The sequence below is a fragment of the Eschscholzia californica genome, unplaced genomic scaffold, assembly GCF_041429995.1.
Source record: "Eschscholzia californica isolate CP2 unplaced genomic scaffold, dmEscCali1.0.p SCAF_1, whole genome shotgun sequence".
NCBI lineage: Eukaryota > Viridiplantae > Streptophyta > Magnoliopsida > Ranunculales > Papaveraceae > Eschscholzia > Eschscholzia californica.
This window is the reverse complement of record NW_028238198.1, coordinates 53,449,471-53,517,620: the sequence shown is the minus strand read 5'-3', so window position 1 is coordinate 53,517,620 and position 68,150 is coordinate 53,449,471. Positions and strand designations below refer to the sequence as shown.

Below are 68,150 nucleotides of genomic sequence, written 5' to 3'. Positions count from 1 at the left end.
TACAATGTCACAAAGGAATTGCTGATTTATGTTAAGGATCAGAAAAAAACAGAAGAAGACCTTAATTTACCTTGATCATCACAGGATATCCAATTTCATGAGATAGTCTGATACCTTCCTATGTGTTTTACAATGGGTAAAATTTACAAAACAGTGAGAAAAACGCAAGCAAAACTGGTGATATGAAGAATAATAAATGAAGGAAAGATACTTGGATGGCGATAATATCATAATATATACCCAATTAAGGGGCTTAGAGTATTGATGGCAAGGTTTTCGTATGTGCTTCTGTAACAATCGACATATTTATGGTTATGAAAAGGACGAATTATCTGATATGACACCTGTAATAATCCGTCACTTCCGTGGACAGTTGGAACACCAACTTTCTTCATTGCCTCTCTAGCAGTAGATTTGTCACCCATAACACGAATGGTGTCAGGCTGCAGTATAAGTAAAATTAGTCCTCAAAGCATTGCCGTTAAATGAGAACAGTATTCCCTGCAACTTCTAAATCTCATAGACTAAATAAGATTTCAATATTCAGCCGCTATATGAGTTTCACTTCTTAGATGATTCAAAACACGGATGGCATCATTTAGTATGGCAGACTTGTCAGTTTTGGCGAGTCTCCCAGGTTCCAATGTAGAGCTCAATTTTGCAAACCTACACAAAGCATAGACACACGTTTCAACCGAAATACTTCTAAATTGACTCGATTTGTCTAAGAAAACATATCAAATCTGCATAAACCATGATTTTGCTCTAAGGGTCTGATAACTCTAGTATATGACTGAAATTGAATTCAAATTTGTCTAAGAAAAAACACACCTCCCGTTCACCCTCTCGCTTCGCATTTTCTCGTGACAAGCTTTAGAACCTGCTATGTTGCACGAATCAGTCTGTCCACTGTCCTTATAAAGGTTAGGTAAATTAACAATATTTGGAAACCTTGTGCTCAGATTCAGCATGACGTTACTTGTTCTCCGCAGCTAGAACTAACTTTATTTCCTTGTCGCCGCGATCTATAGTTAAGCCGGCAAGAATTTGCCTCTCAATCTTGCCTTGACTTGTAAGGAAAACTTCTAAGTGTGTACAGAAGAGGATGATTGTCTCCCTGTATCATTCAGTTATCCAGGGTCAGTTAAATTCTCCTATAAATTTGACAGTATGAGGCTGTTAGAAGATGAAGATAAAAATAATATCCCTAAAGGTTACCTACCTAGAAAGAAGATCGATAAGATTTACTTCCCCGACATGCCATGAAATTTCTCCAAGAACACCATTATAATAAGCACCACCTCCTCCGGACCATCCTTCTCAGTTGTCAAATGGGACAACCATAAATAAGTCACCCATTCAATAATAAAGTATTTGCTAAACTGATGAATTGCAGCCTTAACTTCAGGAGAATTCCCCTTCCTTGGCCAAACCTTTCCATAGGATTCTTTTGAATCTTTCAATATACGATAAAATCAAGATTCAACAAAATCTCAAGATATTGCAGCAGATGAAATTGAGATGAACTTGTATGCCAAGCATCGTAACAGATTGGTCTTCTAAAGATATTGCAGTAGAAGTTCATCGGAGTACTGATTGGAGAACACAAACATTCAAAATCAGACATTTATGATACACAACCTCGAACATCTATTCCAGTGATATATGGGTGTAAAAGAAGACAGGAATGATGAGCCAAAAATGAGGTATACCACGAAGGAGTAAGTGATAAGAAACTGTATAAGATCAAACCGATCAAATTCAACGATGCACCAAGTGGATAAAATTTAACTCAACACTTGTTTCCCTTAGTCGTGACCTGCAAAAATGTATTTTTTAGCAGAAAAATCAGAAGTTGTGTGTATAAATCGACATGGAAGAAAGATGAATGAATAGGAAAAACACCTGATTAGCAGCAGCAGCAGTAAGCACGACCGAAGGGTTGAGCTACTATAATTTTTAATGAAGTAATATAAATCTATGGTAGATTGTTGTGTTAATAAACCCACAGGACATCAAGATAACTCCACAGAAGACATTATAAAACTAAAGATTGTAAGGAAGCAAAATTTTACAAAGTTAGACTACAATTGGGTGATGAGTTTCATCAATTGAGGATGTGTGAGAGATAAAAAAAATACCTGGATAAGTACAATAACAATAGCAGTGAGGAAGAGTTGGTACCCAGAATATGTGCAACAATAATCCATGTTACTGAATAGCCCATAAAGATTACTAATCACAATGCAGATAGACTACCATAGACCTCCATTAACCGAGAAGCTAGTATACAATTCTCACTAAAGATTAAGACTCAATTTTCATGGAAGAAAAAATAAATACTTATACATGGTTGTCCAGGTCAAAGATTATGAGGTCCACGGAAAAGCTCGACTGAAGAATGCTAAGGAGAACAAAGAATATACACGTATAACAAATCAACTTACAAAATTGGACATGCACAAGCTTTCTTTAGTTATGAAGAAAAGCTTTGTTATAAGTGCATGTATGTATTAGGTATTTATTCAAACAAAGTTGTTCCATGGGGGAAACTGATCAAGTAGGTATTGTAGACATTATTAAAATGGTGAACATGATAGGGCATGCCAAATAGAACACATAGTAGTATATGAGCAGAGGTAATCCAGAAGCCAAATTTGTAGAAATAAAAATTGAGTTGGTTGAGTCATTTGCCCAAACATGATGAGTGATAAATAGAAATATACCTAGATTAGTAGAGGATGGAAGTACCAAGTCAATCTCTTCCAATACTTATAAATTCAAAATTATAAAAAACAATAATTAGTTCAGCCAGGCAATGAAAGAAAGGAGTGATAAGAATTGTCATCGGGAGATTTATTTATTGGGAAATCGAGGATGCTGGAAACGGATTCTACTTCAAATGATATATAGTATGTTAACATTACGAATACCTTCACTTATTGTGTAATAAACACAATGCCAACGACTCATGATGATTACTTTGGATGGTTTTGAAGTCAAATTTTCTCACCTTTTTTTTCACTTCTGAAAGTTTGTGCAGAAACAAACTTGATATTGTTTGGACAAACACTGGCTTTCATGCCAACTGCTGCAATATCAATTTGTTTTATAAAGTAAGCCTTTTGAGAAAAAGAAATTACATTGAATAATATGGAAGGAACTGTAATTCTTACAATAGGAATATTTCATTTTACACCGGAGAGAGTTGTAGAACAGACAGCGCGACCATCTTGTAGTACAGATGCCAAAGAACAGTAGGAATTTTTCTGAAGGAGGTTGTTATATATATATTAGTCATCCATGGGACGTAGTACCATACCTTTATTCCAATACGTCCGTTCACGTCAAGGGTCGTAAGCGTGGTTGAGCAGAAGTTTGACAGGACCTGTAGGCAAACATAAATTACACCGACAATTCGAAAGAGAATGTTCGAAGCCAAAACAAAGGAAATGTTCACATTTTTAGTCATATAACTCAAATAATGAAAGTATATGTATACGATGTCAACTTTTGTGGTCGACCGACTTGCCCTGTAATGCTGCTAATATAGCATTCTACCAAAGTTCGAACAATTGTTTGAAAGCTTCGTATAAGTTAAAAAAAGTAATTAGATGAGATTAGATGCTTTAGTGTTGTGTAATCCATTTAGAACTATCATTGCGAGTAAGCAGTGTAATTCGCCAGCGTTGATTTTAGCCGGAAAAGAATTTTGGTATGTTGATATAAATATTAGAAATGAAAATCTCTTCATATTTAACCATAAAAAAGAATTGAATTTATAAAACAGAATTTACCAAAAAAAAAGTTGAAATGTGAAGAACTTACCTTGGCTAACATCATTACGAAGAGAAGTGAGCAATGAATAACTTAAGCATGAATTTTCCTATCAAATTGTTGCAGAATGAAGTTGGAAGACTTATTCTCCTCCAATCTCGAATAATTGAACATATTTAGTTAATGCATTTGTAAATTATATGTTTTTATATGAAGAAACACCATTAGCAATGTCTTTTAATAATTGAGCAATGAAGAAGGTCTTAAAAGGTAAGTAAACATTGTTAAGGTTTCCTACTTCATATTAAACATATGTTACTGTTGAAGTATTTAAGTCCAAAACATTGATTGATTAAGTACATATAAATTGACGTAAGATTTTCTTAATATATCAATAATTTTCTGTATGTGTCCTAATGCAATATAAAAGGCAGTTGATCCTACATTAGAAAATAAAGAAAATGCAAAAAATTGAGAAGCTCAAAATTGAAAATGTGATATATTTAAAAGTTATAATAGTACTTCATTATAAACAACGTTAGTAGTACTAAAAGTATTTGTTTGTTCAGGAAGTAGTACATGACCTCTACTACTTGAAATGCACCTGGATAAAGCTACATATAACTGTCCATGACTGAATACGGGAAACCTCAGGTCTAAACCGACATATTTCACTGACTGGCCTTGTGATTTATTTATCGGGGGATGAGATTTAAGTCCAAAATCACATGATCAACGAGTCTAGAGACCAAAGATAATCTGAAATAGAAAATAAATCCACTCAAAGTAAATTACATGTCTATCCTCTTATTATCTTTTACTGCCTAACCTATCCTAAGTTAAAAAAAAAACAACCCAAAATAAAAGATACCATAATCTATAGAGATTCATTACATTTATTTCTTCAAAAACAAACTTTCTTTCCCCGGAAAAATTTACCTTTTTCATTTAGCATAACAAAAAAAATTAGCCTTTTCTGTTTCAGAAAATAACCAAAAAAAAAAAGTTGCCTTTTCCTCAAATATCAAACCAAAGAGAGAGAGAGAGAGAGATAAACTCATATCTTAAACACGTCCAAAATAAACCTAACAGAGAGAGAGAGAGAGCATCGAGTAGGAAAGAGGGAGAATCCATTGTTGGTTTCGTTCATCATCATCACATCATCAACAGTAAAGAGTAAGTTATTTTGGTTTTCATCATTTTTGTTGTTCCTTCAACTTTGTTTATGCTTTAGATTGATTTCTACAACACAAAACGAATTAGGTTTTGATTTTTACAACTTTAACTATGATTTATTTTTCTGAAATTGATTAGTTAATAAGAAATTTCTAGGGTTTAGTTGTTTCGAAGTGGTTTAATGGAAGTTATTTTCAAAACCCTAAATCAGTTCAAAGTGAAGAGTATGTTTCTTTTTTGCATGCAACAAAAAATTTGTATTGTTACCTTGTCTCGGTTGTTGTGTAATTTCTTTGAAGAAATGGTTTCTGCTTAAATTTTTTATTTTAGACCGACAATTTAGGGTTCTGTCTAATTTAGGATTTTGTATTGTAGACTTTCAAGCATAGTGTTAGATCCAGAATATAGTTACTTTCAATAAAAACTTAATATTTTGTCTAGCATTATTAAGTTTCTTATAAAACTTTATCAATGGTTACCTGTCAAACCTGATTTTTTGACAACCATAGAACATTACATGGTGTAATATGGGAAAAAATGAGAGAATAAATTGGATTGTAAAAACAATGTCATTTTTTTGTCTAGCATTTTTTATGTTTATCATAGAACCTTGAAACGGTTACTGTTCAAAACTGGTTTCATAAGAAAAATGACTTGTTTGACTAGCATTTTTTTTAGTTTCTTATAGAAACGCATAAATGGTTACAACCCAAAGATGTTGAATTGGTTTGTTGTTTGAACTTTGACAGGCCTGATTGTAGGTTGTATGTGATTTTGCACATGGAAGAACTTTATATCAAATCGAACTATAAACATTTTCCTAACGAGATGCCAAAAGATGATTGGACAAAACTAGCGCAAAGGAAGAGGGGTGAACTAACTTGGCTGTTGCTGCATGAATCGAAGGATATATGGAGAAAAAATGTTTAAGTACTTTAACTTATATTTTGTAACGGACTATGTGATAAAACGTAGCAAACATGTTTATGTTTTAAGTTTGAATAACATCTTGAGCAGTTATGGGATTATTTATCAATGTTCTATAATACCACAATTATAATATTATATTTTAGATGTCGTTCAACAAGTTTATAGATACGATAAAGATGTTACTCAAATTTCTTAGACACTATTGAAACTATACAATTATAATACGTGGTAGGGCAAAGGCATGATGAACTCAAACACTTAATGCTGAATCCATTGATAACATATATAACTAAGGAAACAAATAGTTCGTACAAAAATATATCAAAAATCTGGACATTTTGATTAAAATATAACAAAGGCTAAAACCAACCTACTGTGATTGTATTGAAAATTGCTAAATTGCTAGAAACATCAAACAAATTTTTCTAGCATGGTCCAATGGGTATAAAGATACCAGTTAGATGTTGACAAAATTTCTCCAACACTACCAGCATTTTTCAGTTTTTCGACATTTTTTAACTTACTCTAGCCAAATACATATGAGTATAACTACGATAATATCGTAACCATTGATAAAATTTAATAGGAAATAGGAAAATCCTCTTGTTTAAATACGATAATCTGGTAACATTGATCAAATTCTCTAAACATATAAAAGACATAAGTAGAATATTTATGTTTCTAGCAGAATAAGTAAACCTGCATAATCAAAATTTAAGTTAGTTATTATATAGCTGCCGTGCATGAGGCACTATCGTGATAAGCCGGTTTTTTACACCGACCGCAAACCCTCATTTTTTTGGGTATGTTTCCTGAGCTCTCTCTTCTTACTGTCCTTGGTCTTCCCGATTTTCTCTTTGTTAACGGAGGTAGTGTTCTTGTTTCATCGATGTACTCCATTGGCTCATCATAATTTGGTATTGGGTAGACATAACATTGATAAGTGTTGACGAACGCTTGTTTGGTGAAAATGATAAAAAAAAACTTGTCGTATCACCATCATAATTCTTGATGCACAACATGGCATGTTGACAAGGGATACCATCTATCGACCACCTACCGCAACTACATGTGAGATCAATGAGATTGACAGAGTAGAATACGAATGTAGAAAATGTTAGTAGATGTCACTAGAATCGATAAAATGCTAGTAGAATACGGAAAATGTAACAAAAACTATTTCGCGTTATACATTTTAATTACTAAAAAGTATTTGTTAACATACTGTAACAAATTCATTCAACAGATACTGATAGAATGTAGAATATGCTAATAGAATCAATAGGATGCTAGAAAAATAGTATTTGCATTTTAACCTACTGCAATAAATACATTCAACAGATGCTAATAGAATGTAAAAGATGTTATTAGAATCAATAAGATGCTAACAAAATAGTATTTGCTTTTTAACCTATTGTAACAGATTCATAACAGATGCTAATAGAATGTAGAAAATGCTAGTAGAATACCGAAAATGTAGCAAACACAATTTCACTTTATAAAACTTTTTTATGAAAAAATATTGAATTAATAGAGATTTCAACATTCATTTTTTACCAAAAAGTGATAAAAAATGTTACATATAAGTTTTTTGTTAAAATAAATAATTTTTTTAAGAAGATTGTAGTAATAGAGATTTATATATTCTGACTATCAATTTAAGTTGGACATACCTCACAAACGAATTTGTAGATGTCTAATTAGAACGAGTAGAGATAAAACGCAAATCACAACTTCATACTTTCTTGAAGTTCAAGAACAAAGAGTTACAGAGAGAGAAATTCGTTTTGGGATTGAGCATCTCATTTTAGGTAAATATCCATTGATTTGGTAGGTTACTTTAATCAAATACAACGGATTTAGAAATAATATACTTTCTTGAATTCAAAGAATATAGAGTTACATAGATAGAAACTCGTTTTTTTTAGAGTGCAACTCATTTTTGTTAAATATCCACTAATTTGGTTAAATATTTATGGAGTTTATGGAAATAAAGATTGGTATTAAATATCCAACATAAATATTCTTTCATAAAATATATGGAAAGAGTTATTAACTTAACCAGTATAAACCTTTGGTTTACCAATGGTTAAAAAATATTTATGAAAGGGCAAAAATGAGAGATAATTAAAGGATTGATGCATGTAGCCCACCAAATAGTTAATTTTTGGACTTATTTTACATTTTCGATTTATTTTGGTTTTATTTTATTTATTAATTTATGAGTGGATATATAACTCATTACCCCCCCTATTTTTGGACCTTAAATTCAAAAATCCTTTATTTATTGTCATTCCGTATGCCAGCCGAATAGGGAACTGCCGCCTCGTGAATTGAATGCCCAAATCTGAAGAATGGGGTGTCAAGGAAATTCTGGGAATGAAAACCAAGTTTCCTACTTTATCTCCATTTAATATTTTAGCCTCGATCACTCGTGAAGCACATCTAACAACCATTAATCTAGTACCATTACAAAGACCATTTTTTAGAGAAAGGTTCCTTAACAACATAATTGGACAACCGATCTTCAATTCGAGCTTAAAAGGTGGGAATCCAGACGGATTAAGAGAGCTGAGGAATTCATTAGGGCATTGAGTATTTAAGGAGTAATTGTTATCTTCAGTTTCAGGCATCTTATCTGCAGCTAGATAAGTGAAAACTTCTCTTGGAAAAATGTTTAGAGCTTCAGTGTTAATGGTTGAGACATCTTCATTACGTGCAGATAATATAGTTCTTTCGGTAAGATATTATGTTGACACTGTGTCATAGACACCTAAGGTTGGGTAAATAGCACTAATGAGTTGTGACACAGAAGTACATTTGTTAATCGAAGAAGGTAATTGCAATTGTACCGATGAATTAGCTCCAACCTACATTGAATAGTTTGTTTTATATTGAGGATAAAATGTTGGATATTTATCATTGAAATCTATATTAAAAAATATATATAGTAATAGTTAATGAAACATTTATAACTATCAAAAGTGAATTAAGATGATACCTCTTGTAGGAAACTTCGAAATGCTTGAGAACAATGGTCATTAGAGTCTAGTCGCATGTTTTCCGATAGAGTTAAAACCTTAATTTGGGTCCAAAGTGAAGACCTCCTTAATGATGCACAGACAACTTGTTCTCGTACCCCTTTCAGGATAACGGGTAAAATTTGTCGAAAATCTCCGCCTAGGACAACTATTATTCCACCAAATGGTTTACTGTTATCCAATATATCTTGAAGTGTCCGGTTAACTGCCTCAACGCAATATCGATGTTGCATTGGAACCTCATCCCATATAATTAACTTTGTTTGCTTTAGTAATTCTGTTAGAGGTGTTTGCTTTCCAATGTTGCATATAGAGTCTTCATGCACATCTAGAGGAATTCGAAAGGTCAAATGGGTCGTTCGACCACCAGCTAATAGTAAAGATGCAATACCAGATGAAGCAACCCGTCGTCATCAGTTACTGACTTCATTATTGTCTCATAAGCAAAGCGTTGTGCGCCATTAAGTTGGTTCACATTAGAAGCCAAAACAGACACATCTAGAGTTTTTCAACTGTATGTGTTCCCAGATTAACCTATTGCCTAAAATTTGATCCCATTGTTCATGTGGTTGTGGCATGGTTGGGAAGTCGTCTTTTAGATTTTTACCGGACTCTAACAAGAGTTCATTGAGGAAGTGCAAGCCCAAATCTCGTATTTGTGCGTTAGTTGGATTTGCAACCCCCCGTTTTGTTCGCAGTTGATGTGCAATATCATCACATGTTTTGGGGGCATACTTGTCCCATAGAACATGGGGATTGACAGGATTGCACTCTAAAAAAATGATTGAAAATAACCTGCGCAATTGACCACCTGTATTCATAGTTATTGCTTTTTCTAAGCACTTTATGCACTCTCCATCATCTTCCAGAAGTCCGCGCGAAACACACGCTGCTCTGAATGTGTCATATAAAACACCATTGAAAGTGCGTAAAGATTCAAATGAGGAAGGCCCTGTAACAACTGTTAGCAATAAGCGAAGATAAAATCGTTCCCCGGCATTAGGACGAACAAAGTACATTCGTCCTATTGCGAAACCCTTTTACGTTTGTACCAAAGTTTGCTTTCTTTGTCCCATACATAGTGTTCTGGGAACTCTTGGTAGGTGTAGTTTCTTGCCGTAGCATCCAGTCCACATCGGAAAAATAATGCCATTAATGTCGACATTTGTTGGTCTGCTTGATATTGAATGACCCCGACCTCACATGAAGGATTGAAAACGATAGAGTGCATACCTGGTAAATGTACGGCCAACCTAACAACATTTGGGTTTTCTTCATGTAACAAATAACCAAACAATCTCCAAACAGCTTCAAGAGGTGCAATATAACGTGAGTCGAGATACTGTTGAATCTCGTCTATCTCTCCCACAACCACTGTAGCTCGATCATCACCCTTATAAATATATTTGTGAATATACTTAACACATCGTACACTTGCACAAATTTCAACATTAATGTGACAATTAAATAGTTTGGAAAGATGTGGATTATATGGAACAACATTCCTGTTATCAACCAAGTGTCCCCTAACTGTGAAAACACGTCCATCATTACGTCGACGATACGTTGGGTATCCATCTTCAGCAAGTGTAGTTGTATAAACAAAACTTCTAGGATATCCTTTCGAGCATTTCGATCATACATGGGGACGTGAACCTTTGTTGACCACAAGGACCGTGAACCATACAATTTTTAATTGTCTTAAAAAGCAGTGGGTCCTCATCTTCAGAAGGAAATTCAGCTGAAACGAAACAATTAATTGGATCAGCTTTGTGAATTTTGTCTGATTGTTGTAGGAATATGAGGGCGTGCATATGGGGTAATCCACGCTTTTGAAACTCAATTGTGAATACATGGGCAACAACTTTACCGAAGATAGAATCCTTTTGAATTGTATGCATTAATTTTTTCCTCTTTAGTTCAAAAATACGAGTAACCAAATCAGGACGATTAACGACAGTTTGATTCGGTAACAGAGCAGAAGTTATCTCTGGCCATTTGGGGCTAGCTGTCATTGTAATAAATATATCTGGATGATGATGGTAACGTGTGATTGCCATAGAGTCTTGGTATATTTGAAACAAATGTCTACTGCTCCCTGTAAATGAAGAAGGCAAAATGAACCTACGACCCACTTGGTCAGGACGTAACCCATCAGTAGATATATCGGTAAGATCGTTGTAAAGCTCTGACCGTAATCGAGACTGATTTTGCCTAATATACGTTAGACGATTTTGTTCGGTTGAGGCCCAAGCATCCATCAAAAACTCTTGAAATAAGTTGCATGCCTTTAATATAGTTGAATATTCATTGGGGCGTTGGAATAAACGGTAACTATAAAACTGCATCCGTGTTAGTCGTGATTTACTTATCCGGTTATTCTTCGTATCCCATTGCTTTAATTCTGGATCCCATCCTAGCTCTTCATACGGGAATAGTAAAACATAATGTAATGGCAAGTAGGCTGGGTGACATTCAGATATCCTCAATAAACCTCTTGAACCTTTCAAGTGCTGGACAATATCTCTTGAAGTTGTTAATTCTGTACCATCTCCAGGCATTAGAATTGCTATCTTATTTGATGTAGGTAAATTATAAATTTTTCTATCAATTGCCGGGTTGTAATGTAGAAAACCGGTAAATGCTCATTAGAAGGATTGAGATGGGATAGAATTGCACGAGCTTGTTTATATATTGGGTAAAAGAATTATACTGTAGTAAAGTATCTTGAATGATTTTGAGAACTCTAATGTCCAACTCTAGATTTCTACTGCTTCGGATTCGTAAAGCGTAAGAAGGATCATAAATATAAAGTTGTGCGTAGGATGGTTCTGTCCCGTCCTCAGGTAATAGTGATCCAGTCCTATGACGCAACTCTCCATGAATCGTGAATGAGTTAGGCCCACGACCATTCAAAACTCTAGGTTCCAGGGTTGCACCGAGACTTGTAAATACATTTGCTGCATTGAACCGCCGAATATGGGTTCGAAAGGATGTTGATAATGAGTCAACTCCATCATATAAAGATTTTAAAGGTAATGGTGGTTCAATCAGTGGTGGAAGATGAATCTTCCCTTGCAAACAACATGTCCCAAATAAAGGACATGTGGGAGAAGACTTTTGCAATCTCTCATCTATCCAGTGAAGTGCGTGACAATCACGACATATGAATTCCATTAATCCAAGGTAATGACGATCGACTGAAACAGTAGAGCCGTAATTTGTTTGGGAAGATGAAGGAGAGGCTGGTTGTGGAAGGGCATTACATTCTTCCATAAACAAAGATTCTGATTGTGGAGGTTGTTCGGGCTGGAGAGAATGTACTCTTGCCCGCTTAGATGCACGCATAACATGACTTGATGAGGTTGCCGCCTATTAAATTTTAAACGTAACATTAGATATTAGAAGATAATTAATATATTAGATATTGAAGTTGAGAACATGTACCTGGGGGAAAAGTAATGGTAAATAACATCAATACCTCATTTAAAAAGTTTGTAGTTGTTTTGAAGGTTGTACGTTAGGAACGTTTATTGGTTTACCTAATCTTAAAGTCCGTCAAGGTATGTATAGGGTGTTTCTTTATAAAAAGTTGGTTACCCCTACATCTTGGACGTTTAAAAATTGTTTCAATATTTTCATCAATTAATCCACAACTATATGTATAAATTTTGGGCATGGAAACCCATTAAATTTGAATGTGCGTAATAATATGAATGGACAGAGATGTTTTTGTTTGAGGTTAGGTGTGAAGTAAAGAAGGAGGTAAATAACTATGGACTAAATAGAATCAGTTACTGACATACATTAGTAAATATTTTCGGTGATATTCCCTATTCTATTATGGTTAGACGTTTCATTTCCCGACTTCTACGTTGTCCAATGCAGTGGGTCTAGGTTGATGTGGAAGAAATTAAGTACTTGAGTTACAAATACATGAATGTTGGGAAATAGTGTAAAATTTGAAATTTAAAGCATATTACCTCATCAGTACATTGAAAAGTTGTTAGAGGTGAAGGTAGTATAGGGATATTGCCCCTAGTTTGACATACATCAGTATGAACTTCAAACGTCTTTCCCTTACCTTGTTGTTGAGTACGTTCGCATGCACGACGCAAGCGTTGTGCTATAACACGATCCTAATGGGAAAGTAAGTAACAATTGATATTTTAAAAGATAATTAGTGTATTAGATATTGAATTTCAAGGACAGGTACAATGCAAAAAAGTAATGGTAAACAAATTCAAATACATAGTCGGTGGTAGTTCGATGTGAAGGTTGTATGTTTGGGGTGTCACTTGGTTCAACTATTCTCAAACTCCTTGAAGGTGCATTTTGAAAAAAGTTGATTAGGCCATCACCTTGAACATTTAGAAATATTTCAATATTTTCATTAATGAATCCAAATATATTGTACGAACTTTTGTGAGGGAGAATAAATAAATCTAAATGTATGTAATAATATGAAGGGATGAAGAAGTTTAACTTTTTAGGTTTGGTAGAATTGAAAAGTAAATAACAGGTTAAATTATGATAGACTAAACAGAACCAGTTAAGAACATACATTTGTAGGTATTGTCGTTGATATTGCATTTCCTCCTTGGGTTAGACGTTCCCTTTGCAAATGTGTTTGTTGTCCAATACAACACTTGTAGGTGGATGTTACGAAATTTAAGTACTTAACAGGAAAACATGCATATCGTAGATTGTAAAATTTAAAAATCAGTGTAATGGTGGAAAGGTAAGGAAAATTACCTCAGTAATACATTCAACAGTAGTTGCAGCTAAAGGTTGTATGGGGACGTCACCTTTAGTTTGACATGCATCAGGTTGAATTTCCAGCGGGTTTCCCTTATCTTGGCGTGCACGACGCAAACGTTGTGCTATAACACGATTCTATTGGTGAAGCAAGTAACAGTTGATGTTGTAGAAGAAATTTAGTGCAGAGATATTAGGAAGATGTACAATGCGAAAAGTAATGGTAACAAACCTCATAAACAAAGCCGGTGGTTGTTTGATGTGAAGGTTGTATGTATGGAATATCTCTTAGTTCACCTATTCTCAAACTCCGTAAAGGTACACAGTTTAAAAAGTTGATCATCCCCTCATCTTGGACCTTTATAAAATTGTTTAATATTTTCATCAATTAATCGAAATATATGTTGTGTAAATTTTGTACAGGAATGGGAAAAAAATTCAAATGTACTTAATAATATGAAGGGATTGAGATGTTTTACTTTTTAGGTTGGCTGCAAAGTATAAAAAGGGGTTTAAATTAGGATGGAGTAAAGAGAATGAGGTAGTGACATACATTAGTAGGTAGAGTCGGCGATTTTCCCTTTTCTGCTGGTGTTAGAGGTTCCCTTCCCCGACGTGTACGTTGTGTAGTACAACGATTCTAGGTGAATCATGCAAAAATTATGGACTCAAATGGAAATACATGAATGTTGGAGATTATTCATTGTAATGGTATTGATGGCGGCCATCCTCCTATGAGCCTCACGGCTAGCCCAACTATAGGCCCACCGGCCTAGAAGTTATATTATTATAAGTTTCCTATTTTATTATTTAGGGTTTCTATGTTTAGGAATATTAGCAATCAAGGAAAGTAATATTAGTAGTTATCTTGTTTCCCACTTTGAGTCTAATTAGGAAAGCATAATCTCTATATAAGAGAAGTTCAGTTTATCTTGTAAGACATTGAATTGAGTTATAAACAAACCCCTTGATTGCATCTTCTTTCTTTACAGTTATTTTAGTTTATCTTTAGTTATTTCTTCTCTCTTCTTAATTCTAGTAATGGATTCTAATGTTATTCCGCTTCCGCAACAATCTACATCAGCTGGTATCATGAGCCTTCAAAATCCTGAAATTTTTTTTCCAACAAATCATCCAGAGAGGAATAAGGTGTTCAAATCAAGACTTACAATCAATAAGAAGGTATGTGATTTCATCATCGATAATGGTAGTGAAGAGAACATGATTTCTCAACGACTTGTTAATGCCCTTCAGCTACCTACAACTGAACACCCAAATCCTTACAAAGTTGGTTGGATTTCTAATCAAAAAGAATTATCGGTAAGAACCCAATGCACATTCCCGTTCTCCATTGGCTCTTATTATCGTGATTCAATTTGTTGTGATGTCGTCGATATGGATAATTGTCATCTTATTTTCGGAAGACCATGGATTTTTGACGTCGACGCCACATATTATTGTCGGGCAAATATATTCGAGTTTTCTTGGTCGAACCGTACCCTTAAACTATTACCGTTAACGGAGAAAACCGATCTCTCGGTTCAAACTTCCAACACGGAACCATCACGACAAGCCAACAAAACTATCACCGATCATCACCAACAAAAACAACCGCAAACGACCACCACCGAAACACCACAACTTCCATCCACTACACCACAACGAGACCACACCATCACCCCGAACCAGCCTCACCATACTGAAACACAACAGCTCCCATCCACTACACCACACCGAGACCACACTATCACCGATCGCCACCAACAACAACAACCGAAACCCACCACCGTCACACCACAACATCAAACACAGCAACCACCGAAGCCTACCCCTACCGAAACCGCACCACCTACAGCCCCACTTCGCGGCTTTTTGCTAGCAACCAAAGATACTTCAACCACCAACCGACCACCACACCCATCCGTTAAACCCCTTCTTGACGAATTCCATGATCTTATACCATCCATCACACCACCTTCTCTTCCACCATTACGGGATATTCAACACCAAATCGACCTTATACCGGGAGCTAATTTACCAAATTTACCTCACCACAAGATGAGCCCTCAGGAACATAAGTTACTCCAGGAACAGGTAGAAGATTTATTATCTAAAGGCTTTATTCGGGAAAGCCTTAGTCCATGTGCAGTCCCGACACTTTTGGTTCCAAAGAAAGACGGTACATGGCGTATGTGTGTTGACAGTAGAGCTATCAACAAAATTACCATCAAGTATGGTTTCCCAATCCCTCGTTTAGAAGACATGCTTGATCACCTCACTGGGGCTACAATCTTTTCCAAAATCGATCTAAAAGCAGGTTATCACCAAATAAGGATTCGAGAAGGAGATGAATGGAAGACAGCTTTCAAAACAAAGGAAGGACTTTATGAATGGTTAGTAATGCCCTTTGGCCTCTCTAGCGCTCCTAGTACTTTTATGCGTTTCATGAATCAAATTCTTAAACCTTTTTTGAACAAATTTGTGGTCGTTTACTTCGATGATATCCTCATCTTTAGCAAATCAAGAAACGATCACTTAGACCATATTCGAGCAGTTTTTGAGGTTATGAGACAAAACTCACTTTTCATGAATATTCCCAAAAGTTTTTTCTTCTTGGATGAAGTTTATTTTTTAGGATTCATTATCAGTAAGAGCGGTATGAAAGTTGATCCCGCTAAAGTCTGAGCTATTTCTGAGTGGCCTATTCCATCCTCACCGTCAGAAGTTCGTAGCTTCAATGGTTTGGCCTCTTTTTACAGACGTTTTATTCGGGATTTCAGTATAGTTATGGCACCACTTACTGATTGCTTAAAGAAGGGTAAGTTTTTATGGGGACCTCAACAGGATGAGAGTTTCTGTACAATTAAACAAAGATTATGTTCAGCTCCAGTCTTGGCATTCCCAGATTTCTCCAAACTTTTTGAAGTGGAATGTGACGCTTCAGGCTTAGGTATTGGAGCAGTACTATCTCAACATAAAAGACCTATTGAATTTATGAGTGAAAAATTAGGGGACGCGAGACGAAAGTGGACGGTCTTTGAATCTGAATTTTATGCCCTATACCGAGCACTACGTCATTGGCAACGTTTTCTCCTCGGGGTAGAGTTTGTCCTATATACGGACCATAAAGCGTTACAAACACTTAACGATCAAAGAACCGCGGACCCTATGCATATGAGATGGATTTCGTTTATTCAACGTTTTAACTTCGTTATCAAGCATAAATCCGGGTCTTCTAACACAGTGGCCGACGCCCTTAGTCGGAGAGCTAGTCTGTTAACCACCATGACCGTTCACGTTCCGGGGTTTGAGTTATTACCCGACCAATATAAAGCTGACCCCGATTTTGGTATAATTTGGGATTCATGCAGTCAAAATCGTTCTTCAGGTGAGTTCTTTATCTCTTCCGGTTATTTATTTCGTGGTAATCAGTTATGTATTCCTATCTCTTCTCTTCGAGAACATATTATTGAAGGATTTATCCGTTCGGTCTGAAGGAGATGTCCTTCCGAAGGAGTGTCCTTCGACCAAGGTGGCAATGCGATCAATTTGTCAGTTAGGATAACGATGACCACACGTAAAGATCATCCAGTCCGGTCCAATTAGGGGTCGTAATGCTTTGCTAGAAGCCAACTACGATCATCGGATCAAGGAGTTGATTCGAGGCTAACATAGACCGGATCCTACAACGGGTTACACATAAGAGTGGTAACTTGATCGGAGAGATTTGACTATACGGGAACTGGCTAAAGTTGGATGGGATTCAACTGGAAAGGCCGAAAGGGTCCGAATGGAGATTCGGGACAAGATAGAGGAAGGCTCTTTGGGCCGGCCATGAGATGGCCGACCAGAGTAAGTGGGCCGGCCATATAAAGCCCATAGTGGGCTGCCCTGGCCGGCCACACTTAAGGGGATTATCAAAATACCCCAAAAAGGGTATTTTGGTAATTATCTTTTCTGTGACCCAGAAAATAGAAAACCTAATCTGAATGAGATTCTAATTAGGGTTTGTCTATATATTGGGTCAGTTGAGAACAGAAAAGGTGTGGATTTTTTTCTAAGGAAAATATACAGCTCTCTCTCTCTCTGAATATACAGCTATTGGAGAGAGAGGAATATAGAGAAAAAGTTCCCATTCTATCAATCTAGTCAAGAAGAAGAGTTCTTCTCAACCTTCTACTAAGTCCTAGCAGTCTGAAAGGAAGGGAGATCAAGTCTATTCACTCGGTGTCTCAAGTAGAGGAGCTACAGTTGGAGCTCTCGATCTTTGCATGCGATTGGAATGGTTCGAGGGAAAAACGCGTTAAGGTATTTATCCCTCTCTAGTTCATTGATTAGTTTATGCATATAGGTCCTGGGCAATCTAGTGTTAAACATGAGATGTTTGAGATTCCGCTTACAACACTAGGTAGTGTATAGGATACACAAAACCCTTCAGTGGCATCACGAGCCGGTTGCATGAAACTATCTCTGACTAGTCGAATTAGATTCGAGCTTGATTGACTAGATGATTTTATGTTTAAATAGGGATTTAGACATGAAATTGATTAGTTTAAATTAGATTTAGACTTAATCGGATAGAAAATTGAAAGAGCTTCAATGATAAATCTTTAAAATTTGGTGTTTTTGAAAAGAGTTTTCAAAATAAAATTTTAAAGTGGATGGTTTTTTGAAAAGAGTTTTCAAATTGCTGAGTTTTGGATGAAGAATCATCAAAACAGCAGCAAAAAGTTGGGATTTTTCAAAATTTGGAAGAAAACATGGTGCTGTCCAGGAGACCGGACTGACCAGGACGCGTCCCAGGACGCGTCTGGCCAGTTGCGGACGCTCTGGACGCGTCCCAGTCCTTCCCGGACTGGGAATCCGAGAGCGTCTCGGATTAGGACGCGTCCGAGCTTCTCGGACAGGTAGACGCGTCCGAGAGCGTCTCGGACTGGGAGTCCGAGAGCGTCTCGGACAGGGATCCCGAAGGATCCGCGTCCAGCACCTGAGGTCGCGTCTTCCAGACGCGACCACAGAGACAAGTCCGGACGCGTCTCGGATTGAGAATCCGGACGCGACCAGGACGGAACCTTCCAGAACGCGTCTGGGACGCGTCTGGTGAGACCAGAAGCTGTCTCAGACTGGGAGTCCGAGAAGCTCGGACTTGGGCAGAGCGTCTAGGACGCGTCTGCAAGGTCAGGAAGCGTCTGGCCTAGGGCCAGGACGCGACCACCCGAGGGGCTTGGCACGGTCTGGAACGTGCCAATCCGGGTCCGACCTTGGTTCGGACCTTGACCGAGACTTGACTAGGTCTAGTCAAAGGGTCCCTTGACCAAGTTTGACTTAAGTCTTTGGAGTTAGACTCGGGTCTTTTGGACCTTGACTTAAGTGGGAGGGTTCGGTTTTCTTCTTCCGACTTTGACCATATTTTTTCCGAAAGTGACCCGGGCCCACCAAAGCCCGAATCGGAGTTTTTCCAAAACGATTTCAAAATCTTTTGAGATAAAACCAAACGAGCCATTAGTGGGACTTAAGGCACGTTAGACATAGAGATGTCGGTAGTATCTCCCGAAGAGCTATCTAGAACATAGCAAACCTAGATTCGACCTAAGTAAGCGAATCTCATACATACTTGGGTGTTTTATGAATGTCATATTATTATGTGTGTATGGATGTGAATGCGGGTTCTAGTATGGCCATAGAATTGTTCTATCTTGTTTTTAAGCACGGATGGGTGCCCGTTGTAATTAATTTAATTTCAAGTTTTATACGATCTGCGAATCGTTGAGTCTTGTAATTAGAGTTTAAGGGTACAATTGAGTCCATCGAAGAGCCAAAAGATGAGATCGTGGTTCGAGTGGGAGAATTCAATGGATGTTCGAGGATGGAGATCCAGGCGAACGGAGGCTAAACAAGCAAAGAACCTAAGAAGATTAGATCTTTTAGGTTAGGGGCCATACTAGGATCATATCTGCTTGATTTATTTTCTCGCGCGCATTTACTTATTTACGTTTTGTGTGGTGTATGATTATGTTAGAGTTCACAGTAATGCATGCAAACAAAAACGTAAGAGTCCCCAAAAAGAATTTTGAGTAATGCCTACCCAGATTAAGACACCTGTTGCGCCCTTGTTCATCGATGGTGGGTCATGCCAAAGCAGGGTGCCATCTTTTACCTCGGGACAATACGGGTAGACCTATGAAGAGGTCTACATGTCTAAATGGTTATTCTCAAACGAGTCAGCAAAAGAGTTTTGGATTTCGAGGCAAAAGGATGAATTTAACACATAAGTGTTGTTCATCAACCAAGAGTCATATGAGATATGATCAGTAAGGAGTTACTCACCCAGGAGGGTGAAGTTAAGGGCAGTGCCAAAGTACGCTTAGCTTCACAGGAATGGGGTCTTGGAATCGTATTATTCATAGGGGGACGTTTTTTCGTTGAATAATATGGCAAAAAAGTGTTTTTGCGTAAACATTGAATGTAGTACTTAGCAAAATCCTTATTTTGTTTCTGTAGAGTAGAGATGGCAAATAGGATTAGTTCACGTTTAGATAGAGATCTATACGACTTTCTAGATTGGGAGGAAGATCAGAGAAGAGTTCTCGATGCTTCAAAGAAAGAAAGCGTAATAGAGCTACCAGAAAGGGAAGTGGAAGTCGGTGCCTATGTTATAGAGGTCAATTTGGCAGATATGGCTGACTCTCCCTCATGGGTATATGATACCGGATGTGGAGCTCATATAATTTCAGAATTAGATGAGCTCAAGGAGGTCAGGTATCTGACAAAGAGCGAGATGGTTCTACGAGTTGCAAACAAGGCAAGAGTTGCTGCTGTGGCTGTAAGAACTTTCGAGCTCAGTTTAGAGACTGGGTTGATATTAGTGCTACGTAATTGCTATTACGTACCGACTATATCGAGGAACATCATCTCTGCGTCGGTGTTAGACAAAGAGGGATATCACGCTATAATAAAGGACAAGAGTTGTTCTTTGTACAAGGGTGAGATGTTCCATACCAGTGCTAAGCTGCGTAATGGTCTTTATGTTGTGAACATAGAAGACGAAATCCTGAACATAGACACGAAACGGCTTCGTACTCATGATTCTAACCAAAGTTATCTCTGGCATTGTCGTTTGGGTCACATTAACATGAAACGCATGCAGAAGCTTCATGCAGATGGACTTCTGGGATCGTGTGATTTGGAATCGTACGATACATGTGAGCCATGCTTAGTGGGCAAGATGACAAGATCGTCCTTCAAGGGGAAAGGAGATCGGGTGAGTGAACCCTTAGGACTGATACATACGGATGTATGCGGACCTATGAGTACACTCGCGAGAGGTAACTATGGCTACTTCATAACGTTCACTGATGACTTCACTAGATATGGTTACGTGTATCTAATGAGGCATAAGTCGGAATCGTTTGAAGTGTTCAAACAATTCCAGAATGAAGTAGAGAATCAGCTTGGCAAGAAAATAAAAGCCATTCGATCGGATCGAGGTGGTGAGTATTTGAGTCAAGAGTTTGAGGATCATCTTCGGAGTTGTGGAATAGTTTCACAACTCACTCCTCCGGGAACACCGCAGATGAACGGTGTGTCCGAGAGGAGGAATCGAACATTGATGGACATGGTTCGATCGATGATGAACTTAGCCGATCTTCCTAGCACTTTCTGGGGGTACGCTCTAGAAACGGCTGCTTTCACACTTAACCGAGCTTCGTCAAAAGCTGTAGAAAAGACGCCACATGAGATGTGGACTGGAAAGGTTCCAAAGTTGTCTTTTCTCACAGTCTGGGGTTGCGATGTTTATGTAAAGCGTTTACAAGGAGATAAACTAGCACCAAGATCAGACAACTGTCTCTTCGTCGGTTATCCGAAAGAGACAAAGGGGTATTACTTCTACAACCCGTCAGAGAACAAAGTGTTTGTTGCTCGTGATGGTGTCTTCCTTGAAAAGGAGTTCCTTTCCAAGAAGACAAGTGGGAGAAATATAGAGATCGAAGAGGTTCGATCTGAGCAACAAATTGGCACCGTAGTACCGATGTCAGAAGTCGCGATTCCTAACTATTATGAGCCGATAGAAGAGGAAAGAGGGGATGAGATGGTAGATCTCGGAGATCCTCCCGCGCAGAGCGAATGTGATTCGCAGGAGAACCCTCAAGGAGTTGAGAGTGTCTCACCTGTTGTTCAAGCCCCGCGTAGGTCCGCAAGGCTGATTGAGTTGTCTCAACGACAAGAGTTGTTGTTGGTAGAGGATAACGAACCCAGCACCTACGAAGAAGCTATGACGAGCCCAGACTCCGAAAAATGGCTGGGAGCCATGAAATCCGAAATGGAATCCATATCTGAGAATCAAGTTTGGAACTTGGTTGATTTGCCCGATGGGGTAAAACCCATAGGATGCAAATGGATTTTCAAGATGAAAACAGACAAGGATGGAAACGTGAGTGTTTTCAAAGCTAGACTGGTGGCAAAAGGTTACAGACAAGTCCAGGGTATAGACTACGAAGAAACCTTTTCCCCTGTCGCGATGCTTAAGTCCATTAAGATTATTCTAGCAATTGCAGCTCATTACGATTATGAGATTTGGCAAATGGATGTCAAAACCGCCTTCCTGAACGGTAAACTGGAAGAGGATGTGTACATGACACAGCCTGAGGGTTTTGAGGATTCCGGGAATGCTGGAAAGGTTTGCAAGCTTCAAAGGTCCATCTACGGGTTGAAGCAAGCAAGTCGGAGCTGGAATCTTCGATTCGACGAGAAAATCAAAGAGTTTGGTTTTCTGAAGAATGAAGAGGAATCTTGTGTATACAAGAAGGTTAGTGGGAGCAACCTAGTTTTCTTGGTCCTGTATGTGGATGACATACTGATCGTTGGAAATGACATTCCTATGCTTGACTCCGTGAAAGAGTGGCTTAGGAAGTGTTTTTCAATGAAAGACCTAGGAGATGCAGAATATATATTGGGCATCAAGATCTATAGAGATAGATCGAGGAGGATGATTGGACTTAGTCAAGAGACTTATATAGATAAGGTTCTTGGGAAGTTCAAGATGGAAGACTCTAAGAGAGGATTCCTACCCATGACACATGGTACGACGCTTAGCAAGACTCAGTGTCCCCGAGATCCTGATGAGCTAGCACACATGAAGAAGGTGCCTTATGCTTCGGCAATAGGATCTATCATGTACGCCATGGTCTGCACTCGCCCAGACGTCTCATATGCTTTGAGTATGTGTAGTCGTTACCAATCTAATCTAGGGGAGAAACACTGGACCGCAGCCAAAAATATCCTGAAGTACTTGAGAAGGACTAAGGATCACTTCTTGGTGTATGGCGGGAAAGACGAACTAATCGTGGAAGGCCATGTGGATGCGAGCTTCCAAACGGACAGAGATGATCTCCGATCGCAGTCGGGTTATGTCTTTTGTCTAAACGGAGGAGCAGTAAGCTGGAAGAGCTCAAAGCAGACTACTGTAGCAGACTCTACCACAGAAGCAGAATACCTTGCCGCTTCGGAAGCAGCGAAGGAAGGAGTTTGGATAAAGAAGTTTATCTCCGAACTTGGTGTAGTTCCTAGCATAGAAAATGGGGTTACTCTGTATTGTGACAACAATGGAGCTATCGCCCAGGCTAAGGAACCAAGGGCGCACCAGAAATCCAAACATATCCTAAGGAAGTACCACGTGATTAGGGAAATCACTGAGCGAAAGGATGTGGTCATTTGCAAAGTCGATACGGATGACAACGTTGCCGATCCGTTAACTAAACCACTGCCTCAGCCCAAGTATGAAAGTCATAGAAGGGGCATAGGTATAAAGCGCATCGATGAATGGCTTTAGGTTGTAATTGGATTAATGAAAAGGGGTTTTCATGTAATCAATTAGCTACATTCAATAAAAAGAAATAAAGGAGTTTATTTCTGTCGTTAAATAATGGTTTAGTGTTTAATGACGGTCCAAAAATAATGAGGAATTCCAGGTGGGTTTATCAGATACGTGATCTGGAAAATGGAACCCCACTAAGTGAACGTGGAATAGATTCATTATTGAGTCCCTAGTCCAGGTCATTGCATGGACAACAATGACTTAAGAAGACTAGCATGGGAATTGACTGATAGCGCAGTTCCATGGGCTATAGGAATATGGTATTTAAGTCAATTACATGGATGTAGATTGGGGAATCTACATTGGATTAACCCAAAGATGAGAGTTTTTTCAAGAAGTTGAAAAAGGCGTCACAAACTCTCATAGGCAAGATTGGAGAGATTCCGTAAACATGAGTGCTCCACTCATCTTATGTAAGGAATGTCGAACTTGGTACTGTCAAACGCCGCGCCGTAAAAGGAGGTTATAAAGGCAGCATACTGGGGGAGACAGGATAGACATGAAGTTAAGTGGGAGTACAAGACTGGATGATGTCCTCCTATTAAGTTAGGAATAAGTATCTCCGGGCCACTTGAGGAGAAGCAACTGTGAAATGTGTGGCCGCACTCAAATGGATTAAGAGTTAATCATTTGAATTGACAGTTGTTCTCTGGATCAAGAAAGTCTGAACGGTGTGACGTATCAGATGGGATACTAAGCGACATGGGAATCGAGCACTGCACTTGTTCTAAGTACAAGTGGGAGACTGAAGGATTTATCCGTTCGGTCTGAAGGAGATGTCCTTCCGAAGGAGTGTCCTTCGACCAAGGTGGCAACGCGATCAATTTGTCAGTTAGGATAACGATGACCACACGTAAAGATCATCCAGTCCGGTCCAATTAGGGGTCGTAATGCTTTGCTAGAAGCCAACTACGATCATCGGATCAAGGAGTTGATTCGAGGCTAACATAGACCGGATCCTACAACGGGTTACACATAAGAGTGGTAACTTGATCGGAGAGATTTGACTAGACGGGAACTGGCTAAATTTGGATGGGATTCAACGGGAAAGGCCGAAAGGGTCCGAATGGAGATTCGGGACAAGATAGAGGAAGGCTCTTTGGGCCGGCCATGAGATGGCCGACCAGAGTAAGTGGGCCGGCCATATAAAGCCCATAGTGGGCTGCCCTGGCCGGCCACACTTAAGGGGATTATCAAAATACCCCAAAAAGGGTATTTTGGTAATTATCTTTTCTGTGACCCAGAAAATAGAAAACCTAATCTGAATGAGATTCTAATTAGGGTTTGTCTATATATTGGGTCAGTTGAGAACAGAAAAGGTGTGGATTTTTCTCTAAGGAAAATATACAGCTCTCTCTCTCTCTGAATATACAGCTATTGGAGAGAGAGGAATATAGAGAAAAAGTTCCCATTCTATCAATCTAGTCAAGAAGAAGAGTTCTTCTCAACCTTCTACTAAGTCCTAGCAGTCTGAAAGGAAGGGAGATCAAGTTTATTCACTCGGTGTCTCAAGTAGAGGAGCTACAGTTGGAGCTCTCGATCTTTGCATGCGATTGGAATGGTTCGAGGGAAAAACGCGTTAAGGTATTTATCCCTCTCTAGTTCATTGATTAGTTTATGCATATAGGTCCTGGGCAATCTAGTGTTAAACATGAGATGTTTGAGATTCCGCTTACAACACTAGGTAGTGTATAGGATACACAAAACCCTTCAATTATTCGAGAATTACACAACGAGGGCCACGTAGGACGTGACAAAACATTCATGTTAGTTTCAGAAAGATTTTATTGGCCTAAGCTCAAAAGAGATGTCTCCCGAATTGTAGAACGTTGCTATGTTTGTCAATCAAGTAAAGGCAAAACACAAAATTCAGGCCTTTACTTACCGTTACCCACTCCGGGAACTATTTGGGAAGATTTATCGATGGATTTTGTTCTTGGTCTTCCCCGTTCTCAGAAAGGACGAGATTCAATTATGGTAGTCGTTGACCGTTTTAGCAAGATGGCTCACTTTATTCCATGCAGGAAAACTGACAATGCTTCTAATATTGCTAATTTATTCTTTTGGGAGATTGTTCGTCTTCACGGGTTACCTAAAAGTATCGTCTCTGATCGAGATGTGAAATTTCAAAGCCACTTTTGGCGCTTTTTATGGAAGAGACTCAATACTAAGCTTAATTTCAGTAGTACTTGTCACCCTCAAAGTGACGGTCGAACGGAAGTTGTCAACCGTTCTCTTGGTAACCTACTTTGTTGTATTATCAAAGATAAAGGTGTCAATTGGGAAACCGCTATTCCTCATGCAGAGTTCGTTTATAATAGCACCGTTAACCGTACCACGAGGAAGACACCTTTTGAGATAGTATACACCTCTCGGCCGAACCATGTGGTCGACCTCGTCCCTCTTCCTTCTATTGCCGAGTTCGACCCTCTTGCCGACACTTTCGCTTCTCATATCTTATCTTTACATGATGAGGTTCGTCATAATATTTCTATGGCCAATTCATCCTACAAGGCGTCCGCCGACCGTCATCGTGTTCATAAAGACTTCAAAGAAGGAGATTTGGTAATGATTTATATTTCGAAGCAACGTACTCCCGTGGGTACTTTCAAGAAGTTAGGCCAAAAGAAATTTGGTCCTTTCAAGATTCTCCACAAAATCAATGATAATGCGTTCGTGATTGATCTTCCATCGGATTTCAATATTTCCAACACTTTTAATGTTTCCGATATTTATCCATTTTTTCCGGACGAACCAATTTATGAAGACACCAACTTGGGGCAAGTTGTTCCACGAAGGGGGAGTATGATGGCGGCCATCTTCCTATGAGCCTCACGGCTAGCCCAACTATAGGCCCACCGGCCTAGAAGTTATATTATTATAAGTTTCCTATTTTATTATTTAGGGTTTCTATGTTTAGGAATATTAGCATTCAAGGAAAGTAATATTAGTAGTTATTTTGTTTCCCACTTTGAGTCTAATTAGGAAAGCATAATCTCTATATAAGAGAAGTTCAGTTTATCTTGTAAGACATTGAATTGAGTTATAAACAAACCCTTGATTGCATCTTCTTTCTTTACAGTTATTTTAGTTTATCTTTAGTTATTTCTTCTCTCTTCTTAATTCTAGTAATGGATTCTAATGTTATTCCGCTTCCGCAACAATCTACATCAGGTATGTAAGGTAAATTACCTCAGTAATACATTCAATAATGGGTGGAGGTGAACCTTGCGTAGGGACGCCGCCTTGAGAGGTAAGGGAAAATACCTGAGTAATACTTGCATGTGTTTGAATTTCCAACGCCTTTCCCTTATCTTGGCGTTGAGTACGTTCTCGTGCACGATGTAAACGTTGTGCTATAACACGATTCTAGTGGGTTGTTTGAAAGAAAAAAAAGAATGATGTAAGAGGTTCTATATACTATAGTTAGGAAAACAATTAAAAGATAATTTTTTTGAAATAAAACGAATATTCAGTGTTAGATAATGTTTTAATATTTAGTCAACTTACATTTAATTGAGGTGTCTCAATGGTGGGTGTGAAGTTAGGGTCTATTTCTGATGGTTGTGGGGGTGGGGATGTGGACATCTGCTTCTGTGGTTGCAATCCTAAACAATAGTACATGAATAACACTATATCCTGCAAATGTGAAGATATAATTGTGTTGTAAATTTTGTAATGGTTGTGTATCTAGCTTTCAGACCTGTTTAATTCCCTTTCATTTATATGTTTTATCTACGGAAGTAAAACCATAATACATAACCATCTTGTAATAATTAAAATAAAATTGTGGAAAGAGAAAAGAACACCGTTCAATGGATAGGAAGATAACCTAGTTGGTTTGTTGATGAAAAAATTTAATGAATTTCAAAATTATGTTTGATGATGATGAAGACAATATTCTAATGTAACGTAAACCACATCCTTTTCTTTTATTTATAAAGTACGGAAGTTGGTTTTGTGCAGAAGCTACGGACTGAAAATGTTGCCTCTTAGTAATAGCTAAGTAGTTACCCCGAAAAGAGTTAAGTAATAGAAGATGGGAAAATGTAAAAATAAAGTGTTATGCAATGTTCTCACCTTATATAAGATTGCCAGAACATGAGTGCGTTGAGATCGTCAAGAGGGTAAAAAGTACACAGCGCAACAAATGATAAAGCTAGCTGAATCCCTCAATCAATAAAAGTGGATAAACGATAACAGTTAGAGAACAACTGAAGCGAACAACTACAGTTAATGTGTTGTAATGCTTTATAGAGCAACAATTTTACTCGTGATATTGTAAGAAATGTGTAAACTTCTTCAAGAATAAAAGTTTAGTCGATGAAATGCAGTCGTTAACAGATATGAGAAGAATTTTAGTAGAAGTCCATGATACATTCAGCAAAAGTGCACCAGAAAATAAATGAGAAGATGAAGTAAGAAAAATCGACCGTAGCACACATCGTAAATGATATGCGGAATGGCTGGTCTATATTACCTGAAAACGCCTCATTTACTTGTGGATGCTTACATTTATGAGGGTGAACCAGCAAAGACAGCTACAAAGTCCGAGCAATACAATCAAGCAAATAAACATCTTTAACCTAAATATGAATAGACTCGTAAACTCATGATGAAGAATTGTTGCCATGTGAAGCGTACCTTTCTGTATTGTCTTCAATTGTTTCGGTGATGAATCGAAAGGTAGTTTAACAAAGATTAACGCGTTTAATTTAAAGCAAGAAAGGATCCTGCATATTATTTAGTGAGAAAAGCACATTGTTAAAACAAAATTTATCGATGGACACAATAGGAGCAATAACACATGAACATACAATGACGCGTGAATGGAAACAAAATTTATTTAGGGATAAAAACAATGTGGGAATTAAAACCCAACATGTACAAATTCTATAGGCCTTTTGTTTAATTCAAGCAGAAATTGTAGACAAACAGAACCACAAACAAGAAGATGAAAGTTAGAAAAGTAAGCTCTATTTGGTTTAATTCATGATTGAGTTTGATTAGCCCTACCACATCCATTCCCAACCTAAAAAAAAGAAATATGTCCGAGTGGAAAAAAGTTTACAAATTGTGAAGTCCATATGTTTTAACCTACAAAGTATACGCCTGATGTTTGTAATCTAAATGTTTTAACCTAGAAGTTCATTTACACATTTCATCAAAGACATAGTATGTGCTTATATGTGCAGTCGAGTCCAATTATGTAATCATAGTCCATGCATTAGGAAAATTGGAAATTAGGAAACCACTGAGTAGACGTAAGGAAAACATCAATCTTCATAAAAAGAAGAGAAAATTGAAGGATAAGATGATAAATTTGACTACATTTTCTTTTGATTCATATATATATATAAGACAATAATGCGAATATATTGTGAAACTATTAACAACGAAAGACAATAATAGCAAAACTAACATAAAAATGAAACAACCAATGCTAACTGATGTGATACTGGATAAAGAGTAACTCTAAACTACTGTCCACTTCAAGAAGTCATTCATTCTATGTTTTACCCATTGAATCGAAAAGAAACTTCGACTATGATGAGAAATTTAGTCTTTCTGCCTTCACAACTATTTACTTCGCATGGTGTTGATCATAGTAAGTTTCTTCTTTTACTCTTAGGTTGAAGCTAAATTGTGTGAAGACAACCTTACATATAGTGTCCATGATTTTGTCTTCATCTTTCAAGTGAAACAAGTCTGTTGCTATCATGCACATGATTTCTTTACCGGATTCTTGGAATGCTGTTACATATGCAGTTTCATCACTGACATACTTACTGGTAAGAAACAGATTAAGATGGTGGATAATAGTAGTAATAGTAAGGTGGGTATGGCTGGGAAGAGATGATTTTGGAACAGGAAGCTTATTTGAGCACTTTTGCATATCAGAATGCAGAAATTGAGTTGCTTCTTTTCTGTTGATGTTGTTAGATTTTGAGGAAACCTTGTTTGTTAAATGTCATGTCTATTTCAATATAAGAAGTGGAAAGCAGTCTAGGTTATGAGTCTCGTATCTTTTTGTTTTATGTATTTGCTTTGATGATGAAGAGCTTGATTTTGGAAGGATTTCAGTGGATCAGAGACATCTAAATGAGGAATCCCTGTTACAATCTCTGGGCTTACACATTATGCGCCTAAGGTTTGTAATCTATATGTTATAACCTAGAACTTCATTTACACCTTTCATCAAACGCATAGGGTGTGCTTATATGTGCAGTCAATTCTAATCATGTAATCATAGTCCATGCAATAGGAAAATTGAAAATTAGGAAACCATTGAGTAGACATAAGGAAAACATCAATCTTCATAACATAAAGAGAAATTGAAACATCAATCTTCATAAACCTGACTACATTTTCTTGTGATGCATATATATATATATATATATATATATATATATATATATATATATGACTATAATGCCAATATATTGTGAAACTACTAATAAGCAAAGACAGTAATAGGGAAACTAACATAAAAATGAAACAAGCAATGATAGTTGATGTGATACTGGATTAGGAGTAACTCTAAGCTATTGTCCACTTGAAGAAGTCATTCATTCTATGTGTTTACCCATTGAATCCAAAAGAACCTTCGACTCTGATGAGAAATTTACTCTTTCTGCCTTCACAACTACTGACTTGACATTGTGTTCATCATTGTAACTTTCTTCTTTTACTCTTAGCTTGAAGCTAAATTGTGTGAAAACAACCTTCCTTATGGTGTCCATGAATTTTTCTTCATCTTCATCTTTCAAATGAGACAACTCCGTTGCTGTCATGCCCATGATTTCTTCACCGGATTCTTGGAATGCTGTTACATATGTAGTTCCGGTGGAGTCTTGTATTTGTAACTGTAAAATATATTTGTACTCACATTGAGGTACTACTTGATCGCACTTGCTGCAATGCCATATGCCCTCATCATCTTTCATAACCTTCTTGTTGCAACGACGTTCTCCAACCATTAGAGGACAAGTAGGGTAGGCAAAGTTTTCGGTTTCCAAATATGCAACTCTAGCGACAACTGTTACCTAGTCAGGGGCCCCAGATTTTCCAAGGCCTTCGTCTTTAATCTGGGATATAACCTTGCGCATTGTATTATCAGCTCCAGAAGATTGGCTGGAAATCGAGATGGATGGGGATTTGTTTCCGCTTTCCTCAAACCATGACTTTAGGGCGTGAGCCTCCGGAATGTCGGGTTGTACCATTATTTTGGTGGAGGGAAGGGTTCCCACTGATTTTTCGTTGAACTCATTAATTCTACCAGCTTTGATAGCAAGAACAGGATGCAATCCAGACTCGATCATATCGTCGAGTTGTTGACCTTCCATAGAGCAGAATTCTCCCCATAATGTCACTCCTACACTACAACCAGACATATCTTTTAACTGTAGAGTTCTTATCAGTGTTTCTGTTCCGTCTTTCTTCAATATAGTTTTTGTGACCGTTATAGATAAAGCCACACCAAGAACATCCACGAAAGAGTTATTATTCATGCTTTCAAATTCAGCTATGGGTCGGAAGCGAAATTGTTGCTTCGGTATGGTAGTATCATCTTCCATGTGTTGCTCAATTGTTGAATTGCTTTGTAGATAGATCTCATAATCATGTGGAAGATGATTGAAGTTCTTGGAGGCTGATTTTAACTTTCCGTTAGAAACTATAAACAGATTCCCATGTCAAAAATGGCTAACATAAAATCAAACATCATATATAGACATAAAATGGCTAACATAAAATCAAATTATAAAAAACCTTTCATGTCAAAAATTATAAACAGATTCCCATTATAGCAGGAATTTTAAATTAAAAGTCAAACATCAAGTATTGATAAGATAGAAAAATCGTAGCTAACTCATAGGATATGTTCATTAGTTTTATTTTTAAATTTGAACCAAGTTCATAGAAATCGCTTAAATCCATCTCAAAAAAACTTATTGTCTACGTACGCACTTTAACAGTGCAGGCAAAACTTCATAGAAAAGAAATTTACAAAATAAGAATCAAATTAAAAGAGACATATGGAGCTATAATACTTGGACACAAAAATGATAAACTAAGACATATATATCAAATAATCCTCTACATTAGAAAAAATTTCAAACATATATCAAGATTAAGGAATGAAAATGAATACCACATTAAAACTAATGAACATATCTGAGAAATTTTATGAGATTTCAGAATAGAGCAATAGAATTGAAGTACCTGAAATATACAATGTCTGCATTGCTTAAAGATTTTCAGTGAACAAATAGAGTTCATACTACATGATGTTTCTGAGATGCACAAAAAATCGCAAACATAAAATCATAGTGAAAACTTAACAGCATATAAAGGGACCAGATAAAGTACAGCATGAAAGGGCTATGATAATTTGCTCATCTAGAAAGACATACCATAGTCGCTTGCCTATGAGAATTTTGTAGCCAGTGAGATTGGAACTCCATGATTAACCAGTGAGCACCTGAAAGACCTATAATAGTTGCTCACCTAGAACAGAACACGTAATACCTCTTGTTAGCGAAGTTTCAAGAACAATAGACTGTTAGTTTTCTCTTTGAAAACGGAATATCAAATTATTACTGTTTGGAGAACGTGTAGTTAATTTCAAAAATAATTCATCTGTAGCGTAAAGAAGCTCACAATGCTCTGTACCATTGCTGCTCCAAAATGCGTCGTTCTCCCTACTACTTGTAAAGCCACTTTTCCACCCGACTACTTTTCAGACTTCGCTTACAATGCTCTATCACTTTTAAGACTTCACTTACAATATCATCTATAACGAAATTTGACTTAGTACACAGTAAAGAAGGCATATAAACAAAAATGTTTTAATCATTTGCAGGCAATGAACAATGAAGCGCCTCCGAACGGTAGATAAGTTTGTGGGTTTTAGCATTGACACCAATCATAGTGAATTTTTTTTTTGCATATGGCACAATGGACCTTTAGATATGACATGTTAACCCCTTTCACGTTCTCGACTTTAGGACAAATTCTACGGCACCGGGGGCAAACAGGCTGTTTATAAACAGGGATTGGTGGGGCCTTGTTGATGGGGATTTATCGTACAGGTACATCACGTGAGATGACAACGGTTGCCGATGAAGATGAGTCTGACGATGAAGGTGAAGATAGACAGATGACATATGGGGAAGACGATGTTGATGAAGAAGGAGACAATGGACAAGTAACAGTCAAAGATAACTGACAAGTAACAATTGTCGATGAGCCACATGATGATTCAGTTGACGACGCCATAACAGAAAAGGCGTAGATAATTTAACCTATAGAACAGGAATACGAACAAACTAAACCAATTTGGAAAATATGATAGCATCTAATAATTCTTAGCAGATAGGGTGTGTTAATAACCCAAATATGAATAGTCTTCTTTATTTTTTTTCCTTTCCTGCTTAGTGTGTAGTTCCTTATCTACCTTGTGGTCAAAACCTGGTGAAGAACTTACCCAAACTAAGCTATCAAATTTTAAGGACAAATATGTAGTTGGACAAAGAAGAGCCTAGGTAAGGAGTGTTGAGTCTCTGGTTTTGTGGATCGAAAGTCATTGAATCACACCAACACAAAGCTAAGCTATCAAATTTTAAGGACAAATATGTAGTTTTGCAAAGAAGAGCCTAGGTAAGGAGTGTTGAGTCTCCGGTTTTGTGGATCGAAAGTCATTGAATCACACGAACACAAAGCTAAGCTATCAAATTTTAAGGACAAATATGTAGTTGGCCAAAGAAGAGCCTAGGTAAGGAGTGTTGAGTATCCGGTTTTGTGGATCGAAAGTCATTGAATCACGCCAACACAAAGCCTAGAAAGGTTGAGCTGCTATAATTTTTAGTTAAGTAATATAAATCCACAGTAGATTGTTGTGTTAATACACAAGACGTCAAGATAACTCCACAGAAGACATTATAAAACTAAAGAGTGTGAGAAAGCAAAATTTGACAAAGTTACACTACAATTAGGTGATGAATTTCATCTATTGAGGATGTGTGAGAGATTGAAAATATATGGATAAGTACAATAACAAGAGCAGTGAGGAAGAGTTGGTACGAAGAAGATGTGCAACAATAATTTATATTACTGAATGGCCTATAAAGACTAATCACAATGTAGATAGACTACCACAGACCTCCATTAACCGAGAAGCTAGTATATCCAATGGTCACTAAAGATTAAGACTCAATTTTCATGGAAGAAGAAAGAAATAATTACGTGTGGTTGTCCAGGTCAAAGATTATGAGGTCCACACAGAAGCTCGACGGATCAATGGTAAGGAGAACAAAAAAGATGCACCTATAACAAATTAACTTAAAAAATTAGAACCCTATATCTCTGTTAACCAACTTAGGCACTCTACTTGCTAGGTGGGGGTGAAATTGATGAACTGACACTACAAAGGATATAAGCCCATTTGTTGGGATAAAAAAACATAAGAATTGATTATGAAAAGGATAGTCAATACAAATCTTACAGAGAACAATAACAATTACAGAAGAAGAAAAACAATTAGAGAGGAAAAAGATAAATTAATTAGACAGATCAGAGGGAAGATTGGGTACCCAGAATGAGTGGCAAAGACAATTAAAACTGAGAAATCATGAGATTTCGTTATACAAACCCTAACCTTACCCAGAATGAGTGGCAAAGACAATTAAAACTGAGGAATCATGAGATTTCTTTATACAAACCCTAACCTTTTGTTTGGGTAAACCACTTGCCTATTGATCTTCTTCTCCATCCTTTTTAAATGTACGATTCCGCTCCCGATAATCCCCTCTTAGTTTCTAGAGTAGTGTAGGAAGGTGAAGGAATTTGAAAAGTGGGGAACTTCCTCTTACGTTTTGAGATCAGAGAGAGAGAGAGCGAGTGGCACTGTTTATAGTGAGCAAAAGGAAAAAGAAAAAAAGAAAATGAACCGTTCATTGGAAGCTGTTATGAGGGAGGGGATAATGGAAAATCCGTTGTATTTCAGTAACGATGGAAGGGGCAATGGAAATTCCGTTGGATTTCACTCACGTTGAAAGATCCAAGGGCTAGATTTGTAGAATGTAGGATAGATATCCATGTGGGCGTCCAGTCGCCTTATTTTTGTCCTAGTCATATTTTTTTGTAATTATTGTGTCCTAGTCACAAGGATCTGTTTTGTATAATAGAGGAAAAATATAAATTAATTAGACAGATCAGAGGGATGATTGGGTACCCAGAATGAGTGGCAAAGACAATTAAAACTGAGAAATCATGAGATTTCTTTATACAAACCCTAACCTTACCCAGAATGAGTGGCAAAGACAATTAAAACTGAGAAATCATGAGATTTCTTTATACAAACCCTAACCTTTTGTTTGGGTAAACCACTTGCCTATTGATCTTCTTCTCCATCATTTTTAAATGTACGATTCCGCTCCCGATAATCCCCTCTTAGTTTCTAGAGTAGTGTAGGAAGGTGAAGGAATTTGAAAAGTGGGGAACTTCCTCTTACATTTTGAGATCAGAGAGAGAGCGAGTGGCACTGTTTATAGTGAGCAAAAGGAAAAAGAAAAAAAGAAAATGAACCGTTCATTGGAAGCTGTTATGAGGGAAGGGATAATGGAAAATCCGTTGTATTTCAGTAACGGTGGAAGGGGCAATGGAAATTTCGTTGGATTTCACTCACGTTGGAAGATCCGAGGGCTAGATTTGTAGAATGTAGGATAGATATCCATGTGGGCGTCCAGTCACCTTATTTTTGTCCTAGTCATATTTTTTTGTAATTATTGTGTCTTAGTCACAAGGATCTGTTTTGTATAATAAAGGAAAAAAGATAAATTAATTAGACAGATCAGAGGGATGATTGGGTACCCAGAAAGAGTGGCAAAGACAATTAAAACTGAGAAATCATGAGATTTCTTTATACAAACCCTAACCTTACCCAGAATGATTGGCAAAGACAATTAAAACTGAGAAATCATGAGATTTCTTTATACAAACCCTAACCTTTTGTTTGGGTAAACCACTTGCCTATTGATCTTCTTCTCCATCCTTTTTAAATGTACGATTCTGCTCCCGATAATCCCCTCTTAGTTTCTAGAGTAGTGTAGGAAGGTGAAGGAATTTGAAAAGTGGAGAACTTCCTCTTACGTTTTGAGAACAGAGAGAGAGCGAGTGGCACTGTTGATAGTGAGCAAAAGGAAAAAGAAAAAAAGAAAATGAACCGTTTATTGGAAGCTATAATGAGGGAGGGGATAATGGAAAATCCGTTGTATTTCAGTAACGGTGGAAGGGGCAATGGAAATTCCGTTGGATTTCACTCACGTCGGAAGATCCGAGGGCTAGATTTGTAGAATGTAGGATAGATATCCATGTGGGCGTCCAGTCACCTTATTTTTGTCCTAGTCATTTTTTTTTGTAATTATTGTGTCCTAATCACAAGGATCTGTTTTGTATAATAGATACATGATCTTTCTGAAAAATGGTTTGTTGATGAAGATGATGATTTTGGATTACGATGATCAACAAATCTAGATCAATAAACTATTTGGCAAAAAGAAATGTTAGTTGTTTAAATGGTTATGGTTTATTTTTTATTTTGTTTAAATTAAACTTTTGTGATGATATGACTTTTTTAAAACTAACTTGGGGGCCAAAAGGGATTAATTGAAAAAAAAAATTAAAAGCATTAAAGCCACCTCATCTCCTCTTTTTTCCTCCATGCACTTCACATTATTTCACCTCCATCTCACCTCTTCTCTCCACCTTACACTTTCTTCTCCGACGGAAGGTCACCGGTCAAATTTTTCTGATCGACGACCTTCAAACCTAAAAAGTTATGTCTTTCCCTTCTTCTTCCTCTTTTCTCTCGTAAGAAACTGGCACTTTAGTGACCCCTAAAAGGCGGTGGCCTGAAACTACGTTTTGTTCGCTTTGTGATAGGACCCACCCTGACCATACCTCCACCGCCGCCACCACCACACTTCAACCACATCTCAACCACCACCATGCTTCCATCATCATACCTCCAAGGTTCCATCACCACTACCACCAAGATCACCACCACCTCTTCCATTTGGGTAATCGTGAAACTTATACAGAAATTCAATCAAAATCAACTATCTCTACGAGAAAAACAAAAAGAACAACAGAATAGAAAATGTTATAGGATGATGCGGACTAGCTTTCTGAGCTGCTAATGATACTGTCCGTTTTGGCGCACCTATGCCTCACGGTTTTAAAAGGCCTCACTAAGAAAGGAGGAGCACCACACTTCGTCTCACCATCGATGTGGGATTGCTTTACAAACACCCTCCCAAGACCACATCACAGTAGAGTAAATCGTGTGGATAACATGTTATAGGATGGTGCGGACCAGCCTGCCGGGCTGCTAGTGATATTGTCTACTTTTGCACACTTGGCCCTCATGGTTTTACAAGGTCTTTCTAGGGAAGGATGGTTAACCTCTTAAGAGGAGCACCACTCTCCGTCTTACCACCGGTATGGGATTGCTTTACAGTAGAAAAGAAAATTACATTACGTAACTAACTTTTTGACTTTTTTCAATTTATAAACAATATTTTTGCCAATTATTTTTGACAATTTCTTATATTTTTGTAACAAAAATATCTTTATTGCAAACAAAAGTACTTATATTTTTTGTTTTCAAACGACACTTAAGTATCTAACTATTAGGAGTCGTTTGAACGAAAAATTTGCTTGCATCATTTGAAACATTTTCACTAAAATTAACTCAGAAACCTTGGGTCATTATTGTAGCGACATCAACATTATTTTTTGTCATCTAATCATGTGATACTTCATAATTTTGTGGTGTGCTCTCCTCTCCTGATTTGTCTCTCTCTTTGTCTTCTAGACAAGGGATTGATTTGATTGAAAAGGAATGAGAAACTGTTTGGGACTGAGAAAACCAACAAACCCATTCAGAGTTTGCAGATAGATAGAGAAATAGAGGAGATGGGACCATCTCCCCTCTCTTCCTATTCTTGCTGCACCATAGAACTTCAACTTTTCTTTTACTAACCCAACAGAAATTGTCGCCGAAATAGTAACACAGGAACACAGATAACTATTATAGCAAAAAGGACTTCGCAGTACTACTTATTTGCCCTACTTCCTAGATGATCAACACTTGCAATATTTTTTTTATAGAGGGGAGAGAGGGAAGTGTAGGGGAGAAACAAAAAGGGAAGACAGATAGAATGTAATGAAACCAAACCTGTCATTATCTAAATTATTGTAAGATTTTAGGTGAAATATTGAATTTCTGAGAGTTACTGACAGGTCTGTCTCTAGATATTGTTTTATAGTAATCTCTCTTTAAATTACTAATTAAAAGGTTAAACTTTTGTTTAATCAAAGTATGACCTTGATCTCCTAATCTTTCTTATTTTCTCTTTTTTCGGCGAAAGTTGGAAAGGGGGTATTTTCTTCTCCAAAAGTTTATTTATTCCAAGAACAAATTCTTCTCTCCATCTTTATTCATGGGTATACTCTAATCATCAAATGATTGTTTATTGCTTTCCATGAATTATATTAGTGCAAGTATAATGTTCAAAGCATTGAACATGCAATTTGCAGTGAGGATATTCTTGGTGGATAAATGCTCCACTAATAACTAATACTATGATATTTAGGTCATTTTTGTTCATTCTATTTTGAATTTGATGGCCTTAGATTTAAGGCTACTCTCCTAACCAATAATACATCCAAATCATATCCACTCACAACTAATTGGTTGAGTGTTTTTTTTAAATAACATTCATTAGCTTTTGATACATCAATGGAATCATTGACTTATCATTTGATTCTATCTTTTTTGTGAACGCACTTGAAACCTCTGAAATTTCCAATTAGATGCATTACCAACTAAGATATGAAATTTCCAATTAGAGGCATTACCAACTAAGATAGCATGTTGGCGATTTTCAGTTAGATGTCCACAGACTTAACATGAGATTAGAGTCAGGCCTGTATATGATCACCATAACTTCAAGAAGTACTCATCCCAACAATAGTACACATTTTAGACACCCAAAAAAATGTCCGTGAGGGGCGTGCTAGAACGACCGTCCATAGACAAAGGATACTCTCTTAACGAAGAACTTAGTATCTAGATCATCTTGATCCATAGACAATTAATTTGAATTGGATGTCTTCAAATTGAGGCAACTTTGCGGGTTAGAGCACGAGCAAGCATCCATATGAAGGATGGATATGTTGATTCAAGCAGGCAACTTTGCGGGTTAAAGCAGAGGCGGAGTCGGAAATTTGAGTATGGACGGGTTGAACTTATATTAAGGGTTCACGAAAATTTTGAATTTCTATACACCCCCTATTAAATTTAATAGCTATAAATATTCATGCATCTGAAAAATATTTTCTAAAAAACGAATTATGTAAATGATCATAATCATAGTGCTAGTTCACATTTATATTTGGAAAAATTTAGAATTTTGGCTAAACTACAGAATCATTGTATCACTTAAAATATTTTATTACGAGAGGAGAAATATACACAAGAATTAAACCTTAAAATAGTGAAGAACTTTATTTATGTTATAGTTGTTGATGTTAAATATAAGAACTAGTTAAAATAAAACAAATATTGCTAATAATGGGATTCGAATACACGACCTCATGAGTATCAACCTCTTGTCTTACCGACTCCGCTGTTGAATACTTTGGTTAAAAAGACTCAACGCAAAGTATCAGGTGGGAAGATTCAGACTGCATCGTGAAAAACTCCAAGGTAGAAGTTATAGGTGGGAAGACCCGGGCTGCAGCGGGCTGAGCCCACCTGTAGCTTCGCCCCTGGGTTCGAGCATATCCAATGTGACACTCATCAAGTACAAGTCTTTTTTGTTGAAAGCTCACCAAGTAAAAGTTGGAATGCTACTTCAAATGTTTAGAGTTTTTATTAAAATATCCTTCTTTGATGGGATACTCTTATAAACACTCCATGATGTTATATATATATGAGGGGTTGGGCAAAAGGCCCAAAATCAGCCCAACAATATGTATCAGGCCCACTGCAGATAAAGAATGAGGGGCAGGTCCAAAAAAGTCAGGCTAGGGGTGGAATTTCCGAAACACCCTTCTTCTTTTTGAAATTTACGAAACGACCATCGAAAAATTCCCGGGAAACTCGAAAATTTCTGACAAGTAATCTGACACGCCTCCCATCAGACTGTGTACTTTCCATAAATTCACAAAATTGCCATCGAAAAATTCCCGGGAAATTCGAATTTTTTTGGAAAATAGTCTGACGCACCTGACATTAAACCTTGTACTTTCCATGAATTTACAGAATTGCCATTACAAAATTTACCAACTTGCCATTTTCGTTCTTTTTTCCAGATTTATTTCTTATTTCTTTTTTATTTTCTCCCACACATATTTCTCTCTCCAATCTCAACAAATTTCGTTCTTTTTTCCAGATTTATTTCTGATTTCTTTCTAATCTCAACAAATTTCTTCATTTTTGGTAGTATTTCATTGATTTGTATAAAAAAAATTTCTTGTGTACCGGGAACTATTTAGTGTACTGGTCATTTTTTAGATATGTACTACACATTTTTGTACTGGGAATTTTCTTGTGTACCGGGAATTGTTCTGTGTACAAGCCATTTGGTTATGTACTAGAAATTTTTGTAGTGGGAATTTTCTTGTGTACCGGGAATTGTTCTGTGTACTCGTCATTTGGTTATGCACTAGACATTTTTGTACTGGGGAATTTTCTTGTGCACCGGGAATTGTTCTATGTACTGGTCATTTGGTTTAGTACTGGACACTTTTGAACTGGGAATTTTCTTCTGTACCGGAAATGGTTCTGTGCACTGGACATTTGGTTATGTACTTTGATGTTTTTAGAGATGAAGAAGATAAAATGTGAAACAAATAAGAGTGATGAAGAAGAAAAATAAGAACATAAAACTTTTAGAGAGAGAGACAGAAAACTTTGATGTTTATAGAGATTGAAAGAGATGAAGAAGATAAAATGTGAAACAAAATAAGAATGATGAACACCCAAAAATGAGAACATAAAACTTTTAGAGAGAGTAAGAACAGAAAATTGATGTTTTTAGAGATTGAAAGAGATGAAGAAAATAAAATGTGAAACAAAAAAGAATGATGGACATCCAAAAATAAGAAAATAAAACTTTTAGAGAGAGAAAGAAAAGAAAATTTATGTTTTTAGAGATTGAAAGAGATGAAGAAGATAAAATGTGAAAAACAAAATAAGAATGATGAAAAGAAGATTTTTGGATGTATAAATAAGAAGAAAGAAGGAGTTGAAACAAAATATAATGGGAGGGATCCAAAAAAATTGGCTGAAATTTCGTCAAAAAATGGCGCCATTTTTGAATTTTCAGAAAATCTGAATGTTTCTTTGACATGACGTCATGTACGGGGAATTAATTGATTCGCTGTCGTCCGTCAGATTGTCAGAAAACACAGAAATTTCCCGTGGAGGGGTAAAAGAGGGATAAATAAAATAAAAACCAGGAAACTGTGAGCTGTCCTGACAATTTGGACTGGGTTCTAATTTTTTTGTTGGGCTGGGGGTAATGCTTATTTACCCTCCATTTTTTGGGCCTCTCCCTCAAAAATCCTATATATATATATATATATATATATATATATATATATATATATATATAGAGTTTCTCAATTTAAAGTTGGAGACTCTTCTTTAGTTTCTCTAATAGTCACCTCGTCAAACTTCAAAGTTTATACCAATATAATATATTATCTTTTCTATTAAATATAGGAGTGACATTTGTATCGAACAAAGTTATTTTAGAGGTCTCCGTTCAGATACATCTTTTTTTATAGTGCCTCTATATGTCATTTAGAAAATAAAATCTTAATAGATACTTGACCGTTAAGATTTTTATAGTTTTTCTTGGATGTCTTATTTATTCCATTTCACTGTACTAGAGGTGGGAATCGGTTGGGCTCGGGCGCCCACAGGTTTTTTCTCGAGACTCGGACTGTCGGGTTTCGACGATCACGGACTGAACGAGTTCGGTTTTTCACAAAAATAAAAAAAAACCAATATTAATTAATTAGCATAATTTCATTTATAAATATATGCTTGATGGGTTAGGGAAAGGTAGATATATAATTAATCATTCCCAAACTTCTTTTTCTTTTGACCCAATGTTGTGGGACTAAAGAAAGAATGCATGATGAGTTGGGAAGAAGGATGTAAACAATCTTTCCTCAACTTCCTTCTCTTTTGCCCCGAACTCCCAATGTTGTTGTACAAAAGAAGAATGCATGATGGGGGTGGGGTAAGGAGGATATAGATAATCCTTATCCAACTTCTTGCTCTTTTGTCCGAATGATGTGAGATTAAAAAAAGAAGAACAATATCACACAACAAACAAGAAGGGAAGATCACTTTTTATTTCCTTAATTGTGGGACTAAAGAGAAAAAAAATGTGTGGGAGGGATTTTAAGTCTTCCTTCCCTAACTCGTTCCTATGTGCCTCACGCCTCTTCCAACTTAGTTTCCCGTGTAATGGTTACTTGGTGTATGTGAGAGAGGCTTGGGACATAGATCCATTACTCCCTCTTACCTATTAGTCCGACACCGCTGGGTTAAAGATAAAGAAGCAAGGAGAGAAGATATATATAACCCTTCCTTTTGCTTCACAAAACAAGGCTCTTAAAGGCCGAAATATACGAACTTACAGTAATACGAGCTTATCGGGTGGGTCTATCGGGCCGAACGTTGGGCAAAGTGCTCTGCCCGAGTTCCAACCGCTTTAACCCAAATTCACGGGCTGGGTAAACCCGAACCGGGCTTCTTTCGCTCGATGGGTCCTCACGGACCGGGCAGTTAGGATCGAGTCTCGGATTTCTGGACCGTTTTCCCAACCCTATCACACTCTCTTTCAAGGAGGGTTTAGATTTAGGGTTATTGGGACAATTAATAGTGAAGGGGGGAAGGATGTAAAATCCATCCCGCCCTCATCAATAATGCTCATCATTCTTTGAGCAAGTACTAACTCTCACATGCATCAAGAAGAACAAGAAGTGAGCTTTTAGGTGGATCCAATAAGAGTAGAAAAACTGTATCTATCTTACTACTATTCCGGATAGTGACAGTGACTGATTAATGGAGGTATGATGAGTTGATGAAGTAGCTTCCATAAGCCAAAGAGAAATAGCAGGAAGAAAAATGTCTAACAATGTTTGCAATACCAACTACCAATTATCACTGAAAAGGGCAGTAATAAAATAAAGAAAAGAATGAAATTATCACTTGCCAGTAACTCCTAATGAAACTGAGAGATCTAGCTTTTTTAAATAAATTTGCAAGCTAGCTAACTATATATATTTATATGCCTACTTGAGTTAGGATCAATAGAAGCATATTCTTGTGTGATTTTACCAATTTTTTGTAAGGAGCAAACATAAAGTTGTTCTAAGATTAGAAGCATGCTATCCTCACACGAAAGGCCCAATTTCCGCTTAGTCTTTGTTAAAAAGGCCTATCAATAGTTTTTACGCTTCGTTCATTTTAAACGTGTGCAAAGATGTGAACTTGTGTATATCCGAGTAGACCTTATATAATACATAATATGTGTGAACTATTGAAACTATTCTCTGCAACTGATGAAGACCTTACATAGATAGCCGAAGCCCAAAACAATTGATGGATCCTTTTTTACCCAAAGAGTTCTCCTTATAATAATTACTTATGTTTTAAATATTCTAATCCCAATAAATATTTATTATACATCCGAAAGGAATACATCCGAAAGGAATGGATTGATATTAAAATCTTAACGTGTGACCAAATAGAAGCTCTTTAGTGATGCAATCAAAATGGTTTAAGGGTGACCCTGAAATAAACTTCATATGAGCTTTATACTAAATCATGCAAGATGAACATATATATATATATATATATATATATATATATATATATATATATATATATATATATAGATATCAATCCTTAGTTTTCACCAGAAAATAACTATGTATAAAATAAACTTCAGGGGATAAGTCTGACGTCCATTTTATTTTAGAGATTTAGTTGGGAACACATCCGACGGATAATATAAATTTTTTTTTATGTAAATACACTAAAAAAAGAAGGGTATTTATGTAAATCAGTCAAAATTAGTTAGAATAACTACCAACTTTACAGTATCAAATCGTGGGAGAGATCTAAATAACTAACCCACTCTCTCATATCTTCCTAATTTCTCTCCTAACTATTTCAATTAAAATTGAAATTAAATCTCCCTATTCTTTTTATCAAATCTTTTCTGTTAGTGATATTTCTTCCATAAATACAGTTTTCCCTCTCTCCTCTTTAAACACACGGTTATCTCTCCTCTATTGATTTTGGAATATGATTTACAAATTAAGGGAAGTTAATGTAATTTATGTTGTAATTTAAATTTATTTTTCTCTTCCTCAAAGGCGTTAGCCAAGAGGGATCTTCCCCGTCCGTAGGACGGGGAGGAAACCTAGTATATCTATATAATCTAACAGAAGGGAAAACGATGACTGGGACAAACATCATTTTTAAATAAAGGATATTGTCAAGAAACCCTTCTCAAAATTTAAAATATAGTCCTTCGTAGAAATAAAGTTAATGGGACAAACATCCTTATTTAATTATATATATTGTTAAGAAACCCTTCTCAAAATTTAAAATATAGTCCTTCGGAGAAATAAAGTTACCTATTTAAAAAACAATAATCGTTTCCTTCTTTGAAATAAGATAACAAATTTAAGAAAAAAAGAAACAAAATAAATTTCAAAGGTTAAAAAAAGAAATTAAAATCTCTATCTATCAATAAAATCTATATAATAAAACAGAGGAAAAACGATGACTGGGACAAACATCCTTTTTTAATAAAGGATATTGTCTAGAAGCCCTTCTCAGAATTTAAAATATTGTCCTTCGTATAAATAAAGTTACCTATTTAACAAACAATAATCATTTCCTTCTTAGAAATAAAATAACTAATTTAAGAAAAAAAGAAACAAAATAAATGTCAAGGGTTAAAAAAAGAAATTAAAATCTATCTCTTTCAATAAAATAATAACTAATTTAAGAGAAAAGAATAAAAAAATAATACAAAAAAAGAAAACAATAACTAATAAAAATCTCTCTCTCAATAAAATATTACAATAAATTCGTAAGATTTGATTGATACAAATGTCCGTGACCTGGGGTACGGGATATACCCTAGTAATAACTAATCTAAAAGAAACGAAACAAAGAAATAATACAAAAAAAATAATAACTAATAAAAATCTCTCTCTCTCAACGAAATATAAATATCTTAACAATTGATTGATACCAGTGTCCGTGCCCTAGGGCACAGGATATACCCTAGTATATATATATATGTATATATCTATTATGTAAAACGCGATATATATATATATATATATATATATATATATATATATATATATATATATAGTTGACTTGCGCCAACAAATCCAACCAGAATGGGTTTAAAACTACTCTAATGCATGAGAGGGAAAGGACCACTAGTATAAAAATACTAATAGATAAAAGTTAGATTTGGTGATCTAAGTTAATAAGGTACCCTCTCTCAACAAAAAAAAAGTTAATAAGGTAGCCCTTTCAAAAAAAAAAGTTCATAAGCTAGCCTAGTTATATATATATATTTTTTTTGGAGAAGATAAAATAGTATCATTAATGAAAAAACAATGCAATGGCAGAAGTCTATATGGCTAACCATCCAATACACAGACAAAAGACAAGAAAATATAGATACATTAGGCTTATAGCCTAGATAAAGCATCCCAATTCCTAATGTATTGGCTAAAAGGGGTCGACTTGCTCCATAGTTGATTGGTTGCCCAATAGTGAATTAGGCTCTTAGCTTGAATGATGATATTATCCCGTGTAGCTTCTCTGTCACTTTCTATCTCCATAACTCTATAATTACGCTCTAACCATATGACCCAAATGATTGCCGGAGGGGTACAAAGATGGAGGAAGGATTTTCTATCTGTTACTTTCTTTGGTTTCCATTCTATCAAGAAGTTGGAGATTGATTGAGTTCTACTGTTTGTATCATGAGAGGGGATTAAAGCTATATATATATATAGTAAATATAAAGCTTTGATTTGTTTGTCTGACTAATGAAAGGGATTATTAGCTAAAGAATTGGTTTGTACTCTCTCAAGGTCTAGCGTCTAGAATTTAATCAGCTTCATCAACCTATATATGCACCCTTTCAACTACAATTTGAACGGTTTGGTTTGCCAGAAATACTATACTGCTTAAAGGAGACACAGATAAAGAAAAAACAATACAAAATATAGTTGTCAAGATCAAAGGACTGGTGTACTATTGGACAATCAACAACCATATATTAAGACCTGACCGCAAACTTTGGTGACTTTATTTTTAACTAGGTTTCCTCCCCGTCCTACGGACGAGGAAGATCCCTCTTGGCTAACGCCGTTAGATCGAATATTCCTTATTTTCTCCAGTCCAACAGAAACAATCCAAATTAAATTGATGGTGAAAAGTTTTTTGAGAAAAGTAGTTTCTTCGTGAACAATTTTTTAGTATTAGAATCTTTGGAATAAATTTTGACATAAATACAGGGAGTTTCAAAACCGATTTTCAAAACCAATTTGCTTCTCTTGAAGAGTAACCGTGAGGATTAGTAGAGAGATTTCAGGGCACAACCTCCCCTTTTTTCTCTCTATTCTAAAGGTGGGTTACTTTTACTTAATTACCCCAAAAATATCTATGTAATTACAAAAATGTGTTTAAACGGTTTTTATTCATGAATTATCGTCCGTTGGATCAGACTCCAACCAAATCTCTAAAATAAAATGAACGGCCAGACTTATCCCCTGGATAACTAACTGAGCTGTTTCAATATAATAGATTGCGATGCCTTAACTAGACTTTAAGCCTTTCAACGAAACTTGCTTGTAGCTCTGTTGAGAGTAATGGTCAGCCTTCTCTGCTACCACTCGTCTGTCTTTTATATGAACTATTTTTGCTTCTTGGTAAAAAAGAAGAATAATATATAGTCTATGAGAAGCTTAAAGCATAGGCTTTATATAGAGAACAATCCTTTTCAGAGAATTAAGTAATAAGGACATATAAGAATAAAAAGGAAACATAACTATGTTCATCTAGAATTGTACTAAGAAGAAAGATCACAAAATTAGCAGAACTTGTTTACCCTAATTGGTACTATGCTTTATCGACGTTTATAGCTTTTTTGCATTAACTAAGATCCATGATTAAGTGTTAATAGACACTTTTTTGATTAATTAAATAGCATATAGATAGTCTAGTTCAAATACAATTTAAATTAGCATATATGTAGTCTAAATTAAGAACTTAAGATGACAAACCCTAGATGAGTATATGGGTTTTCTTTCTAAGAATCCCAATCATTTAACATCACCTCCTCCTCCTCCTCCTCTTTCATGGATATTACCTGAAGGATTATCATTCCATTGAGAAGGATATGGAAGAAGCAAACCTGGAACTGGATAAAGAGAACCTCCTTCACTATCCATGCTAGTTATGGGTCTTTGCTGAGAAACCAGTGCCGTCGGCGGGATATTAGTCCCAGGTGGTGCAGCAAACGTTGTTGAAATTTCGTTGCAGGCATATCGGATCTGCAGTTCTGCATTTACGGCATCGAGTTCCTTTTGGAGACGATGAACTTCTCTTTGAAGGAAGGAGATCATCCCAACACAACCATATACAGGATCCTTCACCCGTGCCTCGGCTTCATAGGCAAGGGAGTTTACTGCATCTTCTTTTTGGTGGGGGGGAACCTCATTAAGGAGCTTTGTGACATTACTTGCACCAAAAATCTTGTGAACATTAACAAATTTTTGTGGCTCTTCAGGTGGAAAATAGGGTGCAAAAATGCAACCTTGGATGCACTTCCTCCTCAAGAACTTGCAGGCAGCACAAGGGGAGCTTGAAGAACTACTGGATGAAGCCATATTTGTCTCTGCAACAAAATAAATTGACTAATAAGGTACAATTACAATAACTTAAACATAAAATACAGGAAGAAAAAATATTACAAAATAACCATGGCATCCTAGTTAAAAATGAAGTAAAAAAAGGGGGTATTTTTCATTAAAGCCAGTCTATACTCCAATAGTAACTGAGAGCTTTGATATTAATAATAACCTCACTTGTATCATTGTTTCTTAATTATTCATAATCTTGAAGCCTTCTCCGTTTTTTCTATCGGGCTATCAAAGTCGCTTATCTAAGTGGACAGTTACAGGTTATTCTATCATTGATACATTGACCCACTAAGCGAACAACTGCTAGATCAGTTTGTAGTGCATCTACTCAGAAACTCCAGAGGTCTCACTTTCGATTCACAATAATCCATGATTATTTATTATAACTTGGGTTATTAAGGGTATAAATAATGGCCTACATGGTAGTTGTATACCTTTTTTATTATGATCAAAATAGTTAATGGCAGTCAAGAGTATATTTCATTATTTGGTGTATTAAGAGCTAATGAATGTAATCATTATTTGGTGTATTATGATCAAAATAGTTAATGGACCTACTAAACCCTAGCTTACACTTCTTAATTTGGCAAATTCTTTTCAATTTGATGAAGAAAACTTGTAAATAAATAAATAAATAAATAAATAGATGTAAATACAACCAACAGATTAGTTGTATCCCAGTAGAATGGGTTTTCTGGTTTATATGATTTCTGAATCCTGATCAAAAGAGGAAAGTTCATCTTATCTAGGTTTAGGGTTGGTAGCAGCAGCAAAAGAAAAACAGTCCACAAATTTTCAACCTATCAAGCTTAACTTTCTAGTATCAGTTCATCTACTCTATCTATATATTTATTATATAAAATTCTCTCTCCTCTTCTCTTCTCCTTTATAAGAAAAACAACTGTTTTGTTTTTTGGGTTTGTAGACAGCATTCTTTGTGTATATTTAGTTACTATCATTTCCCTTTCTTGAATTTGGTTACTAACTTCCTTTTTCTTGATTTCACAGAATTGAGCTGTTTTAGGGTTATCTCTCTTCCAAATTTTCAGGAAAAGCATCATCAATGAACATCTAATATTTTACCATTAGAAAGATTGAAAATGCTAGAGAAGAAGAAAAACTAGGTAGACTCTAGACAGAAATCTTAGGTGATCTGCCGTGATTCATGATTCAGGGGATCTGAATGACATCAAGCCGTATAAGATTTCTGTCAAGAGTCTGCCTAGTTTTTCTTGTTCATTAGCATTACTCAAAAAAGATCTGGTCGGTTAAACCGAATCTGGTTGGCTGGAAACGAGTACATCACTTAAATTATTGAGACCAGGATTTGAAACCAACTCCAAAGCAGCAGTGTCTCTTTTATTACTTACCCAACAATACAAGCAAGAAATGATAATATTAGAAAGAAAATGAACAGAGTTTAAAAAGTGAAATTGAGCAACTACCTTTTTTTCTGATCAGGAATTCTACTTTGAACAGAGTTTAAATATTGAGACCAGGATTTGTAAAAGTCATACCTTTTGGTTCTCAGTGAAGCTTTTTTCTTCTTTTGTGCCGACTTCCGAGATCACGAGAACTATTTACTAACTGATCATTGGAAGACAATCTTTACTATAAATTATGTATATCTAGGAGATGATTAGTTCTCTGAGAGGAAACCCTAATTGGAAGAGAAGCTCACTAGTCCTTTTTAGCAGAGAGAGAGAGAGAAGGTGAAGAGCATTGGCTTATTTAGAGATTTCTAAAGGAAATGAAGGGAAAAGACAAAGGTGTAATTAAAGGTATACTAAAAGGATGACCATGGCCCTCCATTTATTGTAAAAATAAAAGTAATAGTATTCATACTATTCCCAATTTTTTTATGATATTTCTTTTGAGGACTCGACCACCCACGGCTGTGCGATATAGTGTTCTGATTAACCACCATTGTCTGGACTGATGTGTTTGTACCTGTCGTAAACTCTCCCAGTCTCATCAGAAAAATGTCCATGTCCTAGTGCAATGGACTCTAGCTATAACAGGGTTTAGACACTAACCAAGGCGACGTAGGACTAAGTGTGGTATCCCATAATCGGGAGTGTTACATGTACAAGATCCTTGACAAAATTTGTGACTTAATGACTCTTTTTCACTAAAAGACAAAAATTGATCAAAGCTTTTCAAAGGTTGACTTTGATCGGGACCGTTCAAATGGCATTTTGTCAAGAATCTTGTCAAAGATTCTTTGTACATTTAGCATTTCCCTCCCATAATAGCCTTCCGCATGTAGCATGAAAGATTTAGGTTTTGAATTGAGGAAAACCATACACCTCCATATTTATTTATACTAGAAGAGAATTACAATGGATGGAAATAAATAACGTAGATATAGAAATAATCATAATTCTAGTATATTCATATCTTGGAGATATATATGAGAATATTTCCTTTCAATTTCTTGGGTAGGAATATTTGACTTGAATACCTCTTTTACCCTTATTACCCTGCCGCAAATTGAACGGAGGATCAAACCAAAAGTTCAATTTGGGAAATAACTTCATGAGAAGAAACTTTATGATACGATTCTTCGACATATACTTCATTGTAATGGATTGGTTGTTAAGAAGCTTTTGTTTGGTGTAGATAACACAAATAACCAAGTAATTTAGGACAGTGGTAACGAGCAAACATGACATAATCACAATGGATTTAGAGGTCATTTAATTAAAAGGTTGCACTTAGTGAGCATAATCGTTGTAGGTTTAGAGGCCCATGGCAACAAGATTGCACTTAGTGAACATAATCACAACGGATTCAAAAGTTCATTGCAGAAAATAATCAGCCTCAAAACTGAGGTAATAATCAACGTCTGAGAAGATTTCTCAACTGGGAAGAAACAAAATAACTGCTCCTGCCAAAACTGCCCCTTTTTACGATTCTTTTATGATACCGATTTTCCACCAACACATAACTAACTTGAATAATAAACCATTAACATGAACCGAGTAACACTATGAAGATCATCTTGAATATCTTTTCTTAGATTGATTATGATCTATTTACTAGCAACTACTCCCACATAATTATCATCCAAACTACGATTCGTTGAATCAAATATAATGAGAATACTAAAAAAAATAAATAGGATATTGACCTGAAAAAGAAATTAGTGATTCCGGCGGACGATAGTCATTGAAGCGGCTACCGCCGCCGGTTAAGCGGAAGCAAAATATGATCGAAACTATACTCGTTTGAGTTTTCTAGGCTCAGATACCATGAAAGATTTAGGTTTTGGATTGAGGAAAACCATATACCTCCATATTTATTTATACTAGAAGAGAATTAAAATGGATGGAAATAAATAATGTAATATAGAAATAATCCTAATTCTAGTATATTCATATCTTGGAGATATATATGAGAATATTTCCATTGAATTTCTTGGGTAGGAATATTTGACTTGAATACCTCTTTTACCCTCATTAAAGCATACATACCTTACACACCCCCACGCCCCTTAGGACCGAGTGTCCTTGCTCTGTACCACCTGTGGCCACTAGACAAGCTGCCAATATTATCCAAATTAGTTGTCATTGCATCCTCAAAGATTTTGTTTCCGGCGTTAGGCTCAGTAAGCTACCCAAAACGCGTTAACATAGGTACTGACTGATCTCCAACTTATATCTGAGGGTTTGGGTGATCACCTAAGAGATGTAGAACTAAGTGTGGCCTCAACAAATGCATCTGATCATACGTCGGGTAGATTACAAATACTTCACCATTGTAGCAAATGTTTGAGATTTTCAAAGACCGAGAATTTATGTACTTAAATTTAGAGCATTTAGCACTTAATTAATTGCCCGCTTAGAAATTATTCATATAGGATCGTCTAATATTGTAAAGCCCATTTCAAGTCTAAGGACGGGGAATGCTCTAACAATAGAGAAAACATTAATTACCACTAAGGAACAAGTATATACATATTACAATAAGGAAGAATTTATATACATATATAAAGAAATGGTCCGCTCATAGCGTGATGGAATTGTCTGACTGTAGCCTGACGCGTTGCTTCAATGGCTCGATATGAAAGACGACCAGCTCTACAACTTAGAGTGCCATATCTTCCAAAACCAAGTTATGTACCGTTCGGTTCGCTACTTTTACTACATCTGCCTAGGTTGGGAAAAAAGTCCGAAAACCTGAAATTCGTCACGGGTACCCGAATCCATTAGAGCCCGCGGGCACCCGAAACCCGAAGGCTGGGAAAGAAGTCCGAAATATTTTTGTCATTTCAGCCTAGATATTTCTAAACTTTGGTGAAAACTCGGTACCCGACCGCCCAATACCCGAAAAATTTGACGGACTTGGACAAATTTTGGACACTAGGACTTTTTAAATAACCCGCTCGATTAAACACGAGAACCCGAATGGACAGAGAGTTTCAAACCCCCTCCCCCCCCACCCGATCCAATGAATGACATGAACCCGACCGCCCCGACCCCACCTGGACCGATTCTCACCCCTACATGTGCCTTTACGATATTTACTATATTGACCGCCCCGACCCCACCTGGACCGATTCTCACCCCTACATGTGCCTTTACGATATTTACTATATTTCAATATATGTGTGTATTGAATCCATAAGTCCAAGGTCTTAAAACTGGCCCTTCAACAAAAAAAAAAAAGAAAAGGTCTTAAAATTGGCTTTCACCAAAAAAAAACGTCTTCAAATTGGAATTTATTAATGCATAGAAGAAATAAAACAGTGGGTTGCTATTGATTACTAATATATCAATTAGAATTGAATAAGAACCAGTATTGCTGACATAGTGAAAGAATAATTTTCTTTTTCTTTGTTCTAAGTTCTTTTAGTCGACTGATTACTTGTCATCATCTTTATTTTTTCAATGGAATTACCATTATCCAAAAACAAATATAGTGAGGGAATAATTTTGAGCCTACCATATCATATTATCATACTATGGAATTTAATCAAGGCCAGGCACACCAACATTAATATACCTTGAGACTTTTCAAACATAAAAAGCAAATCTTGGTATAAATTTCATTAATAATGAATAAATACTTCATTCCACGTCAAATATCCCTTCTGTTAGAATATTATATTACAAAATTGTTTAGATCTTATACCAACTTTTAGAGAGGGTTAAAGTAAGAGCATCTCCCATGGGATCCTCAAATTCTAAAACGCCAAATGCCCACAACCCACACATAGGATTTCAGTATTGTTGGGAAAAAAAGGTTTCTGATCGGACTATCTATTACCCGCTCAGATGATGTGAAGGTAATTATATATATTTTAGAGACACTCAAGACGAGAATTGAGAGTGTCATCTTAAGTATCTTTAATATCAAGTCATGTAATTTTAAAACCTAAATCAATAAAAAACCTCTCATTTACAATTACTTTTTTTCTATGAATAACGATGTATTTTAGAACTTCAAATATTTTTGGACTCTTCTTAATTGTTGGATCTCACATCTTTACCCTACTCACTATATCTTAGTAGAGGATGTCTACTTCTATAACTAAATGTCTACACTAGGGCGATAATGTTTTTTTTATTGTAAGGGAACAAATAAGTACACAAGAGTAAATGGAAATAAGTACTCAAGAGTAAATGGAAAATCTTAAAATGTGTAATTTAATTGGTTAAATGAAAAAATGCAATGTGTTACCCCAAAAATAAGTACACAAGAATAAGAGGACTTCTCACTTTGAACACAAGATGAATAGATGATCCAATTGATTTTGTATATCCATAATGCCAATGTTAATGATTTTATTTTGGGTTTTTTTTAGCTTACCCCCTCTTGAGTTTATCCCCTTTAGTAATTGGTAATTGAGCTTACCCCCTTGAGTTTAGATTTTTTTGTCAAAACTACTAAGGATATGTTTGGTATGTGATAATAAAATCAGAAAGTAAATAATATATAAACAAAATCAATCTTTACTAATCATATTCCTGACCAAATCAAACAATAAAATGAGGTAGAATCCCTAATATGTGTAGACGGTGAAATGTCTACGGGTCGGAAAGTCTGACAGTCAACGGGTTAACGGTCAAAAGTCTTGTCGGGTCGGGTCGGATGCTTCGGGGACCAGCTACGTGTCGAAATGAACCTGCACACAAAAAAAGAGAAGAGATTGTGAAGCCTCTGGGGCATCGGGATGGTGCCGGCTTAAGGGGGCTCCGACGGTCAAGTCAGATACTCGATCAAATATAAATAAAGTGAAAGTGGGCGATAGGGAGGTAACCGTCGTCGGAGTGCTTAGGTTTGGCGGCTCGTGGAGTTGTCGGAACAGATCCCCATAGTAGTGATATACTTACTGTAACGAAGAGGGTGATGGTGATGATATATTGTCGTTAACTTGCTGGTCGTAAGTGGGACTTACGATAAGGTGCTAGTCGTAAAGGGATCAACAATAAGGTACAGGTCGTAAGTGGATCGAACGGTGAGGATCGTTGGATGGATGATGACGATACGCCTAGCGTCTTATCGCTGGGTGAGTGATGCGGTAAGGAGGTGGTCGTATTAGAATGGTGATACGGTCGGCTAGTTACTGCGAGATAGTGTTACGGTCAGCTAGTTACTGCTGGATGAGAGGTATATGAGACCCGAGAGCTTTCTTATGCGATAAGGTGGTGGTGGTAATGGTGTCAATACGACTAGCTAGTTACTGTTCAATTCGGGACTACCAAGCTCTTATCTCCCAACTTCTTAGACGATGAGTCGGAGACTTTGGAAAAGTGAAGAGCTCTTTGAGAGGCTTATCGAAGAGAATGGTAGTGAAGATGGATTGGATTACTCGAGTATTGCTGTCGAATATTGGATGCCCTTGTTTGAGTGTTGCTTCTCGTATTTATAGTAGTGGAGAGGGATTGCCTTGATGACGACCAGCTATAACCGACGTACTCATTCCGTGTCATTACTCCTGAGAGATACGTTAAGGACTAGGGGATCTAACCATCAGATGAGTATTCGAAATTCTTGAGAGACGGCCAAGATGTTACCGCGTGTGCGGTAAGCTACTGGCCGGTAACGCCCGTCTTTAAGTGGAAGATACGGAATATTCACCATTAGTGCGGTTATGGATTGCGCAATAACCTTCTAGCCGTCAGATAGCTTAGTACTAGGAGGTGGCTATCGCGTGACACGTGTCAGACACGCTCAGTGTTAAGCAGGTATGGATCTGGTGATTAGACTAGCGACTCGGGCCGTTACCGGGCCTTCTTATCGAGCTTCGCAGGGCACCTCGTGGGGCGGATATCTGCCCATACAATATGAATCATATTGAAGAATAGTTGTTATTGGTAGTGGCAATTATATCACGTACGCCAAACATAGCCTTTGTGTTTTTGTCACTAATAGTAAGTCCAAGGGGGTAAGCTCAATTACCCATTATTGAGGGGGGTAAACTCAATTACCAATTAGTGACGAGGGGGTAAACCCAAAAAACCCTTTTATTTTTGCTGCAACCACTAGAAGAATTATTATGTGATTATTATTCTTACGATTATGATATGTGATCAGTAAATAGTAGTTTAAGAGATGAGAGGTATAAAGAGAGAAATAAGAGGAATAACGAGGAATAAATAAGAAGTACTACTCTTATGTTTGTGGTCATCTAACTCAAAACTAATTGACAATGTGCGGAGAGTTAAATTTTTGGTTGCTAGATTGTTTTCTCTTCCATGTAGAACTATTCTCACAAGCCCTTAACGTGTGGGGTTCTTCTAGCTTAACACATGTTTTTTTTTCTTTTCGAGTGACAAAGAACACTTGTGTCTTTCAACCCTATCACATGTGGGCTTAGCTTTGATAGCATGTTAAGTTTGTGGTCATCTAACTCAAAACCAATTGGTAATAAGTGAAAGGAACTTAGATTATATTCTCGGTTGTTAGATCGTCCTTCTTCCAAGTGAGACTATTCTCACAATTACAATCGAAACAAATAAGTAATTGGAAATTGATGTAAGGAATATTTTTAGAAACTAGTTAAAATATGAAACTGATTTATGTCAGTTGTACCTAACACATGGACCAAAACAAAAGTAAACTTCAATTTAAATATTGGAAAGAAAGCAAGTATAAACAGTTAGGGCAAAAGGGTGCAGTCATGTTTTCATTGAGGCTAAGGGTCGAGACCAAAACTTTTAGGCTGATATTTGAAGAATGGCCAATGCTTTTTAAAATTATGTATTTTTTTTTTGTTGAACGAAATTGCATTAAACTTTATAGAGTCTATTACAATATCCAAAGTAGAAAACAACATTACAATAAACAAAGTAGAACAACAAAATATAGAACTGAGGAATTGCATAATATAACTTCGATTTCTGGAGCATTCTTCATTCTAAAGCTTACAAGCCTGACAGCTCCTTAAGAGGATGATATGAAATTTGGTCTTGAGAGTCCTTCTGGTTGATTGAAAGATAAAACTTGTACCTAACTTCTTGTAACATTGAAGATGGATTAAATAGACACCCAAAGTTCTAGGACGAAACGAGGATGTCTTAAGATGGAACCAAAAGATGATTTCGAGTTATCCCACCTATATTCTCCACATATAGAGACCATATCCGCTCGAGTTCCACAAAGTAGAATCAGGTCAGACACGTGGTAAATGGGATCACCGTCATAGTCCGAGTATAAATACCCAACTAATCCGACAAATGATCGCAAATGAATTGCGAAAAGGGTGGAAGTGAAAATGTGAAGGAACTTGGATAAAGAGTTAAATCTATTCGAAATCAAACACAAAAGTAATTGACAAAGATTGAGCCGAGGAATGTGAAACAAAAGGTGGCCGACTAAGATGGACATAACTATCCGAATCGTAGTGTCCTCCGGGGTCGAAAGGTAAGTTAATACTTATATTAAATCTCTTATAAGACAATCGATATGAACTCATCAGCCACAAGGTAAATCGATAGATCCAACTAAACATAATTTGATCCCCGACGTTAAAAGCTTTCTTGGTGCAGTAATGAAAGATGGTAGAAGGGGATCCAAGGTTTAAGTTGTCTTCAGTTAAAATTGAAGAGAAGTTTGAAGCTAAGATTTGGTTATCGGTTAACAGGGGAGGGATGAAAAAACCCATCATTTAATGAGTTCTAAGCTCGACCTCTAAAGATGCAAGGCTAATTACCAAGAGGTGTAGTAAAAAAGACACGAAAACTGACTTAATGACTATGTAAGAGTAGAGTGAGAAGTGCTAAAAGATTGTAAGAGAAAGACTTAAAATTTTGTAAAGAGATGAGTTTGGATAAACTTCCTGAGATGGATGAGGGTGATGTCTATGCTGTGAGTGAGCTACACTAAGATCCAAGTGTTAGAGGCTAGTTATGGACGATTCATTACAAGCTCGTATGATGTTTATGTTGTTATTTGTGATTTACCCCCAATTTTGTTCTCGATTCGGCTTCCACAAACGCGATTAGCTCTGCTTTGTCTTTTAGATTTGGTTAGAGTTAAGGATTGTTTTAAGGTTTAGGTGTAGATTTAAGGTCTCTTCATCAACAAGTGAAGGGGATTAGAATCGGATTTGGTATGGGAGATGTTGACGAAGGTGAAAGAGAGGTTAGGGTTACTAGAAAAAGAAGAGACAGAAATCGCCTTGATCACGTCATCTTGGAGTTTCTCTCTCCTGTAAAAACCCTTTTTTCTCTATTAGTACAGAAGTTGTTAGGTTGCGCTTTCTTCGCGACTTGGTCTTATTAGTTTGTGGTAATAAACAAAAACCTTGTTAAAATTATGTAGATGTACTGACTTGTTAAAATAAGAGAATCATGTATTTGAGTATATATATACTCTATCATCCTGACACTGAAAGCTACTTTTAAGTTTTCTTAAGACATCAATACCTTGAGTACTACTTCATTAAGTATTTTCTAGTTAAGTAATTGTATTCTCCATTTCTCTAATAGTATAATGACGCCTAGATCTTGCACGCCTCGTAGTTTTTCTTTTTGCCTTTCTTATTTATTTATTTATTTAATTAACGGCATGATTACTCGTATATATAACAATAGGGTATGGACCATATTGCCCGATGAACATGGCCGAGTACATAACTTTCCAAAATTATATACTAAAACAAAGTTGATAGGCTGATGATTGATGATTATGATAATGAACATAGATATATCTTGACCCAATGATTAGAAATGCCCGTATCAAAATTATTGATTATATATATTAAGTTGATGGAAGCTTTATTTGCATTTAAACTTTTCGGCTCCCACTTAAAATTTATTTATAAAATAATGCAAGGATAATTTAGTTTATATATATTTGAGAGAAGGCCATTTGCTAGGTGAATCAAGAAAAAAAAAGAATATATAGTTGACCTTTTTCTTTAGTTTTCCTGATCAGGGTTTGCTGAGAAAATTCAAAAGAACAAAAGAAGAAATAAGTATCATTTGATTAAAGTCCTAGAAGGCTTTCCGGAGATAGATGACAAAATTATTGGGCAAACAAAAATTTAACAGGAGGTCCAAAATCGATTTCTTTTTGTGAAAAAATTACACATCTGCAAGTGAAATCCCGTGGCTTTCCAGAATGCATTACGGTTGTTCAAAGTATATTATGAACTATCAAAATACATTATTACAAAACATTTTTGTTCTTCAACTCAATTAAAAAAACGTTTTTCTTCCTAAACCATCTTTTTGTTTCTCGTCATAATGAGTTATGAATAGAATGATACGACACGAAGAAGCACAAAACAATATAGTTGTTCATATTATGTTATGAGCTAGAAAATAAATTCAAACTACTGTATCAAAATAAGTTTGTCTTCATCCATTTCGTTTCAAAAGCTTCAACGCTTCGATTGTCTATTAGAGACAAGATTTTATCATTAGTTCATCATTAATGTTATTTCTAACAAGAGAGATCAGATCGAAAAAGAAATTAGTATATCATCATTTTATTAATTATGCTTCATTTGTTGTGTCTATCTTTAAGCAATAGCTGTTTCGAGTATCAAAATCAATTCTATTTTTCGGTTGACAAATTTATTTGTCCATTTATAGTATTACATAGAAAATCTTCGGATGACTATTTGATATATGTTTTCACAAAATTTTATTTAATTTTCTCCCGATCGAAAGGATTATATTCTTTTTTTTTTTTTACTATTTCCTTTCTCTCTAGAAATCACGTGTTTTTCTTCAGATATTATGAACTATCATACTACATAAATGTTTGTTCATGATATGTTATATCCCAACACGTTATTTGTCCTGTCCATCATGTACAAAAAACAGAGGGGCAAATACGTCATTTTCATCATTTGGACCTTTGGTCTATTTTTTTACCGAGTCCGGATCTGCTGCCATTTCCCAACCATATGATGGACTTATAACCCAAATGATACTAACATGTTTGAGTTATTTCCTTTTTAGCCCCTTACTTTATGACTAACTTTTTTTATGGCTCCTTATTTTTTGTAAATTCAAATTTGACCCTTTTTGTTAACATCATCAGTTAACTTTAAATTTATTTTAGGATTTTTGAGTTTAAGGTCCAAAAATAGGGGGGGTAATTAGTCATATATCCACTCCTAAATCAATAAATAAAATAAAACCAAAATAAACCGAAAATGTAAAATAAGTCCAAAAATTCACTATTTGGTGGGCCCCATGCATCAATCCTTTAATTTTCTCTCAATATTGCCCTTTCATAAATATTTTTTAACTATTGGTAAACCAAAGGTTTATAATGGTTGAGTTAATACAATTATTCTTTCTATAAATTTTATGAAAGAATATTTATGGTGGATATTTAATGTTAATCTTTATTTCCAAAACTTATATTTTTCTAAAGTAACCTACCAAATCAATGGATATTTACCTAAAATTAGTTTCTCTCTCCCAAACACGAGTTTCTCTTTCTGTAACTATATGTTCTTTGAATTCAAGAAAATATATTATTTCCAAAACTGATATTTGTCTAAATTAACCTACCAATTCAATGAATATTTACCTAAAACGAGATGCTCTCTCCCAAAAACGATTTTCTCTCTCTGTAACTCTATGTTCTTTGAACTTCGAGAAAGTATGAATTTGTGATTTGTTTTTTATCTATACCTCGATCCAATTAAACATCTACAAATTCTTTTGTGAGGTTAAAAAGCAAACTATTTTGCTAGCATCTTACTGATTCTACTAGCATATTTTACATTCTACTAGCATCTGATGAATGAATTGGACAAAGTAGTTTAAAAAGCAAATACTATTTAGCTAGCATCTTATTGATTCTAATAGCAATTTTACATTCTATTAGCATCGGTTGAATAAATTTGAATACAGTAGTTTAAAAAGCAAGAATATTTTGCTAGCATCTTATGAATTTATTACAATAAGTTAACAAATATTTTTTAGTAATTTTATGAAAGAATATTTATGGTGGATATTTAATGTTAATCTTTATTTCCAAAACTTATATTTTTCTAAAGTAACCTACCAAATCAATGGATATTTACCTAAAACTAATTTTCTCTCCCAAACACGAGTTTCTCTTTTTGTAACTATATGTTCTTTGAATTCAAGAAAATATATTATTTCCAAAACTGATATTTGTCTAAATTAACCTACCAATTCAACCAATATTTACCTAAAACGAGATGCTCTCTCCCAAAAACGATTTTCTCTCTTTGTAACTCTTTGTTCTTTGAACTTCAAGAAAGTATGAATTTGTGAAATTAAACATCTACAAATTCTTTTGTGAGGTTAAAAAGCAAACTATTTTGCTAGCATCTTACTGATTCTACTAGCATATTTTACATTCTACTAGCATTTGATGAATGAATTTAATAAAGTAGTTTAAAAAGCAAATACTATTTAGCTATCATCTTATTGATTCTAATAGCAACTTTTACATTCTATTAGCATCGGTTGAATAAATTTGAATACAGTAGTTTAAAAAGCAAGAATATTTTGCTAGCATCTTATGAACTTGTTACAATAGGTTAACAAATACTTTTTAGTAATTAAAATATATTATGTGAAATTGTGTTTGTTACATTTTCAATATTTTACTAGCATTTTCTTGATTCTGTTACCATCTGATATGAATTTATTACAATAGGTTGATTCTAATAAAATTTTATGCTGTAGATGATGAATGAAACCATCAATCGATTCTCTCTCTCTCTCCCACTCGATGCTTTCACCTTTTTCACTCGGTTTAATTTGGGCGTCGATGATGAATGAAATCAAAACCTAGTTCATATATTAGAAAGTGACGATGCTCTCTCTCTCTCTCTCTTCGGATTGCTTTTGCCCAATTCTAATAGAAATATAAAAGAAAGTATTCTGCTAAACAGTAAAGGCAACTATTTTTCCGGAAGGAAAGTTTGTTTTTGAGAAAATCATTTAATGAAGCTCTAAATATTATGGTATATATTATTTTAGGTTATTTTTTTTTAACTTAGGATAGGTTAGGCAGTAAAAGAGAATGAAAGGATAGACATGTAATTTACTTTGAGTGGATTTATTTTCTATTTCAGATTATCTTTGGCCTCTAGACTCATTGATCATGCGATTTTGGACTTAAAACACATCCCCCGTTTATTTTAGAACAAACTAGAGGCCAAAATGAATTTTGATTTAAAAAGATGAAAAACACCTCATCACTCCTCCATTTCATCACCTCTCTGCTCCACGTCATGTCTCTCGCTACCTCATCATCTTCTCCGATGAAAGTCGCCGACCGGCCAAAATTTACGGCGACCTTCAAACTTTTTTTATTTTGTTTTTTATCTTTCTCCAAATTTCTCACTCTCTCTAATCTTCTTTTCTCTAATCTCTCTATCTAATCTCTCTCTCTCTCTCTTTATAGCTCCAACCCCTTCGTCGGAGCTATAAAGAGAATGAGAGAATAGAGAGAGGGAGATTAAAGAAAGGGATTATTTCCCCAATAGCCCCCAACTTTGTGACCAGCTTCCTGCCTAGCCCCATACTTTAATAAAAATACCCAGATGACCCCATTTTTCAATTACTGTTATAACTCCGTTAACTAGTCATCACTTCTCTCTCCTCCATTTCTTTAAATCTCTTATAACTCTCTTTCTAGATCTGGTGAACCAGATCTACGTCCGCGTACAGATATAGGTCTAGAGTGAGAGAGGATTTTTTTTATGTTTGAAGGTCGCCGACCGAAAATTGGCTGGCCGGCGACCTTCTCTGATGAAGACGATGAGGTGGCGAGAAGATATGGTGGTAGAGAGAGGAGATGAGATGGAGGAGAGAGAAGTGATAACTAGTTAACGGAGTTATAACAGTAACTTAAAAAGGGGGTCATTTCGGTATTTTTGATAAAGTAGGGGGCTAGGCAGGAAACTGGTCACAAAGTTGGGTGCTATGTGGGAAATAACCCTAAAGAAAGAGAGGTTAGAGAGAGGGGGATCAGAGAGAGAGAGAGAATAGAGAGAAAGATAAAAAAAAAAAGTTTGAAGGTCATCGAAAATTTTGGCCTGCCGACGACCTTCATCGGAAAAGATGATTAGGTGGCAAGATAAATGACGTGGAGGAGAGAGGTGAAGAAATGGAGGAGCTATAAGGTATTTCTCATATTTTTAATAAAAAATTCATTTTGGCCCCCCTAGTTGGTTCTAAATAAATTGGAATTTTTTGAGAACCAACCCCTATTTAAAAGGGGGTCAATTTTGAATTAGAAAATCAATTTTATAACAAGGACAATTACGAAAACAAAAATTTAACCATCAAAGTCAACTGACCGTGTTAACAAATAGGGACCAAATTTGAATTTACGAAAAACAAGGAGCCATAAAAGAAGCTAGTCACAAAGTAGGGGGGCCAAAAAGGAAATAACTCAATATTTTTTCATAATTTTAGTATATAAAACTTTATATATTCCTTTGTTTTGGAAAAGTCAATATATTGAACGACAGTTCCTAACAAAGCAACTCAACAACACATATGATAGAAGGCAATATATGAAATAAAAACGAGTATAGAGCTAGAATGATAAAGTACTAATCAGGATTTGGTGGAGTTTGCTTCCTTCTAAGGCCAAATAAATTATGTCAAAAAGTGGTTTTCGGTTATCTCTCAGATGATGATGAACGTTTCTATTGTGATTTAATGAAATAGACTTCGCGAGAAACTCAAAAAATTTCTCTGGCGCTCAAGAAGTCACAATGGTGTTTTTGTAGTTAAAAGAAATCAATTCAAAGTCTCAATGAAGAATTGAACCTTCGATCCCTCACTAGGGCGAACGTAACATGTTTATAAAGGTTCTGTTGATTTACCATGATGATCAGCTAAGATCGGGCGGTAGTAAGGCACATGTTTAATAGGGAGCCACATGTGTATTCTTGTTAGGAAGATAACATCTAATGATTGTGGATCTTCTTACACGCACAGATCTTCTGACAATTAAAGCTGCGCGCATAGAATGTAGGGTTTTTGACATGCTCTTTCCTTTCACACCACACAACCATGTTCATTCTATTCTTGCAACTAAGGCGAATCGTCCTTGGGTTATTGTTCATTATCTTCCCTTAGGTCATGGGTCAGGTTGGCAAATCTTAACCCGGATCCATCGTCTTGTGCTTCGAGGCAAGACCCGGCTCAAGGTACTAGTATGAGTTTCACCGACCTCCCTCTAGAGAAGAGATCTTACAATTGCTGGCTTGATTTGTTTCCAAGCCAGAGCAGGGCACAAGGCGCATAGGGAACTCGTGCTGAATTCCATGTCAGGGCTTAGGTGGCTGAGCTCCGTCGGATCCGCCTTCCTAATAACTTGGATTATAAGGGTCGATCCATCTATTTCTCGGTCAATCTTGGTCGAAGCTAACCAATATTTGGCTTAACACGAGTCCCACCTACTCCTTAGTCGAAAGGAGGGAGAGAGAGAGAGAGAGAGTGACTAAGTAGTATACGAACTTGTTGCCTTCTAAATTCATGATAAAAATTCTTTAGATGTATGACGATATTCATTTTTCTCTAATCTCTCTATCTAATCTCTCTCTCTCTCTTTATAGCTCCAACCCCTTCGTCGGAGCTATAAAGAGAATGAGAGAATAGAGAGAGGGAGATTAAAGAAAGGGGTTATTTCCCCAATAGCCCCCAACTTTGTGACCAGCTTCCTGCCTAGCCCCATACTTTAATAAAAATACCCAGATGATTCCATTTTTCAGTTACTGTTATAACTCCGTTAACTAGTCATCACTTTTCTCTCCTCCACTTCTTTAAATCTCTTATAACTCTCTTTCTAGATCTGGTGAACCAGATCTACGTCCGCGTACAGATATAAGGCCAAATTGGTGGAGTTTGCTTCCTTATAAGGCCAAATTGATTATGTCAAAAAGTGGTTTTCGGTTATCTCTCAGATATGATGAACGTTTCTTGTGTGATTTAATGAAATAGACTTTGTGAGAAACTCAAAAAATTTTTGGCGCTCAAGTCACAATGGTGTTTTTGTAGTTAAAAGAAATCAATTCAAAGTCTCAATGAAGAATTGAACCTTCGATCCCTTGCTAGGGAAAACCTAACATGTTTATAAAGGTTCCATTGATTTACCATGATGATCAACTAAGATCGGGCGGTAGTAAGGCACATGTTTAATAGGGAGCCACATGTGTATTCTCGTTAGGAGGATAATATCTGATGATTGTAGATCTTCTTACACGCACAGATCTTCTGACAGTTGATGTTGCGTGCATAGAATGGGGGTTTTTGACATGCTCTTTCCTTTCACATCACACAACCATGTTCATTCTATTCATGCAACTAAGGCGAATCGTCCTTGGGTGATTGTTCATTATCTTCTCTAGGTCATGGGTCAAGTTGGCAAATCTTAACCCGGATCCATCGTCTTGTGCTTCGAGGCAAGACCCGGCTCAAGGTACTAGGATGAGTTTCACGGACCTCCCTCTAGAGAAGAGATCTTACAATTGCTGGCTTGATTTGTTTCCAAGCCAGAGCAGGGCACAAGGCGCATAGGGAACTCGTGTTGACATTCCATGTCAGGGCTTAGGTGGCTGAGCTCCGTCGGATCCGCCTTCCTAATAACTTGGATTATAAGGGTCGATCCATCTATTTCTCGGTCAATTTTGGTCGAAGGTAACCAATACTTGGCTTAACACGAGTCCCACCTACTCCTTAGTCGAAAGGAGAGAGAGAGAGAGTGACTAAGTAGTATAAGAACTTGTTGTCTTCTAAATTCATGATAAAAATTCTTTAGATGTATGACGATATTCATTTTTCTTAAGAACGCACTGCTTCTTCTTCGCATAACTCTAATTTATAATTCATTGATCATTCTGCTTTATTTTATCTCACAATTAGCTCTTCCTTATCTGAATATCTTTAGTCTGGGGCTATGAACCGAATCTGATTCTCTTGTTAGGTTCGTAATTTGATACTTGATCAAAGATTTAGTTACAGAAATGTGAGATTAGCTCTTTTCACTTATGAGTGTGACAATATATTTTCTCAGATCTTTAACGTCTTTCTCGTCTTTTCACCTTTTTGTCCCTACTTTTATTTCTTTTCTTGTTTATTTTCTGTAAGAGCCCATGGGTATTCTTTTCCACTTCATGAAATTATTAGATTTTTCGACTTTCTCCAGTTATTACAACGTTCTTTTTTCCATTGCTACCATTAATGATCCCCGACTTTTACTCAAGGAAACTATGCTAGGGTGGGGGCTACTCAGAAAAACTATGCTAAACCTCAGTGCTCACATTAGAATTTAGAGTTGATTATACTACTCTTGCGGCAAATGTCATGGTTAAGGTCTTTCCTTTCCCACCTCCTTTCGCATTAGAATTTAGAGTTTTTGTTGCTTGTCCCCTTAGAGGATCGGCGGCGCCTCCTCTTTTCCTTTCGTTATTTCTTCTATGGCTAAGGGGATAGTTGCAGCTCCAAGTGATCTCCATCTTTTCACCCTCTCTTTCGGTTCTCCTTTGTTTTATTTTTTTGATGGTCGCTCCTTTAGTATACAATTTTTTCTGAAATGGATCCGACATGGAATTTGAGCTTGTTCTTTTCGTTGGAATTTTGACTGTAATTGAGTTGTTGATTTTTTAATAAAGAATGTTGTTTCTTTTCTCCTTTTTGCGCTGTTTTTTTATTTACTTTTTTAGTAAATGATTCGGATCTTGAAATGTTGGTTGAGTTGTCATCACTATTTTTTCTTTCGAAGCTTTGCTCTTTCAAAGCTTTGCTCCTTCGAAGCTTTACTCTTTCGAAGTTATAAGTGGGGAGACCTCTGTGAGTCGTTGTTAAGGTTGCTTCCTAGATGAAGAAACGAAGAAATATCTCCATATTCTGGATTCTTTGATTCGTCTTTTGACCTTCCTTTGGCCATATTTATGGGGATTTCTTCTTGTGAGTACTTTGTAACGATTAGTTAATAAACTTATTTCCCAAGATAAATTAATTTATTGATAAATAATCCTCGAGTATAACTAATCCTCATGGTGATAAATTCCTTCATTCTCATTTCGGCCTTCCCAATGGCTTCTCTATCATCTTTCCTTTTTCTACCTATCTCCCTAGGACGAAACTCCATTACCTTGATATTTTGTATCTAGGCAAACCTTCATCTCTCACCCCGTCGCCTTAAAGCTTATATTGTTGGAACTTATGAAGATGTTTTGATTCTTATTTTCAATGACTTAGCTAATTCCTCTCTTTCAACATGGTCCGTCAAGCGACTCTGAGGTTCGTTTCTATCATATCAATGACAGATGACGCTCCAACTTTGAAGAAGTCTTATTCGAAGTCAGGGACGAAACCAGAATTTTTGTTGGAGGAGGGCCGAACTATTCTACTCATAAATCAGTTTGCGAAATCTATATAACAATTCCATTAAAAATGACCACTTAAAAATATCAATTACGTCATAAGATTAAGGAACACAAATAAAAAATAATGACATGAGAATACCGCGCCAAATAGTTTTTTTTAATGTATCACGTTCCTTCAAATTTCTAAAATCATCTATGATGGATTATGTATTAAACTTTCGAGTGACACTTTCAATCGTAAAAAGTAAGAACGAAATAATCCAATAAAACAAAAAATTGTTAGTATGCATTGGGTAATGGGTTGGAATAAGGGGGCCAATATAATTTGAAGGGGAAGTTTAACATATACTAGGTATGACCCGTGCCTCCGGCACTGACGCTATTGTTAAATGAAAATATGAAACTAAGAAACTAAATTAATAATATTTTACTCCCAAAATCTGAATTAGAGTAATGCATTTAACAAAAAAAATACGAAATGTAGAAAACATTATCAAGATATATGCTTGATTGGTTGTTTGCTCGGACCTACATGCACTCACCACAAAGACTCGTCGAAACTGAAGATGAAAGAATCCAAGCACTTCAGATGTGTTGGTGTAAGTGGCTTTAGAAATTAGGGTTATTTCCCTAATGGCCCCTACTTTGTGACCAGCTTCCCGCCTGGCCCCCTACTTCACGAGAAATACCCATATGGCCCCCTAAAACCGTTAACTTTAACTTTCCGTCACTCTCTCTCCTCCATCTCTTTTTCCCTCTCTGCCATGTCACGCCACCTCATCTATTAGCCACCTCATCACCTTCTCCGGCAGAGGTCGCCGGCCGGCCAAATTTCAGGCCGGCGACCTTCAAACTAAAAAAAAAAAATTTTTTTTTATTTTTTTTATTTCTCTCCTCTCTCTCTCTCTCTAAGAACTCCGGCGAAGGAACCCTTCGCCGGAGTTGGTCTGTTCTCACGAACAGATCTGGTCTGTTCGCGAGAACAGACGAACTCCGGCGAAGGGTTCCTTCGCCGGAGTTCTTAGAGAGAGAGAGAGAGAGAGAGGAGAGAGATAAAAAAAAAAAAAAATTTTTTTTTTTAGTTTGAAGGTCGCGGCCGGCGACCTCTGCCGGAGAAGGTGATGAGGTGGCTTAATAGATGAGGTGGCGTGACATGGCAGAGAGAGAAAAAGAGTTGGAGGAGAGAGAGTGACGGAAAGTTAAAGTTAACGGTTTTAGGGGGCCATATGGGTATTTCTCGTAAAGTAGGGGGCCAGGTGGGAAGCTGGTCACAAAGTAGGGGGCCATTAGGGAAATAACCCTAGAAATTAATTGATATAGTGTTAGTATAAATGGCTTAAGAAATATACTTAATATTTGTGGCAATTAACAAACTTAATGAGGGGGAGAGATAACCTAAAGGTGAAGTCATTTTGTAGTTAATTAGTTTGTAGAGATAAAAAGATTAGCAGAAAGAAAAAGTTTGAGAAAAAGATGACATCATTTTGTAGTTATTTAGTTTAAAGAGATAAAATTATAGACATGATGAAGAAGAGAAAAAAGGTGGCGTGGTTTATAAACATAGCAAAAAACGTTACCTATGAGAATTCTAAAGGTTTCCGTGGAAAATAGAAAAGTTGTTGTAAGAAATTAAAAGGTAGAAATATAATTTATGTGAATTATGTAAATTTATGGCAAATCAATAGACGTAGAAATTTAAATCAATTTGGTAATTAACAAATTTAATGAGGGGAGATAAAATTTA

At 36.3% G+C, this 68,150-nt stretch overlaps 1 protein-coding gene, 2 long non-coding RNA genes and 2 pseudogenes across 6 annotated transcripts; all 5 read right to left on the bottom strand.

The window, feature by feature from the left end:
• Positions 1–8,102: 8,102 nt before the first annotated feature.
• LOC147567603 (uncharacterized) lies at positions 8,103–9,943 on the bottom strand (annotated as a pseudogene). Its single transcript, XR_015233173.1, has 3 exons — positions 9,720–9,943; positions 8,885–9,332; positions 8,103–8,753 (listed from the first exon to the last, which is right to left on the bottom strand). The product of XR_015233173.1 is annotated as an uncharacterized LOC147567603 (transcript).
• Positions 9,944–9,948: 5 nt separating this feature from the next.
• Positions 9,949–13,554, bottom strand: LOC147567602 (uncharacterized). The gene is made up of 4 exons (XM_086657447.1): positions 13,489–13,554; positions 11,540–13,063; positions 10,612–11,493; positions 9,949–10,502 (listed from the first exon to the last, which is right to left on the bottom strand). The coding sequence occupies exons 2-4, from the start codon at positions 12,270–12,272 to the stop codon at positions 9,949–9,951; spliced, it is 2,169 nt and encodes a 722-aa protein (XP_086513573.1). The 5' UTR covers positions 12,273–13,063; positions 13,489–13,554.
• Positions 13,555–14,093: 539 nt separating this feature from the next.
• On the bottom strand, positions 14,094–27,672 carry LOC147567601 (uncharacterized). Its single transcript, XR_015230801.1, has 4 exons — positions 27,637–27,672; positions 27,067–27,195; positions 26,749–26,925; positions 14,094–14,322 (listed from the first exon to the last, which is right to left on the bottom strand). It is a non-coding gene; the product is annotated as an uncharacterized LOC147567601 (long non-coding RNA).
• A 4,760-nt stretch (positions 27,673–32,432) lies between these two features.
• Positions 32,433–34,504, bottom strand: LOC147567600 (uncharacterized). The gene is made up of 3 exons (XR_015237818.1): positions 34,284–34,504; positions 33,802–33,882; positions 32,433–32,861 (listed from the first exon to the last, which is right to left on the bottom strand). It is a non-coding gene; the product is annotated as an uncharacterized LOC147567600 (long non-coding RNA).
• Positions 34,505–46,857: 12,353 nt separating this feature from the next.
• LOC147567599 (protein LATERAL ORGAN BOUNDARIES pseudogene) lies at positions 46,858–49,343 on the bottom strand (annotated as a pseudogene). 2 transcript variants are annotated; one of them, XR_015237814.1, is made up of 2 exons: positions 49,128–49,343; positions 46,858–47,585 (listed from the first exon to the last, which is right to left on the bottom strand). The product of XR_015237814.1 is annotated as a protein LATERAL ORGAN BOUNDARIES pseudogene, transcript variant X1 (transcript). The 2 variants fall into 2 exon arrangements; XR_015237816.1 differs by lacking the exon at positions 49,128–49,343 and adding an exon at positions 47,776–47,820.
• Positions 49,344–68,150: the final 18,807 nt, after the last annotated feature.

What these genes read in the sequence shown, in the direction of transcription:
- LOC147567602 (XM_086657447.1), bottom strand. Translation starts at nt 12,272, where the DNA reads ATGCGTGCATCTAAGCGGGCAAGAGTACATTCTCTCCAGCCCGAACAA. An exon ending in GTTTTCTACATTACAACCCG is followed by an intron (nt 11,494 to 11,539) that starts GCAATTGATAGA and finishes CAAATAAGATAG; the next exon opens with CAATTCTAATGCCTGGAGAT. An exon ending in TTTTAAGACAATTAAAAATT is followed by an intron (nt 10,503 to 10,611) that starts GTATGGTTCACG and finishes CACTTGCTGAAG; the next exon opens with ATGGATACCCAACGTATCGT.